General features: G+C 43.8%; 4 protein-coding genes, 1 non-coding gene and 1 pseudogene across 6 annotated transcripts; 3 read left to right on the forward strand and 3 right to left on the reverse strand.

Moving 5' to 3' along the window:
* The first annotated feature begins 9,433 nt into the window (after positions 1-9,433).
* Positions 9,434-13,696, forward strand: LOC136462320 (uncharacterized). The gene is made up of 4 exons (XM_066461426.1): positions 9,434-9,763; positions 10,675-11,709; positions 12,065-12,929; positions 13,106-13,696. The coding sequence occupies exons 2-3, from the start codon at positions 10,741-10,743 to the stop codon at positions 12,920-12,922; spliced, it is 1,827 nt and encodes a 608-aa protein (XP_066317523.1). The 5' UTR covers positions 9,434-9,763; positions 10,675-10,740; the 3' UTR covers positions 12,923-12,929; positions 13,106-13,696.
* A 4,136-nt stretch (positions 13,697-17,832) lies between these two features.
* LOC136462280 (E3 ubiquitin-protein ligase RHF2A-like) lies at positions 17,833-30,251 on the reverse strand (annotated as a pseudogene).
* Positions 30,252-32,931: 2,680 nt separating this feature from the next.
* On the forward strand, positions 32,932-33,959 carry LOC136462321 (FCS-Like Zinc finger 15-like). Of its 2 annotated transcripts, XM_066461428.1 has the most exons (3): positions 32,932-33,284; positions 33,384-33,549; positions 33,661-33,959. In XM_066461428.1, the coding sequence occupies exons 1-2, from the start codon at positions 33,070-33,072 to the stop codon at positions 33,517-33,519; spliced, it is 351 nt and encodes a 116-aa protein (XP_066317525.1). In that variant the 5' UTR covers positions 32,932-33,069; the 3' UTR covers positions 33,520-33,549; positions 33,661-33,959. The 2 variants fall into 2 exon arrangements, with proteins under 2 accessions (XP_066317525.1, XP_066317524.1); XM_066461427.1 differs by having other exon boundaries at positions 33,384-33,955.
* Positions 33,960-34,847: 888 nt separating this feature from the next.
* LOC136468242 (U2 spliceosomal RNA) lies at positions 34,848-35,044 on the reverse strand. The gene has a single exon (XR_010761763.1). It is a non-coding gene; the product is annotated as a U2 spliceosomal RNA (small nuclear RNA).
* Positions 35,045-35,245: 201 nt separating this feature from the next.
* Positions 35,246-37,786, forward strand: LOC136462324 (folate-binding protein 1-like). The gene is made up of 4 exons (XM_066461429.1): positions 35,246-35,459; positions 36,138-36,496; positions 36,798-37,132; positions 37,459-37,786. The coding sequence occupies exons 1-4, from the start codon at positions 35,375-35,377 to the stop codon at positions 37,565-37,567; spliced, it is 888 nt and encodes a 295-aa protein (XP_066317526.1). The 5' UTR covers positions 35,246-35,374; the 3' UTR covers positions 37,568-37,786.
* A 659-nt stretch (positions 37,787-38,445) lies between these two features.
* Positions 38,446-41,412, reverse strand: LOC136462325 (pentatricopeptide repeat-containing protein At4g14850-like). The gene has a single exon (XM_066461430.1). The coding sequence runs from the start codon at positions 41,359-41,361 to the stop codon at positions 38,722-38,724; it is 2,640 nt and encodes an 879-aa protein (XP_066317527.1). The 5' UTR covers positions 41,362-41,412; the 3' UTR covers positions 38,446-38,721.
* Between the last annotated feature and the right edge of the window lie 30,677 nt (positions 41,413-72,089).

Below are 72,089 nucleotides of genomic sequence, written 5' to 3' on the forward strand. Positions count from 1 at the left end.
GAGGAGTACAAGGAGGAGATCTTCGCATAGGAGGACGCTTAGGAGCCTATTGGTGCTGACCCTGCTGACCCCGTGCCTACCCAAGGCAAGCCCCGGTGCATAACCCCTATTTTTAAATGATTACTAAATATATATATGATATGCATTTACGTTACAGGCATTTTATGGAAACTACATGCATAAATATATCTACCCATGAGTCTTACTAGTACAAGTCGAGTAGCTGCTATGCTCAGGATATCAGTAGCGTGAGTAACCTACCGTTACTCGCAAATAGGTGATTAAATATGATCACTCATGATAAAATGTTGGAAAGGAAAACGGTGACCGGGCAGGGATATGGATTGGGTACTAGTGGGTGTAAGGGGTTGTGTCCTGTGGCCAACAGGGCACAGCTCGGTTACACTTTTTCCCTGTCTGTGTCGATTAAGGACCGGTCATTGCATATGACTCTAGGCAAGTCATAGATTATTGTCCCGAGCGCATACTTGGGTATGGGCGTAGGGAAGGCTTGCTGCTCTCTTGTCGCGGATCTGGCTCTTTCCGGACCAACTGATGGGAAGAGGAGGTGGTGGAGGTCCTTGCGCCACACTGAGTCTGGGACTTAGGGGTGGGGGCTTGGAGTCTAAGTTTGGACGGGGACCTGGACACTCAGGACAGGAGAGTGGTGGGTTAGTCCTGCTTGTGCCTGGGGTACAAGCAGGGCGTGTGTTTTCGGGGCACCCAGCTGGGCACATTGATTCGCGAATCGCCGGGCGATCCGATACGGCTTGTCTGCGGTTTAGCACCATAGTAAGAACTGGAAGTGGAAAAAAAGAAGGAACAGAACTGAAGCTCAACCCTTGCTTGAAAAAAGAACAGGTGCTTATATAGATTGACTAGATAAACACTTAATACGGCTGATAATAATAATACATAAATAAGGACTCACTGATAGTATTGCTTTCTGCTAAAGCAAGCCAGCAACCCATCAAGCCTATCATATCCCTTGGAGTTAGAAAAGTATTCCCACTAGTCGGGTAAGTCTTGCGAGTACATTACGTACTCAGTGTTTATTTACCCCCTGTTGCAGGTGATGCTTGAAGAGTACCGTTGTGTGGAGGATCCTTCTGGTGGGCTCAGACGGAATCCTCGCCCCTACCGCTAGATGTTATTTTTAAATTCATATGTTTATCATTCCGAACTTTGGTATTTGGTATTGTAATAATGTACTTTTTAAGAAACTCTAATGTATGAAATGTACTTGTGTTGTAACTCGTTCTCATTATTGGATCCTAGGGAAAAATGTGGATCTTTCGGGTTCTCCCTCGGGGTGTGCCTGATGAACACCACTCGATGTAGCTTGCTTTTGGGGTTCTTAGTGTCTGGTGGAAGACGTGCGCCTCCGTAAGTATGCTATTTCGGACGGTTCTGCCACAGAGAGCGCTATAGAAATAGGATATAAAACTACAACGCCTATATACAACTGCAATGGTAAAGGTAACAATTTTTTTTTTCTTAAGACAAGATTTTTTAGAGGCCTCAGAAACGTACCAATCATCATTTGTTCATCAACTTGGAGCTTCCAAGCATGTCGACAACTGGGTTAGTCTCAGAAATTGCACAATATAAGTAGCAGGTCATACCCAGTACCTTACAAGCGAATGAACATCATATCATATCTCTGAGCAATGGGTATGGAATTTTCATCAAAGGCTGAAGAGGGGAAAATGGCAAATGGAAAATGCTCAGATCATAACCAATGAGAAAATTAATGCAAGCAGAACGGGTGGTGGGCACACAAATCTTAGTAAGATTGCACCAGGTATTCATCGAAATAATCACAAACTGAAGAGTGGCTAAGGAACCTATGGATCCACATTAATACGTAGGTATGAACAGTGAACTCTTAAGATAAAATCTAAAGCGAAATGAGAGGGTAATTCAAATATGTGTCGAAAACCCGTTGAATCAGCATTCTTGAATGCTGGCACAAAATCAAACATGATCGTTTGCGCAACACAGACTGTAGTAAATATCATGTTGGCCATTCTTTTCCCTTCGTATCCATGACAAGGAGAACAAGAGCCCCCAAAACACATTAGAACATCTCGACAAAGTCGATAAATGGGATACTTTATACAGATAGATCATGTATAGGTAATATCAGTATTAGAAAGTGAAGAACACTATCAGGAAATTAGAAAAAAGCTGTCTTTGTTAAAACGAACCTATATCAGCAGTGGGCATAGTTGCTGTCAGAACTGTAAGAAACAGGACAAGCAAAAGTCATCACAGACAAGCAAAGTGGCTGACAATGCTATCACTGAGAATAGGGCGTGTTCTTAGAACCAAGAGTGTATAACCTGAAGTCAACATCATTGATCATAGAAAACAATCATAGGTCTAGTATCAAGAAGAATATATGTATGACTCTGGGCAATAAGAAGCTGAGATTGCACAATTATGTGTTATTGACATCAGAGGCAATGGTCATAAGCAAGTATGAGCGCAAAACCAAAGGCAATGATCAGATTAGGCAAAGGGAGAAGCCATCAGTGGCAATGACACCAAAATCAGAAGCTCCCAATCTCAGTTCAAGCTCCCATGAGTAGAGGGCATCCACATCAGGCAGAAGAATGTGCACCATTCCATCGGAGATACTGCACAAGAGGCAAAATCTCTTCTTGCCTCGTTGTCTATCGTCCGTGCACAGCACCACCTCAGATTTCATAACTAAGAGGCAACTCCAATGAATAGTATGTCCCATTGGTGGCTCCAGAGCACTCAGTACACAAAGTAGAGTGGATACAAAGGGAGGAAAAAAATCAAACCAAACAATTGACCATTGCCTCAGTTATCACCGAAAAAGCATAAAGGTTTCAAAGCACACAAAAATAAAATAGGCACAAAGAGACGCAAAAAAAACCCAAAGCAATCAACTGACCATTGCCGCAGTTATCATGGAATAGACAGAAAGAGGTGCAAAAAAAAAAAGAATCAGCAGTGGTCATGGTGACTGTGTTAGCTATCAACATAAAGTTTGTTCGCTTGCTCGTATACGATCGTGGATTATAAGCTGGAACAGTATTTTTCTTTCACACAAAATCAGCCAGCAGTAAATAATCCACGATCGTTTACGACGAAACAAACATGCTGATAGTAGGGAGATGTAAAAGGAATCATCGAAAAAACAGAACCAAACAACCAACCAATGTTATTTGAGTATTCAGATATGAATACAAATACAGTATCAGATATTAAGTATTTAAATTCGGATACAAACGGTCTAAACTCCTCTAAACGAATTCAAACTCAATGCTGTGAAAAAAAATATCGGTACCATCTCCAGCTCGCTCTTTCTGTCCAGGCCACCGCTTGCGCCCTCTTCGAGCAGGCTGCCAAATACAACACGAGAGAGATGGGTTCGCTTGGCTGCATTCTTTACAACCACGGCTGCAGGTAATGTTAGGCAACAGCGATAACATACGCGAAAAGAGTGCAGCCGATGAGCCGAGCACTCCAAGAGCGTGCGACAAGGGAGAGGTCAAGAGGTAGTTGCCAGAGTAAAGAAAGCAGAGGAATGGACATGAGTGGAGCTTGCAAGTCTGAGTCTAGTGTGAAAACAAGAGTAAGTTTTCTCGTCGTCTTCTTTTTTATAGGTTCGTTTAGTTTGAAACAAAGTTGGATAGGATATGCTTATCCATAGATTTTGGGGGGACTTATTCATGCTGACTATTTAGTTGAATGGATTAGCCGAGTTACTTTTGTATTTGATTAGATGGATACGTATGCATGGATAAAGTTAGAATAGTTGAGTAATTATAACTATTATTTAATAACACTCCATCCGTTCCTTAATATAAGTCATATAGTTTTTAGCACCAATATTAACGCATGGCTTGGGGAAGGATACGAGACTCGAGGAAAAAAGGAAAATCAGGCCATCTTCTCTCTCCCAATCAGATTGCTTCCTAAATCTAAGGGATTGGTTGGGTCATGTGCTATGTACGGTGGAAAGGTTTCCAAACTAATCGGCATGGGAGTTGATACATACCTATATTTTGGAATTTTCTTTAGAAATCTATATGACTTATATTAAGGAACAGAGGAAGTAATAGCTAATTATATAGGGAAGGGTTAGCGCCCGAACGTCCGGCTACAGGAGGCGTCCAAACGCCGCTCCCGTGCCCACGCATCCCATGCCCCCGTGCCCTGCATCCCGTCATGCGCCAACAACTACGTCCGTACTCCCACCTCAACACGCCACAGGGATGACTAATGCAGGCGCCAGAAGCAAGGCAGAGCAGACCACGGTAGAGCTGCTGGGGAAAAGGAGGACGGTCCATCGCCGAGCTGCTCACCTCTCGCTGGCGGCGCTAGAGGTGGAGGAGACACCGAAGTGAGGCGTAGCAGAAGGTGAGGAGGGAGATGCAAGACCCGGTTTATTTTTGAGATATTCAAATGCAACACTTGCAACATACATGTTAAGATAAATAAAACACTTGAAACATACGTCTGAAACACTTGCAAAAATACCTAAGAACACTTGAAACCATTGTAAACATACGCAACATACAGATAAAACACTTACAACATATGTGTGAACATATCCAACATTAAAATAAATACACTTGCAACATACGTCTGAAAAAACAGATGAAACATTGGGAACAAAAGCTTGCAACATATGTGTATAACTATTGCAATATCTCGATCTACTTTTGCAACATCCATATAAACACTTGCAACATACCTATGAAACACTTGAACATGCGTCAACATGCGGGAGGTCAGGGCTGGTCGGTTCTGGCCGTCGGGGTCAGAGCTGGTGGCTAGCGGCGGCGCATGAGCACAACCACCATCGAGCTTAGCTCAACCAGGCGGGCAGCGCGTGCAACGGGAGCGAGTGAGCGACTAGTGGAGTGAGCAACACCAACGCCACCAACACCGGACCGAGCGGACTGCGCGCGTGACGGGAGGGAACGAGCGGCGCACGCGACGGGTGAGCGAGCGATGCGGGATGGGGCGCGCGGCATCCGGATGGGACGTACGCCCACGCCCTATCATTATCAAATTATATACTAGTAGTTGTACACAGATACTAAATTTATCTTGATAATCATTAATTAAAATAAAAAAAAGGTTAGTTAGAACCAATACTATCCTAATTGGCACACAAAACAGGCACGTATTGACACTTATTGAAACTAATTTTTTCATCATAATTACTAAGTAATGATACAACATTCTAATTATCCTTGATTTATTTACTAATAATAAGGATTAAAAAAACATGGACAAGCTTGTATAATAGATTTTTATGAGAGAACTTATTCTATATCTATAGAGAATATTGTCTTATGGTGGATATCCTGGTTTAAGTCTTTCGTGAATTAAACGTCACTCGTCAAGGATATCTACCAAACCAAAGAGAGCATCTTCAAGAGTTTTCTTAAACTTATTCTCTAAACCATCATTTAGGGAGTGATTTTTAGTTTTAAAAAATCATTTTCTATATTCTCTATATCATGTACAAACTGTAGAGAGCCAACTCTGCTCTTCATCTTTAACTACTGAGAAATCCTCAATAAAGGATAACAACATTTAAAGATCTAATTAAAGACGACGTTGGAAAATATATATTTTCACCAATATCTCAATTCTGTCAATAATAATAAGGAAGAATAGAAAGGCTCTTAGAGCATCGTTAGCCTCGGTAAAAACAAAAACAAAAAAAAAAACAAAAAAAAACAAAAAAAAACTAGTCTACAGAGTGACCGACGCCACCACCTCCCAATTGCCCCCCGTCGCCTGACACAACTCTCTCTCTCCAGAACCTTTTCAACTTTATCAGACGAAAAGCAAATGTTACGAGCAGATCTCTTCCCCATCGTGTTCTCACATGGTTCCTTCTGTATTTTGTCAAGTGAGACATACGTGTCTTCTGCAGGATGTTAGCAAGCTCTGTGAGGACATCATCTTTTTACTTTTTCTCGTGTAATTAGTTTTATTTTTTATTTATATTTAATGCTTCATGCATGCGTCCAAAAATTTGATGTGACGGAAAATTTTTAAAAAATTTAAAAAATTTTGAAAACTAAACAGGCACTTGAGGTGGCGTATGCAACGCGACAGCCTTATCGCACGCAATGGGAGAAGCCCACCAGGCCTTGTTTAGATGCCATCTAAATTCCAAGTTTTTTCACTCTCTCTCACATTAATTTTTAGCCGCTTGTATGGAGTATTAAATGTAGATAAAAAAATAACTAATTACACAGTTTAGTTGAAAATCACGAGATGAATCTTTTAAGCCTAGTTGGTCCACGATTAGACAATATTTATCAAATAAAACGAAAATGGTACTATTCATCGGGTTAAAAAAATTTGCAGAGTGAGCAAGGCCCAGGTCACTATACAGGAAGCGAAAAAGCATAGCGCGCCACTGGAAACCGCCAGATCGTGACTGTCGTAGAGTAGGAGAGTAGGGGCACGGCTAGATCGCGAAGCCGATGAGGAAGAGGCGCAGGCCGCATCGGCACCCGGTCGCAGCCTCGACCAAAGGTGCACGTGGTCGGGCCACTAGCCCGTTATGCGGCTCATGCCTGAGGTGCGTACCGGCTTCATGCTCTTGGTACTCCACCTTTCGACACTCTTTGCTGATGACATATGGCTAGGGCCTATTCGTTGGTTGGATTCTGGATTGGTTTGAGCTGGCTAGTGCTGATTTGTTGCGAGAGAAAAATACTATTGGCTGACTAGTTTAGGCTAGCTGAAACCAACCAGCGAACATGATGTATGCCTGTGGAGCGTATCCCTCCAGGACCCGAGGGACATCCATACCGAACTGATCTCGAAGCTACGAGCTGATAGCCGGCAAACCTCGTTTGGTGCCTCTTCGTCTTCGGTTATTGTACCGTGAATCAGTGTCATGTACTAGGCTTAGCTGGGCTGCAGCAAAGCGAATGCATGGGCTGGCAAAGAGGCTCTTGGCCCAAGTCAACTGAAAGGTGAAGAAGGGAAGACATCGGAGGCCATGCAACAGAACCCGAACGTACTCGTCGTCTTCCTCCTTCCGTCCAGGACTCGACCTCCCTTTCTGATCTCGTTTCCCTGCCTCTGATCCTTCCTATTCCCAGTCTAGATTCCCTCTATTCTTCCCAAATTATATTCCAAACTTTTGTAATTGCTATTCAGTAGTGGAGGATCGTTACATCCCGTGAAGCTCCAATAAAAAGTTAAACCGGCGGTAGTTTTCCCTTGTCACGCTCATCATGCTCTGCCCCACATACAGTACTCTCTGCTAAATATGCCTTGTTTAGTTACTTTCCTTAAATTTAGTCCTGTCATATCGTAAGTATGTCTGGACACATGCATAGTACTACATATAGACTAAAAAAATAACTAATTACACAGATTACGATTACTTTGCGAGACGAATTTTTTAAGCCTAATTAGTCCATGATTGGGTAATATTGTGCTACAGTAAAGTCACAGTAGACATGTGCTAATGACAGATTAATTAGACTTAATAAATTCGTCTCGTGGATTTATGAGAACTTTTATAATTTGTTTTATTATTATTATCCAAACACTCTCGTATGACACCCCTAAACTTTAGGCTATGGATTTAAACCCCACCTGAATCACGATTGCTTTGCAGCTCTGTGCTGGACTGTGCACTTGATCATCGCCCGGCAGACTATTGTGCTGCCCTGGCTCTACGGAACAATATTTTTCTTTTTCTTTATATTTTGAATCATCAATGCAAGTGTTGCGGAGTTGTGGTTGACAGTTGAATCAACAATACTCGTTTCAAAAAATCATCTAAAAAACAGTTGAATCAACAATGGCGCGTGGTACAGCGTACTAGTGCTAGGCATCACACATGACACACCACCATGCGGCAAGTGCGAAAAAGGACAAAAAGGACGAGAGCGGCCCGTAATTTTTACCTGGAGTTCCGTGCTCCTCGTCCTTTGTTTACGCCTCCCTAGATGCGGCTTTTACCCTGGCCTGGCCTCCGTTGTCGCGGGGAAACATGCGAGGCTGTGTTTAGTGGAGGGAAAATTGGAATTTGGGTACTGTAGTATTTTTGTTTTTATTTGGTAAATAGTATTTAATTATGGATTAATTAGGCTTAAAACGTCCGTCTCGTGATTTTCAATCAAACTATACAATTAGTTTTTTTTCGTCTACATTTAATGCTCCATATATGTATCTCAAGATTCGATGTGACATATACTATAAAATTTTTTTGAAACTATTTTTGAAACTAAACACGGGCTCAATCAGCAGCAAAGTCGCAACATCCCAGGTAACCTGCCCGCCTTGTCGCGATTCCAGAGTTGCACGGCCGCATCGCAGCCGAGCTGCGGAGGACACAGGACAGCACGGGATTCAAATCAGAATTAGCGCTAAATTGGGTTGTCTACTCGACTCGCACTCTCAACTCTCAAGTCACATCCGTATGTGCATTTTTTGTTTTTTCACAAATGCAAAAAGATTAGGAGTTGGGATAAGAACTTTCGTAACTTTGAAAAAAAAACTAAGATTAAGAGTGGGTTTTTGAAAACTTTCGAAGATGCTCTTGCTGGTGTGTACTGTAGACTTGAAATGCAGGATGCATCGCCGCAGTAATTAGATGAGATAGCCTTGCTCGAGCGGGCCCTTGGCCGTTTCGGGCGCCATGATTTGGTTTGACGGGATGGGGACTCATGCATGAATCATGGATGGACATTGACCCTCTGCTTGACAGCTCGTATTTAGCTTATAAACCTTAAATAATGAATAATATTTCTCGCTCACAACAAATTAACCTACGGTATTTTTAAACCAACGCTGTCGAAACCAAGGCCTCGTTCACTTTGCAAAAAAAGTGAACCTGATGAATAGTATCACTTTCGTCTTATTTGGCAAATATTGTCCAATCGTAGACCAACTAGGCTCAAAAGATTCATCTCGTGATTTCCAACTAAACTGTGTAATTAGTTATTTTTTTACCTATATTTAATACTCCAAACAAGCGGCTAAAAATTGATGTGATGGAGAGAGAGCGAAAAAACTTTGAATGGCATCTATACAAGGCCCAAATGCTGCCTGCTGCCGGCCTGCCGCTGCGTCGCGGTCCCGTCAGCGGCTGTCGGCGGCTGGCTCGACGCGGGTGCAACGCACCGGAGCAGCGTGACGGTTGACGGGGAGGGCCGGCCTGGGGGACCGTGCGGTTGCGCGACACTGGTGGGTGGGTCGGGTTGGTTGGGTGGCGAGGCCCGTCCGTCGCTCGTCAGGTCACATGGCTGGACTGGACCAGACGGATCGGACCCCTGGCCCGCTCGCGGCGCCGCTCCATCGTAGCCGTCGACGCGCGAGATGGACCTGGTGGGACCCGGGAGTCCGTCCGTCGCCATCATCGCGCACTCCCGTCGCGCTCGCGCCCACCGCCCACGCCCCCCTCGGCCCTCCTCCGCCTCCTCCGCCCAAATTATGTTCCCCAAACCGCACGCGCGCGCTTGACTTCCCCGCCCCTGTCGTCGTCGTGTTCGCGGAGGAGATCCGCCGGGGTCGGCGCCAATCTACCTCCTCCCAGCTCTCCTCCTCAGAACCCACGGCCCGCTGCTGCCCCTCCGCGCGCCCCCTCGCCAAACCCTAGCTTGGCCGCCCCCCACTGCCCCGGCGGCGCCACCACCGCGCCGCACCGACCACCGAGCACGTACGCTGCCCGGGCAAGCGGCGCCGACCGCCGCCATTGCCGTACGGCGGCGTCCCGCCACGTTGGAATGCGCTGGTAAGGTGCCATTTCGCTGTCCAGAGTTCAGATTGTTAGCTGTTCAGGTTGCGGCCGGGATTTTCAAATCTCCAGCTTGAAACCCCTCTCCAGCTATCCGATTAGGAGCTCCTTTTCGTAGCTGCAAGTTCCAGCCCCTCGCTCAAGGCTTTCGAAATTTCAAGCTGCGAGTTCAAATTTCAGTTCATACTCTTGATCTATTCGAACTCTAGATGCAATTTGAAATTGAGGAAAGGAGAATGAGATGCTTGGAGTGATAGCTTCTGCCGCTTAGTAACTTTTTAAGTCGGTGCATCCCTTTCTTGAGTGTTGAATCCACTTCCCATTTTCCATCTTCCCGAAACCAACAAAACCTACTGAATTGATTGAATTTCTGTTTCGGTAATGTTACTTTCTACAGGTGCAAATACTCGAAGATTTTATTTTGAAAATTCCTACTTCTTATTTAAGAACTTAAACCAGAATTCATGCAGTAGATATACTGCAAACGAATTAGTGTCGATCTATTCACTAGTATCGTCACTGAAGATGGTCTAAATAATTTAATTAATTGTACATCTTATTATCATCTCTCGTCATATATGCATATTCCTTTTTTTTAATAATTTGGCATGGTCATTCAGTCACTGAAGTCTCAACACTCTAGTGTTTGCCTGATTTTGCTGAAGATGCTTGTCGTGCTCCAGATCTGCTTCCCGATGGTTGCCAAGCAGATATACTCACCACTTTTCAGTAGTCTGGCCATCCCCAAGTTATCAGATAATTATAGAAGAATACACTTCATGAAATGGCATAGTTGTTTGCTTGTTGTTGTAATTAGTTTCCTACATTGATAGTGCGTACAGTAGTCCGTTAACCTGTTCATTGGAGAATTTTGTGTATTAATTTGCTCATGGTTTGTTCTGATGCAGTTTGAATTGTGATCATTGAGGTTCTGGTTAAAGAAGCTCCTAGAGTCGATTGGCTGCCCTCCCATAATGGACAAGATACAATCTGATTGCCCTTATCCTGGATGCTTCTTTTGTGTTATGAAGGAGGCAAACCCTAGTAAACGAAGAGCAAGTGTGCTAAAGTTCTTTAGGGAACTTCCTTCCCAAGATGATGATGGTCAAGTTCTCCCTATTAGTGGTCTCTGGAACACGGCGATGGCTCACCCAAATGATCCCGAGTTCATCAACTTGGGCATATTTGAATGCATGGCAGCTCTTATATGGAAAGGGTTGAAAAACAGGCGTTGGCTTGCACATGATCAGAATATTTACATCCCATATTATGCAGCTCACATAATCGGATCATACACAATGAATATGGAGGAGTTTGCAGAGCGTGCTGTTCGTGCTGGTGTAATACCTCCATTAGTCGAACTGTTAAGAGGTAGGCTGACGTGGGTCGAGCAAAGAGTTGCTGTTAGAGCTTTGGGGCATTTGGCTACATATCCTAGTACATTTCCTGCAGTTGCCGATCATGGGGAAGTACATGAACTTGCCATTCAACTTGCTTCGAGCTCCCTAGAGATTGTGTACTCTCACTTTTACCAGTTTGTGGATCGAAGACTTGGCTACCATTGCGACCTTCTTACTCGTGGCATGGGTGGTGTGGAAATGGAATCCCGCAAATCTGAGGAATGGGCAAGTCAACTGCAGTGCTGGTCTTTGCAACTCATTAACTGCTTTGCATTTAAGCCTGAATTCCTCCATGATACTTGCAAGCCTGATTTTCTAGTCAAGTTACCTGGAATGTGGGGTGGACTTGTAAATGAGAACTCGCCTGCTGGTGTTGGTTTGCTAAGAACAATCTGCCAGAGCAAAGTTGGCCGAGGTCATGTTGCTAACATTCCTGGTACTATTGATGCTTTATGTAACATTGCTCGTTCTTCAGATGACTGGCAATACATGGCAGTTGATTGTCTGATCTGGTTAGTGCAGGATGCAAGTACTTGTCAAAAGGTAAGATCTTGTGAAATGCATTTTGCTTGCTTAAATTGGTTACGTTTAAGGCCTAATAAGGCATGAAATATGCACAGCAGCTTGGAAATGATAACTAGAACATAATAAAAATAACAGAGTTCCTCATAAACAGTAAATAAGAATATTAATCTAATCTTTGAAACACCAGGTCAGGATAATTAATTCCTCCTAATTGAATGTTTCAAGAGTAATTATTCAATGGTTTCTTGAAATAGCATTGAGCTAAAATGCATACATATGTTGTTTTCTGATTCAATCCCAATTCAGTTAGCGCTATCTGTTAACTGTAGTTTTCTTAGCTCTAGTCGCTTATCTTTTTCCTCCCTTTGTGCAGGTTATAGATAAAGTTGCGCCAACACTGATAGACTTAGCAGATATTTCGACCCTGGGTGATTATAAAAAGCTTGGTGACACAATTGTCACAGTCCTCCAAGAATGTATGCAACAGAGTGGGAACTCACGTGGTGCAATCAGTGCTCAGACCAAAGCAGAAATTGATGAGCTTTTGAGATCCAAGCAAAGTTTGAAATTGGAAAAGAGTATGCCAAAGGAGGACCTTCATATAAAACAAGCTGCAGCATTGGTTGTCAAGTTGGAAGGCAATTCACTGTTCTCTTCAGGGAACATTGCAGGAGCTGCGGAGAAATACTCTGAAGCACTTGCGCTATGTCCAATGAAATCTAAGAAAGAGCGGGTGGTTCTTTACAGCAATCGAGCTCAGTGTTACCTTCTCCTGCAGCAGCCATTGGCTGCCATAAGCGATGCTACTCGAGCATTGTGTCTTCATAGCCCTGTGAATCGTCATGCCAAGAGTTTGTGGAGAAGAGCTCAAGCATATGATATGCTTGGTTTTGCAAAAGAGAGCTTGTTGGATGCTATCCTTTTCATAAACGAGTGCTCTCAGTCAAATGATCCTGACTTATCCCTGAAGCAAAACAAAGTTCCTGATTATGCTGAGCGATTGGTGAAGAAGCAGATGCATGTCGCTTGGCTATTCAGGGAAGCAGCTCTGAAGCATGGGGGTGTCCATTGTGAAGGAGATGCTAGCGATGCGTTTGGTCAAGAGGCTGATGACTCTGAGTGGGAAACAGCTAGTGAAAGCGATGCTGAGAATGATGCCACAGGAGAAGCAGATGATGAAACTGAATGGAAGAACAATGGCCACCAGGAAGATTTCTGTGAGAAAAGCTGAGGAACAGGTCTGAACTGTTTACATGCTGTTATACTAATATTTTCGCAACGAGAAATGCTAGTCTCTTGGAAAAGACAATTCAATCACTAACAGTTTCTTTTCTCTTTGCAAAATCCTTTGCTATTTATATTTCACATTTCTGCATGTAACATTCCTTAGCAATCTATATGTTTGCCTGTACAGGGCAGGCCAAACGTGTATTCAGAGGGAGTCAAATTGAGCAGCTACAGAAGCTGCTGGGCGTTCTGCAGTCAGCACTATCAAGCATCAAATCTTTCTAATGGAACGATCTGGTGACGTTTTTATTTGTCCTCATCAAAGCAAGGCCCAATTAAATTAATTTCCCACGTCTTCTTGCTGGGTCAGTTGAGCTGTGCCTGTGACCATTCAATATTTCCTCTTAGATGTTGGTCCTCGTTTGGTGTTTGTAACATGTTTTTCATCAGTTTGTCAACTATTTGAATGAACAAAACTGTGCATTATTTGTTTTCTTTTTCTTTTTTCCTTTTCTTCTTTTGATTTCTGAAATTTGGTAAAGAGGCCATAATCCTGGCACTCTTCCCTTTCCACTGGACTTATCTGGAATGTGAAGGCCACGTTTCCTTTCTTCAGGGTGTACTTGTTTCTTTTTTGGTATATAACGACTAACAAGTAGGGGGTCGTTAGCTTGGGCCATGCTCTTACGTTGAAATAGTGTGCTGGGCACTTGTTCTGTTGAGCCTTATTGACGGTGTTGTTGGGGCCAAAATGCCAACAAATGTGTGCCATAGTGTACGAGTGCGTGCGTGTATGTGGTTATTGACATTGGTCCTGATACTTGTTGATTTGTTGTGAGAGAAAAACATCTTTGTTCGTTGAAATAGTATGGCTCATAAGACAAACGATGTGTTTACCTTCTGGGCTTAGTTCCTTATAGGAGCTTTCAGTAAGCACATCAATGTTTTATGTACAATGTAACATGAATAGGTATATTGATGCGTGAATGAACTGTACTGCGATGCCCCGTCTTCGCTGATACCCGTACGCCTTACCACGGGATTTTTTTTTTTATTTTTAACACTTTTTTTAAACTATTTTTAAATCTAATATTGTTTAATTTTTTTTTCAAACCTAACACTTTTGGCCGTGTCTATTTGTATGGCGCGGTGAAATCACGTTGTCGCGTCATACATGGGGTGCGGTAGGAGCGATGATGTGGCAGCGACGAACGTTGACGTGGCTAGGGCTGCCGCGCTGCGGATTTGGACGTGGCACTAACGCGCCATGCAGAATGGCGCGGCAAGGTTGCGATCGATGCGCTGTCAGACAGCAGCAGCGACGGGGTTGCGCGGCGTGTCCTTTATAGGTAGAAGACACGAGGCTGGAGGGGCTGGAGGTGGAGTTGGCACTAGGAAGGATGCCCGACGTACGCGACACACTACGGCAGAGACATCGCGACATGCGCTGATAATTTTGCAGAGCGATGGAACAAGGGCTAGCATGCGAAGTAAAAGCGTGGGTGATTAGAACAACAAAAGAGGACAACAGCACGCTGCGAGGTTGATGGAGATATTGCTGGTCTTAATATTGGATGCTAATCCATTTTTGGGAAAAGGAAAAGTTTTGGATTAGTCATGCTTGAACTTGCTTGCACGTGGTTGGTTGAGAAGTGTGCTTTGGGCTTAACGTGCAGGTGCTGCTGGTTGGACTTTTTGGCATGCACATCAGTGGCGGAGCCAGGATTTCACGGCCGGGTATTCTAAGTACAAAAAAAAATCGATGCATATGCAATAGTAATAAGGGATAAAACCAGTACAAAATTGATCCTGGTGCAAGGTCAAGTAGTATATATATAATTTTCTTAAAATATATGCTAGGTAAATTATTTTTTACCCTGGTAACAAGGCACCAGGCAAAGTGAACCTGGTGTCACCCCTGGTAATAATCAAAGTATAAGTTCTTTATCTACGTTATAAGAAAAACAATGGAACATTTCTTTCAAAAAAAAGAACACAATGCAACAAAAAAAATAGAAAACGAAACATTCAATTCTTACTCTAAAGAATCAAGAATGGATCTGGGGTCTTTTGTGTTTGTCGTGCTGTTGCTTCAAGCCACATATGAGAGAGGTGCCGAGGGGAGGGTCGGACACTTGGACGCCGGAGCCGAGAGGGAGCCTACAAAGACCACTGACCGCCGCCGCCGCCGCTAGAGGAGTGCCGGGCGTAAGGCGCTGCCGCGTTCCCGACTGCCAGAGGGCCGATGGGCGAGGGGCCGACTGGGCGAGGGCTGAACAACCGAGGGGGAGAGCCGACCTGCCGTGCCGCCGCACTTCCGATCGATGCGAGCGGCGGACGAGAGCAGGAGACAGGGACGGGAGTACGGTCGATGGGTTTCTATCTTTCTGAGTTCGTGGGCTACTGGTACTAGTTGTTCTACTGGACTTATGGGCTACATATTTGCAACATTCAACAAACTAACATGCTGTATCATTATACATGTATGCATATATTTGTGTTTGTCCAAAAAAATCATGGGTATTCCATGGAATACAGGAGCATACCCCTGGCGCCGCCCATGTGCATATGGCCGTGGTCATACTGCTGGTGCATGAACGTGCTGGTGGGGCTTTGCTTGCGGGGTCGGTCGTCGGCACAGGGTGAGAAGCCGTACTTTTTCAGCAAAGCAACGGTATTTTTCTCTCCCGATAAATTAGCCAACAGTACTTTTAGTCATAGCTTATCAGCGAAACGAAGCTGCGCGTGGCGACGTGTGCCAGTGCCAGTACTACCCGTGGCTGTGCAGGTGCTGTGTCGTCGCCACGGGCCACGGCTAGCTAGCTGTTGACTCTAGAAGGACCTGCGATGATGAGACGAGATCACGATACCGAGACCCGTCATCGCTCCGATGTTTTTTTTAGTCTAACCACAGTTAAACAGTGTTGGCTGGTTCGTATCGTTGCTGGTTCATAAAAAAGTACTGCTGGCTGGTTTATGTGAGAAAAAAATACTACACCGACTAAAAATTTATGATCGTTTACAATAAGCCACAGCCAAACAAACAGAAAACGTGCTGATGGGGGTGGCGATTAGTTTTTTTTAACGATGGTTAGACTACAAAAACGTCGGAGCAATGACGGGTGACGGTCTCGTGATCTCGTCTCATCATTGCAGGTCCTTCCAGAGTCAACAGCTAGCTGGGCGTGGCCCGTGGCGACGACACGACCACTGGTAGTACCGGCACTGGCACACGTCGCCACGTGTAGCTTCGTTTCGCTGATAAGCCATGACTAAAAATAATATTGATTAATTTGTTGTGGGAGACAAGTATTTTTGCTTGCTGAAAAAGTACGGCTTCTCACCCTGTGCCGACTACCGACCGCGTTCATGCACCAGCAGTATGACCACGGCCATGTGCATGCCAAAAAGTCCAACCGGCAGCAACTGCACGTTAAGCCCAAAGCACACTTCTCAACCAACCACGTGCAAGCAAGTCCAATCGTGACTAATCCAAAACTTTTCCTTTTCCCAAAAGTGGATTAGCATCCAATATTAAGACCAGCAATATCTCCATCAACCTCGTAGCGTGCCGCTGTCCTCTCTTGTTGTTCTAGTCACCCACGCTTTTACTTCGTATGCTAGCCCTTGTCCCATCGCTCTGCAAAATTATCAGCGCATGTCGCGATGTCTCTGCCGTAGCGTGTCGCGCACGCCGGGCGTCCTTCCCAGTGCTAGCTCCACCTCCAGCCCCGCGTCTTCTACTTATAAAGGACATGCCGCGCAACCCCGTGGTTGTTGCTGTCTGACAGCGCATCGATCGTCACCTTGCCGCGCTATTCTTCATGCCGCGTCCAGATTCACGGCGCGGCAGCTCCGGTCACATCAGCGTTCAACAGCCTGGTCGCTGCCACGTCATCGCTCCTACCGCGCCCCATGCATGGCGCGGAAACGTGATTTCACCACACCATGCAAATAGGCACGGCCAAAAGTGTTATATTTGAAAAAAAAAAAATTAAACAGTGTCCGTTTTTAAAATAATTTAAAAAAAGTGTTAAAAAAAACTCTACCACGGTCTCTTGTTCTTTGTGGTGTTGGACGGCAGAAACACTGCCATCACAAAAAGAAAGTCCAGTTTTCTGGCCAGGATCGATTAATGGAAGACGTATGTCACGTGTGCGCATCTGTGGATTTGACTTGTACGTAGGAGTATGTATTTGGAAAAGTTTGTAGGACATGAGCCTCTGTAACAAAGTTTAGTGATCCGTCCAATTTGCTGGTGTGGTGTGAAAGGAAAAAAAGAAGAAGAAAAAGAACAGGGTTCAAAGTTTCCCAGCGAGATTTCTGCCAATGGGCTGTGGGGACTCTCCGGCCTCTGGATAATAGCACCAAGTCAAAACAGTAAGCTGGCGCACTAAACGTCTACACCCTTGTTCGATTGGGCTTGTTTGACTTATAAGCCATGGTTGGAAGTACTGTTGCTGGTTTGGTGTAAGAGAAAAATAATATTCGTTGACTAATAAATCATGACTTATAAGCCAAATATGACCAAACAACCAGGCTGTTAGACGGCCGTGGCCCTACGTTCCTTCGCTTTCAGCGGGCTGGAGGCCACCAGCTTCGGCTGCGGCATCCCCCGACCACTCTGCGCCCACCCAACTCCGTAGCCCCGTCTGCTGTGCTTCTTGTCCTGCCCCTCCTACTAGTTTCGCTCCCCCCTGTCTGTACGGTAATTGTGTTGGAGATTATGATGTCCGCTCCTGATGTTTGGAAACTCTTGTTTATATTTACAGGCCGACATCGGACGTTTCTATTTTTAACAAGAGTCTGTCTACTCAACAACCATGTGTTTCAGTAAAAGGTAGCACATGATTGTTTGCTAGCTGCAAAACACACTATTTGTAACAGAGGAAAAATCATGTGTTTCAGCCAAAGCTAGCACATGGTTGTTGGCTGCCAAAAAAACACACGAATTCCAATAGACAAAAAAACCATGTATTTTAGAAGAAGCTAGCATATGATTGTTGGCTGCCTAAAAACACACAAATTATAACAGGGGAAAAACCGTGTGTTTTAGGAGAAGCTAGCACACAAATTTCATCAGACAAAAAAGGCCCACGCAGAGCAGATCTAGATGTAATTTCTGTGCAGTTGAGAGTAAAATAGTAGAGTCCAACAATTACGGAGCCCATAATGAAAGCCCAAAATCAGAATTCGATAGGAATATATCAGATATACTTGGGAAAGAAGAAAACAAAGAAAACAGATCTGCTTTGCGTGGAAAAGGCTCTGCTCTGCTCACGCAGAGCAGGGGAAAGGGACAAAAATATAATTGCAAACAAGAACAACAGGAAATTTGAAGAACAAGCACTAGAAGTTTGATTCATACCTCATCAGCCAAGGTTAGTAGACCAATCTTTTGAATCCAACTTTCTGGTATTCCAATTTCTCTGGAGAAGGAAAAACAAAGAAATTATCAGATCAGATAAGAAAGAACAGGAGAACCTAGATCCATGAAATATTTAATCATGAGACCTTACACATTTAGGATGGCAAAATGGCCTGTTGCTTGTGCTTGCTCCAACAGCACCCAACTATTTCAGATCCTGTTAGCTTTTGTAGAATCTTAGATGCAAATTAAGTGTAATGCATTATATTGATGAAATTACAAAACATAAATATGAAAATTGTACATTTCAAATAGTATAAATAGTATGGATTCATAATGCAATTAAACTGTAAATGCATATCAATACATGTACAATATGGTGGAGCTCATGAATGTGTAAATAGAGAGAATGACAAACTGCTCAACAGCCACACAAGCAATCTTTCCTCCTTGTTGAACAACACAAACTAAAGCGGCATTCCGATATTCTCATTTGGGATCAGATCAAATAATTGAAAACAACATGGGTAAATTATAAAGAATCAAAGCTTGATTCACAAAATAATACAAGCAGAATTCAATTAACCCCTAGACCAAGCTGTTTTACTAAACAACTGCCGAAACAGAAGAAGAGAAGAAGAACGGTATTGATCAGATAAGAAAATGAGAGACAAAAGGCAATTTACTAAACCTGCAGCTTACTAAATTACAGAAAGACAACAGTGACAGCACAGAAGACAGATGTGTGTTCATAAAAATTACAATAATATATGGTTTGTGCTAGCACAAATCACAAGTGACAAATATATGGTGTGTGCTAGCACAAATCACAAGAAAGTAAAGGACCGACACTTGCAATTTACATTATAGGAGACAGGATATCAGCTAGCAGAAAAAAACACAAAAAAACGAGAAAAACAGTTGAACAACAGCATATTGCATATTCTCATAACTAGAATTGCAGTGCTAGACACTTACAATTTATATTATAGCAGACTGTAATTATATAACTGAATCTTTAATTTGTTTGGTTTATATATGCTCAGAAATAGTTCTTTGGTACCACTAAAGTGCTATGGAAAAGAACAAAAAATAGATGGAATGAATGTGAGATTCAAAAGTCATACCTCATTTATCAAAAAATAAGTGGGCACTAACAAAAGGGGCAAGGCCAACACAAGCTTATAGCTCTTAAAGAATACACGAAAGTGGATAAAACACTACCAAATTTAAATCTACCAAAATTACAAGGTATCAGTAGGATCCACGCAGCTCAATTTTGCTCCATATTAACATATTCACAAATCACAATTTTGTAAAATTCATAATATGTCATCAAGCAGGTCCTAGCAATTAACTCTTCCCAAGTTCTAGAATAGACATCAGTTTGAAGTTCTGGCAAACTCTTTCAGCTTACAAGAGTTAAGCATATTTAGTGTGGTTTGTGAATTGTTCACATAGACACAACAACAAATTAACATTTAAAAAATTACATTACCATGTAAAATTTAGTGTCTACCTGAAATATAGTGTAAAAACATCATACTCTGATGAAAGACTAAATCCGAGTGTTTCATCCTCTTTGACAACTAAATCTGATAAACCGTGAGATTCAAAAAATCAATGGCACACAAAAAATCATGCCACAAAACACAACGTATAACTGTGGTGTGTTCTAGCACAAATCACAATTAACAAAATACAATTTTTTTTCTACAGGAGGACAAAGACAAATATATGAGATGTGTTGTCATAAATCACAAAAAATAATTTTTTTCTATGAAAGAACGAGGACAAAAAGTGGTGTGTGCCGGCACAAATCACAATTAACAGAATTATAATCTAGAGGCAATATGATATTACAGAAAATATCATAGGCACAAATTAAACCCTTGATTGAGGACGAGCTCTTTCTAGAGGAGGGGAGAGATGTTATGGTTGGTATTAACTATAGGCGCTGTTGTAGGGGCTGATTAGGCGGGAAAGGATCAAGGGATCAAATCAGGAAGGCTTGAATTAGGGAGAGAAAAGAGTTTAATTAGGAGAGAATGAAGATGTAATCTCCTTTATATGCAGTGGTGATCAAGGAATAAACATACAATGACAACCCAATTCCTATTCTCATCTCCTTTCTTTGTTCTCTCATCTCCTTGCTGTTCCCCACACCAGCCACCACAGGTAGGAAACCAATGGCCGAACGGCTGGCGACTTCGCATTCCTATCCTATCCGGTCACTTCCCCCACAATCATGACATATGCTTTGTGAGAGGAGTTTTAGTATGATGTTTACCTAGGTTTCAGAGATAACAACTAACATAGATTCTGAATAGGTATTTATGGAAATTTGGGTCCAATGACTATGCCATTCAACCTATATTATGCCCTTACTCATCCTCCTTAGACAAACCATGAGGCATTAAATATATGAACTACTAAGTTCTAAGCTAATACATTTCTCTTTTGATCTACAGGTTGGTTGTTCAAAATAAACATTGAAAGTTATTACAAATTTGCTTCGAACAATGTATATATCAAGTATACTCATGAGGTAAATTAAATTTCCACGGATTGCATATGCTTAGAACTACAATGTAGTAGTACATACTTTGTAGAAACTGAATGCAGTCAAGATTTGATCGTGTCTGAGAATGACTGTGCATCAGATGGTCCATCTTCATCTTGGTTGACATGCAAAGATTGGTTCCTAGAAACACTGATGCAACTCATTACATAGCAAGTGTTTATTAACCCCATGTAAATGATAAGAAAACAGATTATAGATAAATATAGACAATACTATTCTGCAGGAAGTACCTATCATGTGACCCAATAGGGCCATTAATCGAGGCAGTGTGATTCACAGACGTGTCTTCAGTTGTTTCTTCTGCGGAGTTCACGGTAGGCAATGGCTGAGAAGAAATCATAGCAGAAGCATGTTCATGGTCCCCTTCTTGTGGTGGATGTGAAGATAGAAAACCACTAGGGTGGCCTCAGTAGTTGGAAAGAACAGGGCTTGTGGGTGCCCATGACCATGAGCTGTCGATCTACTACGATGGCCTTCTCTTCTAGCATGATGGTGCGACCTACGAATGGCAGCAGCAGCAGCAAGTGCTGTACGGTACACTCCTCAATCTCGGCATTATCTGCATCCACCGGTACCTAGAATGGAATAGAAGAAACACTGGCATCAGTAGTGTGCAGGAATTGAGCACACAGGCATGCCATCACTAGAAGCACACTCTGAATGTTAACATCAGATATGTCAGCACCTCAAAGTCACCGAGCAGTGGATGACGGAAAATGGTTGTCGTGCGTGCGTGATTTTCTTGCGCATTCCGCTCTTCCTCAACAGTAGGAGGCAAGGAATGTGTGTGAGAGTGAGACCAACATGGAAATGAGATTTATTAGTGGAATGCATTGGTGGTATAGCAGAGTTTGTACCTCTAGGCCCATACATTAGCAGGTGCAAAGTGTGCGACTGTTTAGGGCCTCCAAAATTATAGGGACTACAAATTTACACATTACACTAAGTATTAAGTACTAAGTAGCAATTAGCCACCAGGCCTGCAATCAATAATTTGTTAATTGGAGCACTGGCCCAACGTAAGGCCCAAAGCCATCCGCCATGCCAGCCCACCGGCCTGCTTGGGTGACTCCTTAGCTTCCCCATACATACAGGTTGGCCAGCGATGTTTTATTTTCCTATGCCGGTGTGCTGCAAACCAACCGCTGCTAAAGCTGCAGCACACTGAGTCGCTGACGTCGACAGTTCGGCACTGCGGCAACTATGCCACCATCGCCACAGACGCCAAGCCGTCGTCCGCCAAGAGCCAACACGTCGGCAGCTCGGTATGCACATGACTTTCATCCCCAATTATTTACGTTTGTATCTTAAAAAGCAAATTAGTCTAAAAAATTACATTATAATCAGGGATTCCAGAGGAGATTTTGAGATTTGCATCATATCTTCTAGAAATAGGAGGTTTGATTCTGGTCACGAAAATATAATGGAAGATATAATTGAAGACTTCATTTCAAAGAATACTAAGAGAATGATACTTTTCAGTAGAACATAAGGTCAGTTGGTTGCCTAAGTACTTTTTGTATTGTTTTATCATTAAGATTTGATATGTTCTAAGTAAGGTAAGAACAACGTATATTTGAAGCTTTATAATTAAGCAAAAGTATGCTTTTGTTATATCATTTTCTTATATAATTTTAGGGCCACATCACGCGTTTCGTTCAGGGTCTTCCAAATCGTAGGTACGGGCCTAGTACCTCATGGGGTCCTTCATTCTAATTGCTTGCCAACACATGGGATCAGAGTAACAAAGCATGCATGAATTCAGATCCTCAAACATGCAACTAAACTAATAGGTACAATATTTCTATTCTCCATGTTACAGAACTAATGTGTCGGGTAAATAACCCCGGGGTCCCTCGAGGACCGGCTTCCATGCCTGGGCTGGCCTAGGAAAACAAACATATATTTCATGGGATGGCCCAAAAAACTAAAACACAGCAAGCCGGAAGGGTAGTCCGGTCGTCAACCGGAAGGTCTACCCATAAGAAGAGGCGCCCGCTCATCAGCTTCTTCGGCCCACCTCTTCGATCGGAGCACTCGCTTCAGGCACCAGCCATCTCCAAGCAGTCTCTCCAATCGGAAGGCTTGGCCCAAAACGCTGCTTCCTACTCCGACCCCGCGACTCCGACCCCACGACCGGGGCTCACGGGAAGCCTGCTCACCGCTCTTCTCCGACTGGCGCACTAAGGGCCGACTAGAGCCATCCGACCGGAGGGCTCCCCGTTCAGAAGGAACCAGAAGACGTGCGGAGAAAGGCAAGACATGGCTCATAGGTCAAAACCACTATACTAAGGACCATACCTTGCGTGAAATAGTGCTCTGTAGCCACCCTAACACAAAGTATTATAGGGGCCGCTAGAAACTCCCATACGGTAAGCCCCCCACGTGTCTCTGGACATCGATCGCAGTATGGGCTCCAGGATCTGCCATACCGAGTGAACATAGCGTGGCTCCTCACATGCCACTAGGCATCCAGAAGTATTTGCAGGTACCGGCGTCCATCCTTCCTGAAGAAGATATCTCGACCCCCCGTGCACATCTGACATCCTACAGCAATATCGATAGTATTGGGAGGCTTCAACCATTATCTAATTTTTATCACTGTAGGCAGTAAGGCTTAGAAATATCTATATTCTCTCCCTCTCACCTATAAAGAGCCATCCCCTTCATCTATAAAAGAGGATGCGCTCCCTCCAACCAAACGAGATCGACTTCTTCAAGCTCAGACTCACGAGATTGACTTCTTCAAGCTCAGACTCACTAGATCGACACCAACCCCTTACAACCGCAGCACCATCGAGTTCCAACCGCAACCCTTCCGGTCGGAGCCTTCTAAACCTCTTGTATACCCCCTCATTTCTCCTTCTCGTTTGTAACCCCACTACAGACTTTGAGCACCTAGGCTTAGGAATAAAGTCGCCGACCGACCCCGACTAGACGTAGGGCACGTTGCCTAAACTAGTATAAATCCTATGTCATTGAGTGCTAGATCACCTCCGATCACAACGTACAGCAAAACTACAAATATTTACTAGTTGGTCACTTTCTGCACCGACATAATGATAAAACTGAAAGACCATACTTCCTAAATACATAGTAGCCTTCAAAAATCAGGTAACAAAGCATGAAATAAAGCAGTCAGCCATATAATTCAGCTACAAGCACTGATCTAGGTTAGAGCATTATTATTCATCATCAAACAATCTAAATGATGCTACACTTGGACTATTAGAGTAAAGAGTTTTCCTAGTGCAAGCTTTCTAAACATATGTTTTTCCTGCTTAATGAAATGTAAAAAGAAAAATAAAATAGTGGGAAAATTACATATAAAGACTGGATATTGCATATGTTAAACACCATAATTGCAGTAATTTAAGTGTGTAATTTACTACTTATAAATGTACAATCAAGAAATGGATACTGCACACATATTTATTCATTTTATTGTACAATATATGCAACACACAATTAAAAGATGTGAGTTCCTACTATTCTACTACAACAGCAACAAGATAGCCAAGCAATACAAAACCAATGATCCGAAATAATTTTGAAATAAACTATGCATATATATGAAACACCAGTGATTTATTTAGATAGATCAGGAAATAGGTTTAGTAGAGGACCTGCACAAGGATAAATCATGGCTAGACCACCACCCAAAAGCAAAAAATCTGACTATTGAAAAGCACAAGCATTGGTAAATGTAAAAAATGTCCTTACACATATATTATGACAGTCTATATTGCTGATCATTTTATTAAGGATAAAAACCAATAATAGATCAGTAAGCAGCACATTCAGGTAGAGAGTAGCCCTTTTCGATTTTTGCAATATGTTGTGGTACAATCATCTCTTCAACTATAAATCAAATAAACCATTGAACAAGCACACCAAGCAAAAACCAGTTCTATAGATCAAGAGCAATCAGATCCAATAGCTGAGCTAACCCAAGCAAAAAAAGCAAGCACCATTGTTGACCTAAAAACCATTGCACACAAATAACAATAACAAATTGTCCTAATGCTCAGGTAGCTACACCATGGTGCGCAGCATGGACATAGCTACCTTGCTCAACCCAACACGACAAACATAAACACCACCAATCTCTAACCCTATGACCTCCTCACACTAGAAGATTTTATCAATCAAGAAAATTGACACCACATCATCTAGCAGCATAGGCAAAGCAGAACAACACAAACTACACTACAGTTTGCTTGGTAAAATAAAGCATCCAAATTTTGGCTTGGCTACATTAAGCACTTAAGCAGCGTAAATGTCTCCCCACCATTCTCTGCGGCCAAACGCCCTCAACTACAAGCGTTGGTGCAGTACGGCAGAGAAGGAGGTTGCCCAGTCATTCTCACCACCATTTAGAATTTTAGGGAAGTGATTATATCAGTTCAGTCAGAAAACATTCATACAGGACACAAGCAACATATATAAAGATTAAAAAAACAATTTCTGCTTCACGGCGTGCTTTGATAGCCGACATAGCAAAGTGAACAATGACAATTATCTCATACTCTACCGCATCGATTCAAGCAGGATACAAACAACAAACAATCAAGTAAATGCAATTTCTGCTCCTAAACATCGAGTGCTCCACTCAGCCACTGTCACACCTCTCCATCTCCACCAATCATCTAGCTAATACCACTAAAAAATCAGCACAACTCTCCACCACTTGGTCTGTATCCTTTGCTTCCTAGTTCTACTAGTGCCATGACCTGATCGCCACTACTAACCTTGTGCTCGCTCGTAGACGGGAAGATACCGGCACTTCGGAGGCCAAGGCTCACCCGAATGCCGACAAGCATGTGCTCTAGCAGCAGCACATGTCCAAGCACAACCAGATTTTTGCTTAAAAAGCACGAGCATATTTCTTCACCACAAAAATAGAAGGAATGCACAAAAATAGAACAGAAATAATCATCTCCATGGCTATATAACAAAAACCATTAAATTATAAAAGTATGAAAACTAGTATAAAACTATTTCTAAAATTTAATCCATCTATTAGTGCTAGGTTTGGAGTTATTTGTATCTCAATTGTAGTTGTTCCTAGTGTTTGATCTCTCGCAGAGTAGTCCATAACAAAAAAAGGGTTTGGCTACTAAAGAATCTTCAAAAGATGACAATCACATTTTTAGATTCCATGAAAATATTCTGCACTCAAATTTAAAAATTTGGACACACAAATTAAGAAGCACTGATAATTGTTTAGAACAAATCTTGCAATGATCATGCCATGACAATATCATTGATCTGAGCGTCAAGACAAGAGTCTGAAATATAAAGAAACAATCACAATTCTATGATAGTTTGTTTGATATTGCGACACAGGGAATGATAGAAATAACAATGGTTGTTTGCAATCAGCAATGGAAGTAGTATGCAGGTTCAGAGAAGCAGTATGTGTGATTTCAACAACCGCTTAGTAGTCAGTACTGACTCTGAATATTGCAATCAACAATTATCTCACTCTGAATATTGCAACTAGCATCTAACAAACTTTGAATAATGGAATTAGTAGCTAAGCAACTGCAGTAGATGAAGAAAGTAACTCCAGGTAAGCAAGCAATTGTGGCAAAAGTTAATGGCAAAAATGAGTAAGAGATCTGCCTTTTCAAACTGAGAGCAAACATTGAGCCAAAAAAAACTGTTGTTGATAGTCAAATTGCATATACTCAGAGACTCAGAGATGAAGAAGCAACTACAAACAAGCAAGCAAATTATAGCAAAAGCCTTGCTTTATTAATGGCCGACCAAGAGATCTCTTGCTCAATTAGGCATGATGGCTACTGCAGCTTAAGCAAATTGGAATTTAGAGGCAACCAAACCATGGTGGCACTGACACACCTGTGCCTCCTCCACACACATAAACACAAACAAATAAAAAAGCAAACATCAACACTCTTGCTTCAACTAATAAGCATGTTCTGGGCAGAACTACAAGCTCTTTAGTACTCTGAAAAACTACTCAGCCTACAAGACTGCACTCCCCAACACTTCTAGTCTCTCCCCTCACCAAGACTTAGTAGCTAGCCTTAGTAATGCACCCCATAGTTGTCTTGTTTTCTTTGACCCGAACATACAGCAAGGGAGACCCCCACTGTAAGAGTTTTTTTATTATTTTTTAGAAAAGGAAAAAATAGTTTGATTAGGTCTAGAAATTTCAAAATAATTTGTTTAGAATATTTAATCATGCAACTGTAAGGTCCTAATGGCTAGAGGGAGGAGGGTGAATAGCCTATTAAAAATTTCTACAACAACACTTAACAAACCTGTTAGACAAATATAAGGCGAAGCAAGTGTTGCGCTAGCCTACTAAAAATGTAAGCCACCTACCACAATTTAAGTTTATATAGTTTCTATTCATACAATAGTTATGTCACTACACTAAGTTAGTATGCTCTCAAAGGCTAACTAAAGAGCCACACTAACCAAACTAACAAGCTCTCACAACTAGCTACACTAAAGAGCTTGACAACTAGTTTGCGGTAATGTAAATAGAGTGAGCAAGATAGTTATACCGCCGTGTCGAGGAGTGAACCAATCACTCACAAGAATGAATACTAATGAAGACAAATCACCTCGGAATCAAATGATGATATAATGATTTTTTACCAAGGTTCACTTGCTTACCAGCAAGCTAGTCCTCGTTGTGGCAATTCACTCACTTAAAGGTTCATGTGCTAATTGGCATCACACGTCAAACCCTCAATAGAGTGAAGCACAACCAACATAAGATGAGGATCACACAAGCCATGAGCAATTTACTAGAATATCTTTTGGCTCTCCGCCGGAGAAAGGTCAAGAACCCCTCACAATCATCACCCTCCACTCAATGATCCTCGCTACTCCAAGCCATCTAGGTGGTGGCAACCACCAAGAGTAACAAGCGAATCCCGCAGCGAAACACGAACACCAAGTGCCTCTAGATGCAAACACTCAAGCAATGCACTTAGATTCACTCCCAATCTCACAAAGATGTTGAATCAATGATGGAGATGAGTGGGAGGGCATTGGCTAAGCTCACAAGGTTGCTATGTCAATGCAAAATGGCCAAGAGGGTGAGCTTGAGCCGACCATGGGGCTTAAATAGAGAGCCCCCACGAATAGAGCTGTTGGGCTCCTCACTGCACTGAACGTGGGGCGACCGGACGCTCCAGTCTGATTGACCGGATGCTGGACCCCAGCGTTCGGTCGTGCGATGCACGCCACGTGTCCCCTCTCTTCAAATACTGAGCGCTCGATCTCAACAGTCAAGTGATGACCGGACGTGCTGCTGTGAAGTGATCGGACGCTGGACCTCAGCGTCCAGTCATTTCCAGTAAGCATCCAGAAATGAGAAATCACGACCGGACGCATCCGGTCATGCTCGACCGGACTCACCCAGCGTCCGGTCACTTGGCATCTCCTCTGTGCACTACCATGTCAGCGGGACCAGACGCAACCCTCTAGTATCCGGTCACTAAGTGACCCAGCGTCCGGTTAGAGACCGATGCCAGCGTCTTTGCTGCTTCTACTGACTGGACGCGCCGGTCCTTCCGAGACCAGTGTCCGGTCACTTACAGTGACCTCCGTCTTTTCTATATAGGACGCCGGTGAAGTTCCTAACCCTTGCTCAAATGTGCCAACCACCAAGTGTATCACCTTGTGCACATGTGTTAGCATATTTTCACAAACATTTTCAAGGGTGTTAGCACTCCACTAGATCCTAAGTGCACATGCAATGAGTTAGAGCATCTAGTGGCACTTTGATAATCGCATTTCGATACGAGTTTCACCCTTCTTAATAGTACAGCTATCGATCCTAAATGTGATCACACTCTCTAAGTGTCTCGATCACCAAAATAAAATAGCTCCTACCATTTATACCTTTGCCTTAAGCCTTTTGTTTTTCTCTTTCTTCTTTTCAAGTCTAAGTACTTGATCATCACCATGGCATCACCATCATCATGTTATGATCTTCATTTGCTTCACCACTTGGAATATGCTACCTATCTCATGATCACTTGATAAACTAGGTTAGCACTTAGAGTTTCATCAATTCACCAAAACAAAACTAGAGCTTTCAGCAACTCAGATCATTTTTTGATTTGGCAACTCACATTATTCTATTTCAAATTATTCTATTTCAGATTATTTAATATTAGATAATCAGTGAGTTACATGAAGCCAAAAATGATCACCAGATTTACAAAACCAAGAATGTTGGACAAAAATTCATTAACAAGGAGGATTCCAGAACAACATTTACAGTAACACGTTGGTACATGATCAAACCTTGCAAGATAGAATGAATTGTGGCCAGGTGCTCTAACTTCAATCACTAGCTCTAACTAAAATGCATTAGCCATTCCATATAGTAACATGTTGAGAGCAAACCTACAAGCACTAACTGTAGCTGAAAAAAAAGAATTGTGGTTGTGGTTCAATACAGTAACACAAAAGGCATTTTCGGCAACAATAGAACTAATTCGCCAAACTTCATGAACATGATTGCTCTAGCTGTCTAGTAGCAGCTAAACAAGGTATACAGAATATGAACCCATGCGCAAACCATCAGATGAAGATAGATTCTGACCGCAAATCGGGTACTAAACAAGCGGAACCACTCCAAGTGCACTAACCGCAGCAACATTGATGCCCACATCGGCGTGACACACAGACAGACAGTGAGAGAATCGTAGCTTACCTGCTTTGGTTCGCCGTTTTTCTCACTAATTGTGGCGGAGATGATATGGCCCATAACAACGTCTACCCCTTCCCACTCCTTACTCTGCAACAAACACGGAAAGAGAAAAAAAACAGAGCACCATTAGCGACAATGTTCGCAGAGGGAGCAGATCGGGTGGCGCCTAGCCGCGACTACCACAGCAGATTGGTGCCTATCCCCAGATCTAGGCCACCAGCTGACCTTATCGCTGCTGGCGGTGTGGACCACCGCCAAGGCATCGGGAGGGGGCGTGTCCAGCTCCATGGGCTCTGATTCATACAAGCAACCAAAATCGAAAACCTAGAACAAAATCACTCTGAAGTCACTAATGGTTCTCGATCTCTAGGAATGTGGACAAATTAAAGCACCACACCTGAAACCCTGGAGGGGTGGGGGCATCTGCAGAATGGGGGGCACCTAGGCCGGTGGCCGCCTTGCCGGTTCATTGGGTGGCGAGCGGGGTTGCGGCCGGCGGGGCCGTAGGGGCCAATAGGCCGGTACGCCAGACGTGGGAGCGCCAACCAGCCGCACAGGAATAGGACTGCGGAGGGCCGACCAGCCAAGGGCAGGACCGCAGGAGGGCGCGGAGGCAGAAAGGTCGCCGTCGGGTGTCGGCCGTCGTGACTCCAGTCGCGCGGTCGTGGTCTCCCCATCTCCGTCTCCGTCTCCCTCCAGTCCCCGCGTCGAGTGGTGTAGGGTGTTAGCGGGTGCGGCCCCAGACCCAATAAGAAACATCAGACCCAACAACAGTCAAACCAGACGCACGCATCTTGAAGCCAATCCAACGGACATAAAATTCGTGTGCCAACAAACAACAAAACACATGTGTGTCATATAGCATTCATGTTTTAACAAAACATCAAGAAACCGCCCAATTCATAATAAAAAAAGGGACAGCTTTTTTATACCCAGGAAACTTAATCATGCGTGGAGTAAGACACCGCTCATTTCAAGCACCCAGACCTTCTCCCTCTCTCTTCCAAATTCTAAATCATTTTGTTTTTTTAAGTACATAGTTGTTGCTATATACCTATATATATTGTGTTTAGGTATAGTAAAAAAACTATATATCTCTTTTTGTTGACAGAGGTAGTACTACTTAGACTTTTTTCCTTTTCATGTAAATTTTGTCCGTTATTATTGCCCTTGGATTCTCAACAAGCTCATCACATGGCTTTGCAGCTAGAAGTGTGCGCTTGTGCATATCATTTCAAAAGACCTTAGAGAAGTCTCCTTGATTGGGGTACCGTTGGAGTACTGAGTGACAGATCTCAGATGATGAAAGTTCTTGGGCTAAAATTGCGAGTTTATCGTGTATCTTCAACCTCCGGTCTCTCCTCTTCAAAGCAGTCGTGACAAAAATCTTGAAGGGACTTTAGGGGAATCAGCGGTCGTAGGGGAGCTTGAGCACCCACACCGCTAGACCCGCCCTTGCATTTGTAGCACAACGATATGAAAAGGTACTCTTACATCTAAAATCATTAGCCTGTTCGACAGGCTATATCTAGATTGGTTTATCAGCTAGCCAACAGTATTTTCCTCTCGTACAAAACCAACCAACAGTACTTCAGCCTATGGCTTATAAGTGAGTTCAGACGAAATGAATAAGCTGCATATTGATAAGTGATGAGTGTCCCATGGGTCGTGGTAGAAGCATTGAACCAAACAGCGAGGGTAGTGGGAACGATCGGCCAGATCACATGTGGGGACAGTGGATCGGTACGCCTCAACATAAATGGCAGTCCTGTGTCGTACTCTCTCAGTAATTTTGTTGGTTATTATTGTCCTTCAATTCTCCACAAGCTTGCCACATGGCTTTGCAGGTAGAAGGATACTCTAGGTGCATCTCATTTAAAAAACGCCAGAGAACTCGCCCTAACTGGGGTACCGTTGTAGGAGGACTGCGGCTGTGTTCGCCTGGCATTTTTTTTTGGCTGGCTGGTTTGCTATAGTTAGTGTTTTTCTCTCACAACATTTCAGCATTAACAGTATTTTTTAATATGAACAGTAAAAATTTAAGTCCAGCCGAACACTGCATAGCACAATGATCTGAAAAAGTACTCCTAAATCTAAGTGTCCCGTTGGCCGTGGCAGTCTGGTTGGAGCATTAAACCAAACAGCGAGGGCAGATGGCAACGGGGATGTACCTGTCGGGTATCGCTGGAACGTTCTCTTCCCCGCTACGGAGAATTCATCCTGTCTCCGTCTCCGTTAACCGTCTCGGGTATAGATTCTTGCACATCCCCGTACCCGTCAGGCATCGGTCGGGTAATAGATACCCGACGGGTACTGCATACCCGATAACAAGGACACTTGGGGTCGCAGCTTTGCAATCGGAGACGTTTCTTCTTCACCCGGGTATAAGTGTCGGAGTCTCGGAGATGCCGAGGAGAAGGAGCGAGGTTGCGAGGAGGACGAGCAAAGGTGGCAGAGAGACCGAACTGAGGAAGCGAGGGGTACGAGCGCTCGTGAGGCAGGCGTGCTTGTGCTGCTGGCGAAGATGATAAGGAAAAATTGAACTAGGGTTCCTAAAACACACAAAACTATATATATGATTATTCAGATTTGAATCAAAATACCTATGTTGAGCATCTTTGTACCTAATACTCGTATGACAGCTCAAATAGTCGGGTTCCCCAACGGGTAACGGAGACGGATAAACAGGGAACGTTCCCATACCCATTATACCCATCGATAATAAATTCTTGTCCACAGATAAAAATATGATCAAATACCGCCTATCGGGTATCGAGGGGCGTCGCCATCTTTAGGCACGGGCGGCCACAGCTCTGGATCCGTACGCCACAAGCGACAACGGAGTCCTGTCACCTACACGTGGAGGGAGGAGAGCGGAGAGAAGCCTGAACGCAGGGCAGTGCAGTAGTGGGCAGTGGGCAGGGCAGCGCCGCGGGCCGCAGCCTTTGCCTCAGTTGCTGTTGCTGCTCGGTGCTCCATGGCGCCGTGTCCTCGACCATTGCATTGGTGCATGGCAAGTTGGCAACGGGACCATTTGGAGTACGGTCTTGATGAGTGTGTAGCCATGGAGCTCCACTGTGATTAGCTGCTGAGATTACTAATGGACTAGTATGGACAGTCCCAATGGAATATTTAAGGTGTTATTACGTGGTTAGGCGTGTTAGGGTTACATTGGCGAACTCACTCTCCAATCAAAATCTGCCTGCCAAGTGCTAACCCTGCTCGGCCTTAAGCGCAACACAGCACCCCATGCTGCCACGCACACGCACACGCACACGCACACCCTCCTCTTTCCTCCTTTATATATAGACACACCAGGCGATCTCCCCTTCCAAGGAGTAAAATATCCATCATCACACACAAAAGGATCCGAGAGGGGTTAAAACCAAGAGGTGAAAAAAAAAACAGGCTAGATCGAGCATCCTGCATCCAATCCACAGTAGCTGTAGCTACTAGCTAATCTTACTTTGCTCTGGCCTCTGAGCTTTTGGCTTGATGGCCGGGCTGAGCGTTCTCCTGGAGCACCACAGCAAGAGCCACCCCGGGAAGGCGGCGGCGGCGCAGATCATCAGCAAGGCCACCCTCGTGATCCACAGCCCCAAACACAAGCAGCAGCAGCAGGTCCCTGCGACGGCCGCGGGCTCCTTCCTGCAGCGCTGCTGCCTCTGCAACAGAGAGCTCGCCGAGGGCATGGACATCTACATGTACAGGTAGGCTGTGATCCTCGCCGTCTCACGAGCCTTTATTTTGTTTGTACGTGTGTTTGACTGGCTGTGTATGTGATGATGTGCGTGCAACCGTGCATGCAGAGGCGACCGGGCGTTCTGCAGCGAGGAGTGCCGGTGCCGGCAGATCATTATGGACGACGACGCCGGCCATGGCGCGGATGCCGCCACCGTACGCGGCAGGCGGCGAGTCGCCGGCAGCGGCCGTGTCGCTTACTGAACGCGGCCAGGACAACCAGGTTTTATCCGTGTAGGTGCACCAGATAACCAGATCTTCATGGATGGGAGACGGAGGCAAGGATGGATGAACAGACACAGTGTGGAAGTATCTGACAGCTCATCCCCGTGGGACCCATCGCAGGCACAACAAAGTAGTAGTACGTGCGTGGCATCTGGCTGGACCCACTGGATAAGATGGCCATGACTGACTTGGAGCCGCTCTTGGGCCCCACCTCATGAAGTGGATCAGGATCGACCGAGTAGGGTCTTGTTTAGACGCCATCCAAATTTCAAGTTTTTTCACTCTCTCTATCACATTAATTTTTAGCCGCTTGTATGGAGTATTAAATGTAGGTAAAAAAATAACTAATTACACAGTTTAGTTGGAAATCACGAGATGAATCTTTTGAGCCTAGTTGGTCCACGATTGGACAATATTTGCCAAATAAGACGAAAGTGGTACTATTCATCGGGCTGAAATTTTTTCGCAATCTAAACGAGGCCAGTAAGCGGGACGCCTCTCCCTTTTGTTACGTCTCTCAATGTAGATTGGCTTACACACGCAAAAATAACTGCGTTCGTCAACGGCGGATCAGTGACCGGAGTTGATCCTCTGTGCGTGCATGCGCTGTTCAAGTTTGAGTACGGCGGTATCTGCGGTGCACATGGAGGGAAATGCTTTTGTATTTTTTTTCTTAGTTCTTTCTTGTATTCAATTTTGTATAATTTCTATCTTGTGCAATAATAATACTGTATCGGTGTTGACATATTTATCTATCTATATCATACGGTACAAACTGCTTATTTAGTTCCTAAAAACTTTCCCAAAAAGTGCTACAGTAGCCATCACATCGAATCTTACGATACGTGTATGGAGCATTAAATGTAGATGAAAAAAAAACTAATTGCACAGTTTGGTTGGAAATTGCGAGACGAACGTTTTAAGCCTAATTAGTCTATGATTGAACAATAATTGACAAATAAAAACGAACGTGCTACAGTAGTCAAATTTTCAAAATTCACGAACTAAACACAGCCAAAGTTGAGATTGGCCGCCTTTATTGCTTCCCCCGGTAAGATGATGCCTCTCAAGTCTCCGCAGATAAGCTGTGATTAATGTTACTCAAACTGGGTGAATTAACTTCTGCCGTTGGGTAGCTAGTGTTTGGCTACTCAGATTTGCTACAAGCTTACAATCCAAACTCCAAACCGGCTGCCCTGATTAAATACTAGCTTTGTTAAAGCCGGCAGAGCTGCAGAAACATAGGCCTACCCTGGCCCATTTGTGACATGGAAACCAACGGCCCAGAAAACACAATTTAGCTTTGGTTGGGGTACGCTAGGCCCTGCCAGCAGTGTAACGGCTAGGCGACACATGAGGCCCCAGTGGCAAGCCACTATGGTGGATCCTCCCCCACAAAAAACAAATTTAATATCAAGGTGAGCACATGACCCATATATCAAATATTAAACTGATAAAAACAGATACTACACTTATCTTAGCAAAAAAAGGCCGAGAAAGGTATGAGCTTCTACGGTGCCCTGACCCTTGTTTTATAGCTCCTTCTCTCCGCGCTCTGCTCTCCGTAGCCGATGGTACTAAAGCTTTGCCTCGTCTCCACCAAACGCAACGGCTGGAGACGGGGTCTGGCAACCTGAGCGAGGAAAGCAAAACCGGGCCGTGTTTTTTTATTGGGCCTCCCGTCGCATCCGGCCCATTGCTCGAACGGGGGAGGAGGCTGTTGACTTGTATGGTGTAGAGTCACGGACGCCGCCGAAGCGCGTCGATTCGCCGACCGGCCGTTCCTCTCGTCGCCGCAGCACGCCGCCGGCTGGCCGGCGGGCAGGCTGCTTCGATGGGCTCTCCCACGCGGCCGCGGAGGACGACCGGTTTCACTCTCCTCCTGGTGCTGCTGTTCCTCTCGCCGCTCGCGTCAGCTGGTACGGACAGTCGCCGCTCCTGCGAGTCTAAGATCTCATTTTTAGTTTCTGTGTATTATTGGTTTCGTTAACTTAATCAGTGGAGGGAAGTGTTTTTTCCCTAAGTTTTCGTATGTGGTGCTAGAGATTCTAGTTGCCATGAATGGATCCTTGCTGGTCGTGTATTTGGTCGCCCCAATTGTGTTGGCATGTAGATTTAATTAGTCTTGGAGTAAGAAGTTTAAACTATAGCAAAACGAGGGATGGCAGTTTAGAGATGGCTACCTGTGCGCGCTTTAGGCCTTACTTCGAAGTTATTGCTGGCATTTTGCGAGGTTTCATAATTCATAACGCAGAGGACAGGTTTGGAAAGGAACTGTTAGATGAGCTATGATCATATCAAGTGAAAGCTGTACTGTTACAGACTTTGTTATATACTGTATCAAGGTAAGCTGTGCTGTGGCAGGCTTTGTTTTACCTTACTGTCATATAGTTCAGGTTCTTGATGCTACTGCCGGTTGTAAGATTGATGAGCAATGCAGATTATCTTGGTTATATATGAATATTGTGGTTGCAGATTGAATGATTGCTCCTTGTTAAGATAGATGAGACTTGTAATTTCTCAGTAGATGACTATGGTAGCGATAGTCCATTGATTTATATCATGTACCTTATGTCATCTTTTTCTTCTTCCCCCAGGACAACCAAAAGGTGTATGTGTTTCACCAGGTGGACGGTTCCCTGGCTTTTCATCTGAAGGCAAGCCTCCTGGAAGAGCACCCAAGGGGCGCAGAGATCTAGCACTGTGTAGGATATTCCGTCAGAATACATGTTGCGATGTGATGCAGACATTTCCTGCTCTGGTTTCAGTGAGAAACCTTGCATTGGCTGGTGAAGGCAGTCAAGAATGTATTCATTTGTGGGAATTGCTCGAGTGCTCAATATGTGATCCACGAGTGGGTGTCAGGCCTGGACCTCCTGTTGTATGCGCATCATTCTGTGATATGGTCTTCAAAGCTTGTTCAGAATCATACTTCTCTGTAGATATGAAAACACAGGTAAACCCTCTGATTAAGTGACATAATTGAGACAAGTGGGTACTGATACCTCAAACATGTACTGACCAAGTACAAGTGCTGCTGCTAGATTAAGCTTGATAGTTCCATGGTCAGATTATAATTATACACTAAACAATCATGTCCTGGCCCTCGTCTGTTGTGTACATTCTGAATAGCTGTTGATTCTGCTGTAGTTCCCTTTTCTTGTGCTAAGAGATTTTTAGCTTCTGTTGCTGATCTTTTTTTTGTTGATTATGGTTTCATGGTTTGGTTCTGAATATGCGCCTTGCTGGTATGTCAGGCCTTGTCTCCTTGTGGTTTAGGTGACATCATTTGTGGCAAAGCACATAAATGGGTCTCTAACGGCACGGAGTTATGCCGTCTTGCTGGTTTCACTGTTCAAGTTTCTGAGACCAGCTCTGGTGGAGTTGATGACACTTTCTGCTATGGTGGGAAAGCAAGTTTGGATTCCATCTCTGATTCATGGACTTCTTCAAAAGACCGTCCAACATTAAGTGGTGTGGCTTCATGGGACGTTCAAGATTTTCAGAGATGGGCAAGAGAAATGCCTGTCGGTGAAAGAGTTTCATGGGCAATTGGAGGAATGGTTCTCACAGCTGGCCTTATTTTTATCAGGTATTGCATGTTCCTTTTCTCTTTCACTTTATATATGCATAGATAGGTAAAAACCTAACTCAATTAGGTACTAAAGTATGTGCATAAAATAATTCTTGTAGATCTGAGTATGTTTTATATTTTTGGAATAGATACTGCATAAGCTATTTATAGATGATGGGTCTACAGGAAAAGGAGCAAAAAAAAAACTTTGATTTGTCCCTGTTTCAGTGTAATCTTGCAATTATGTGGCATGATGCCTTAAATTCCTGCTAAGATGGCACATTGGAAGCTTGCACTTCATATCCCTTTTCTGTTGAACTTCAAACTCTCATTTATCTGTGCAGCAAAAGAAAGAGCTACAGCCATCGCCAGAAGCAAGCTGCTATTGCTCGCAATATGAGATTGAGAAGGCTGGATTCTAGAGCCAACCCACAACAAACGAAGCGGAGCTAGGAAGGCATAGGCAACTTAGTATTACTCATAGAAGATTCTTGGACTTGTGGTTCTACTTTTGTGGATCAGTATAATCAATCAACTGTGAACAATAGAGTGTACTCTGTCCCTCTTGGTGCTTAGATACGTCAGCTACGACCTCCTTGTCATCCTTCTGTAGAAGGAGAGTTCTATAAGTTGTCACTGAGTATTTCTGGAATGCAGAACTTATGGGCTGCGATGAGCTCATGTACATATTATTTGGAAATGACTTTTTTGCTGCCATTGATATCTAGCGACATGCCTACATGATTTGTGATCTGTGAGTTTATCTAGGACAGTAGAGCATATGTATACGTATATCTATGGAAGACCATTTCTTGCGAAGCATGTCTATTTTGTTAACCAACTTAATCCAAACTCATTATTATATTATAATATATATGCATTTTTCCTTTCCAAGAAAAAGTTCCTAAAAGTAAGAATTGTATGTATCAGAGTGGCTCACAGATTTTTTTGCCAGCAATCTGGCATGATTTGAAATTGAAAGAAAAAAGGAGCTCTGCTCCAGTCTTCTTAAAAAAAACAACTAATCTTGTTCTCTGTTTTGCTATGTGAAGGATGTGCGTTTACACATGAATATTAAGCAATGAAGGTTCCTTCTCAATGGCCAAACCTTTCAATTGACAATGGTAGGACCCCCTCCCATAGAAACGCATTACACATAGAGAAGACTGTCAATTACCCTGTTCGCTTGTTGGTTTCAGCCAGTCCAAACCAGCCAGCCAACAGTATTTTCCTCTCACAACAAACCAGCAGCAACCAGCCCAGAAACCAACCAACGAACAGGCCAAATAGCTGAATCCAATATTTAGGGAAAGATCAGACTGAAGTTTTTTGTCCCCATTGATGTATCCAAAATAATTGAATGGGAGTGTTTAAAAAGCCATGACATGAGGAATATTTCTATGCTACAAAGCTATGGCTTAGTGCCTACTGCAGATTTAACTGCAAAATACATGGCTGTGGGCATGTCAAAACAAAAAAATGCATTGCATCACTCATCTGACTGGCTACAAAATTTTGTGAAACTATAAGCCTCCATGAAGGCATGTAACTGCTCTAAACATCAGAATTCTCAACAAGCTGCAAAATTATCGTCTGCTGAACTATTTTCACCAATAATCACCGCAAGAACATGTCCCATCTGTGAAATGATGGAACCGGTTGATATCTCTGATGATAATCTCCCTTGAAACGATCTTTGAAATAAACTTGAATGCAACATGGCAGTCTCTGCATATGCGTAGATTCTTCTTGACTCTGATTGGGGCCCCAGATGGGGTGCTGATCAACGCAAACGCAACGGCCAGCCTCTCACTGTGGTGAGAAAGAAGCAGCTCCTTTTCACTTCTGTCTACATCGTGCAGATCAACCTCCACATCTGGAACATAACCAGCTTTGTTCATCAGATCTCCCAATTCAGCTAGCTTTCCATATATATCTCTTGTCCTTGGATGGCTCTTGTCACCAACAATAAAAGTATGCACCTTGTCCTTTATCTCAACCCAGCTCATGGCAGGCTCCTTCTTGACATTACTGTCTTTCATTAACTTCCGCACCTTAGCCATTTCATCCCACATGCCTGCTGAAGCATAAGTGTTTGCAAGCAGGACATGTGTGCCAGACTTCTCAGGCTCTAGGGTGAAGAGCTCCTCAGCTGCCATCCTTCCCAGCTCTGGATCTCGGTGTACTCTTGAGGCTCCTAGAAGTGCGCCCCAAACTGCAGCATTTGCTTGGAATGGCATGTTGTTGACAAGCTCCAGAGCATCCTCTAGTTTCCCTGCACGACCAAGAATATCAATCATGCATGCGTAATGTTCCTCAGTTCTGTCAATTCCAAACGTCTCCTTCATAGATTCAAAGTATTTCTTTGCGTCATCAACAAGCCCGGCATGGTTACAAGCAGAGAGAACACTGGTCAACGTGATGTTGTTTGGGGCAACGCCCTCATCGAGCATTCTATGGAACAATTCCAATGCTCTCTTCCCATGTCCATGCTGTGCAAGCCCTCCAATCATTGCAGACCATGAGACGACTCCCCTCTCCGGCAGGCGAGAGAATGCCATGTCTGCATCCTCTATGCTCCCGCACTTTGCATAAGTGTACACAAGAGCATTCCCTGCAAACACATCTGATGTGAACTGCCTCTTAATCAGATGAGCATGCACTTGCTTCCCTTGTTCATAGGCTGACAGACTAGCACAAGCATTCAGGAGGCTACTTAGTACAAAAGAATCAGGTTCAAGGCCTTTTCTTAACATCTGCACAAACAGCTTTATTGCATCCTCACCATGGTCGCACTGTGAGAGAGCTGTCATCATGGATGTAGAAGATATAATGTCATCAGAGCAGCTTTCTTCAAAAACCTTAATTGCATAATCGAGTCGATCACACTTCCAGTATGAATCAATAAGCCCATTGATGACATGAGAGTCAGATAGGAGCCCTATCTTTTCTGCAAGAGCATGAACCTGTCTTGTGTGACAGATTGCTTCCAAGCTCGCTGTTGACTTGAGAACAGCAGCCAGTGTCGTCCTATTGACATCAAGGTCAAGTCCCTCCTTTCTCATCCTGTGAAAGAGTGATAGCACCTCACCATGCCGTCCGTCATGGGAGCAGCCTGAGATCAGCGCATTCCATAAAATCAAATCCCTTCGGGGCATGAAATCAAACACCTTCCTCGCGTCATCCAAGAATCCATCCTTTGCGTACATGTCAACAAGGCCAACAGCGACAAACTCATCAGAATCTGCATCAGCCTTGATCATAAACCCATGGATTTGCTGGCCCAAGTTGAATGCACCAACACCAGCACAAGCCTTCAGAACACTAGATAACGTGAACACATTGGGCACCACTCCTAAAGACTTCATCTGTAGTAGCAGCTCCAGTGCACGGTGATCATGCCAATGAGTTACACACCCAGCAATCAAAGCATTCCATGAGACAACGTCTGCTACAGGCATCTTCTCAAAAACCAACGCTGCCATTTCAATGTCTCCCAGCTTTGAGTACATGTCAACCAGAGCATTTGCTGTGAACACATCCTTATCATATCCCGTCCTCACCACCATGCCGTGCACCTGCCTCCCAGTATCCCAATCCCTCGATCCTGTGCACGCGTTCACTACACACGAGAACCCGAACTCGTTCGGCCGCTCCCCACTCCACACCATTTCTCGGAACACCCCGATGGCATCCCTGCACCGGTCGTTCTTGACGTACGCCGATATCATGCCGTTCCAAGAAACGGCGTTCCTCTCGCCTCCAGACTCGTCGAACATCCTCCTGGCCTCGTCCACCATGCCGAACCCGCCGTACATGGCCACAAGTGCGTTGGCGACGAAGACGTCCTGGACGAGCCTCGTGGCCACAGCCAGCGCGTGCACCTGCGCGCCGAACCAGACGTCCGGCACGCACTTGAGCACGACGGGGAGCGCAAACTCGTTGCACGGGACGCCGCGCCCGCGCATGGCCCGAAACGCCCAGAGTGCGTCCCGCGGCATGCCGTTGTTGGAGTAGGCGGTGACGAGCGAGGACCAGGAGACGTGGCACGGGTCGGGGATTTCGTCGAACACGGCGCGTGCGGCGCTCGGGAGGCGGCATCTGGAGTAGAACGAGAGGAGGTGGTTGCTGAAGACCGCGAGAAGGCCGGACTTGAGTAGGTGGGAGTGGAGGTGCGCTCCGGTGAGCAGCGACCGCGACGCGCCGAAGCGGGCGAGGGCCGCTCCGATGGTTCCCGGAGTCCGCATCGGTGTGGGTGTGGCATCCTACACGAGCTGCCGCTCCACCTGATCAGTTGGGCCTTGATCCCCGCCGCCCTGATCGGAAGCTACCGACCGTTCTATGGGTCCTTTTCACTCTGGGCATAATTAACCGAAGACCGAAAATTGAACCGAAAAGACCGAGACCGAGACCGAAAAGACCGAGACCGAAAAGTTCAGTCATGAGTTCGGTCCTGACTCCCAACTAACCGAAGTAACCGATAGAAGTTCGGTCATATGTGTCGGTTAACCGAAGTGACCGAACTGACCGTAGTTCTGTAGACTTCGTTCGTAATGTATTGATGAAAGCCCATTGAATTGAGGCCCAGTCCAATGTACTGATGTAACCCTAGGTATATAAGAGTAAGACTTGTTCTGTACTTCTGTTATGTCATTATGTGTGATTGTGATTTATGAGAACTGAGAAAGTTGTGTGCTAGAACTTGTCATAATAATATGTGGTTTGTTTTATATATTGTGTTGTTATTTTTTTGCCTTCAAATAGCAAGCATGCTGTTGAAAATTGCTATAGATTCTGCTATTGTTTGTGGCTGCTACTCAGGTCCGGTTAGTTCGGTCGTGATCAAGACCGAACCGAACTAACCGAGACCGAACTTCCTCGGTCTTCGTTTTTTACAAAGACCGATCGGTCCCAGGTTTCTGATGACCGAACTGACCGAATGACCGAGGAACCGAACCGATCGGTTCGGTCTGACCGAATGCCCAGGGTGAGGTCCTTTACAGCGTCGCAAAAGGAAGATAGAGGCTGCGGCACAAGGGACGAGGTTCACCTGATCCGTCAGACACTTCACCTACAGTTCTTAAACCCTAACCGATCTAAGAGGGGTGCTGCCAGCGACGAAAAGACCGCCACTAGCCACCACCGCCTCTGCACCGTCACCACCACGACAGCGCCTTCACCGTTGGGTTTCACCGCGCCACCGACGAGCAACCTCATGGTTAGTTCGTCTTCTACGAAGACGGCCGATGGTTTGCACCTCCGCAACCTCTCTCTTTGTCTTTCTCTCGGTTTCTCGTTTTAGTTTATGTTCTTGGGTTTACACTTCATCAAATATCAATAGGTATGCTAGATCTATGGCTAGCGATCCTGTAATATCCTATAAATGGTATTAGTCGCCTAACTAGACGTAGATCTAGCTTATCAGGGTAGAAAACCGAGTAGCAGCAATTAGAAGGAGGTGAGAGATCCGATTCGGACCTAAGCAAAGGGTTCGATCTGAACCCTAAACCCTAATCGGGTGAAGAAAAGGGGAAAGAAAGGATCTCGATTTCGAAAAGGAACTCAAACCCAAACCCTAACCCTAGAAATAGATCAGGCGAACGAGAGGACCTACCCGGACTCTCCGCCGCATGTCACCATTGCCGTCGCGTGGGTTGTATCCTGCCGTCGCACAGGAAGGAGCTCCACCGTCGCCTCACCGGCGCGTGGGGAGAAGGCGAGCCGCGCTCGTCGCCTTGCGCACGAGCCCCACCGAGGGCACCGTCATAGGACCGCTCGACGGTGGCGCGCTCACCCACTAGGGAGCACGCGCTCTAGCGAGGGGACCTGTGGCGGCGCCGGTCAGATCTAGGGTTTAGAGAAAGTCTCCACCGTAGCGCGTGTGGGGTGCAAAAAGAACACCACCGTGGTGCCACACGCGTGCACCGGCAAAGGGCGCCACGGTGGCGCCATCACGCTTTCTCTCTCGGGCCATCATGGTTCGGAGTGAGAGTGGGAGAGAGAGACAACGCCGCGGCGAAGAGAGAGAAGAGAATGAGAAGAATGACCTAGGGTTTGGGCGCGCGGCCGTCGTCGCTGTTTTTATATCCACTGAGAACGACGGACAACCGTCCGATCACGATGAACGGTTGAGTGTCATCGGGCCAAATATAGCCTAGGCGGGGAAGGAGAATCCTGGCCCAGGCCTAGGTTGTGGCCTGAGCACGGGGAGCGGGCGTGCGTGCTCTGTTGGGCCGCTGCTAGGCCACGAGCGTGGGCGCGCGGGTGGAGTTTCGTTGTTGGGTCGAGCACTGTTTCAACGGGCTGGACTAAATGAACAGTTCAAATTGAGTTATTGTTTTATTCATTTTTAGAAGCAAATGTTTATGATTTTTTTGTCCAGTTTCAATCTCTGTCAAAATTTGAACCAACGGAATAATTTTTCAGAGAGTAAATTAACACAGTGAAATGCTTATGAAAAATAGACAAATAATTTTTTCATGTTTCCGCTGTAATGTTAAAGTTTATTATCTTCTAATTAAATTTGAACCAACGGGAGAATTAATTTGAAGGACAGTTGAATTTTATTCAGTAAATTATAATATTATTGTTTTTCTAACCAACGTTGATAATATCAATATTTTAATGTTCATTAATAAGTTTTTCATGCATTAATTCTATTTCTGCCCAACGGTGATGTAGAATTAGTGTATAAGAATATTGTATGTTTTAATTTTGACCAACGTTAAATTAAAGCATGTAATTATGATGTCATATTTTCTCACTATCTATGACGGTGTTTTTCAGGACTCAACCCAATGGCTTTTATCTCGCACATACCGCTTTTTGAAGTGGACAACTATAGGGTATGATGAGAGAAGTATGAACTAGCACTTGCGCTGTCTAAAAATGATCTAGCGCTTACCTCCACGTGTCCGACTAAGCTAGTGGACTTGGTGAGGGAAGATAATGAGACTGATACGGAAGTCCATGCAGAAGTGCGGATGAAGTATGATCTCGAACGCAAGAAATGAGACATTTCAAACCGCAAGTGTTTGATGGTGGCTGAATCCACAATTTCAGATGCTGTAAGGGGGTCCATTCCAGATTGTGATACCACCATAAAGTATCTTAAGAAAGTGGAGAGTCAGTTTACTGGCTCTTTAAAGGCTTATGCCGGTACTTTGATCCAGAAATTATTCAATGAGAAATACACTAGTGGCGGTATCAGAGAGCACATAATAAAGACGAGCAACATGGCTTTGAAGCTGAAGCCAATGAATTTGGGGCTCAAAGATGAGTTCCTAATTCATTTGGTTTTAGATTCCTTGCTGAAAGAGTATAAAACTTTTGTTGTTAACTACAACATGCAGCCTAATAAGTGGGACATTGAGAAGCTCATTGCAATATGTGTGCAAGAAGAGGAGAGGCTAAAAAACTCACAGGATGACTTTGCTAACCTTGTGAAGGACAACAAAAAGAAGAATTTTAATAAGAATGCCAAACCTTAAGGGAAAGACCCTTAGAACGACCACCATCCGAAGAACAACAATGCTCAAGTTGAGAATGATCAGTATAAATGGTGCAAAAAGCATGGACATTATAGAGGGACTGTCCAGACTTCTTGAATAGCCTTATAAAGAGAGGTGAGGATTTTATTACATTCATAGATAAATCCTTATATTTAAGTTATGCAAAATCCACTTGGTGGATTGATTCAGGTGCAACTGTTCATGTTGCAAATTCATTACAGGGATTCCATACGAGGAGAATCCTACAAAGAGGAGAAAGAAGAATTAAAGTAGCAAATGGAGTTGAAGCTGAAGTTGAAGCCATTGGAGATCTCTCTCTAGAATTAGTTGATGGTTTTGTACTTAAGCTTTTAGATGTTCTATATGTACCCTCTTTGCAAAGAAACTTAATAAGTGTTTCACGTTTAGATGATGATGGATATGATTGCCATTTTGGTAATGGCAAATATAGGATTGTGATTAATAATAAGTGTGTTGGTCTTGCCTTCCGACAAGACAAGCTTTATTTATTATCACTTTCTAAGAATGTGAATGATGTAAATACTGAGAATGAGAATGCCTCTTTGTTTATGAATGCAAGTAATAAGTGGGAGAGAGTTTATGATGTATCATCAAAATTATGGCACTATCGTTTAGGCCATATTTCGAGGGGGAGAATAGAGCAATTGATTAAGAAATCAATTCTTCTGCCTTTTAAATTTTTAGATTTAGAGCAATGCATTGATTGCATAAAAGGAAAGCACGTTAAGAAAATAAAGAAAGATGGCAAACGAAGCATAGGAATTTTAGAAATAGTTCACATAGATATCTGTGGTCCTTTTCCTATGAAGAGTGTGAATGGTTGTGATTCATTTATAACATTCACATATGACTATTCTCTTTTTGGCTATATTTATCCAATTAAAGAAAGATCGGAAGCATTGGATAAATTTAAGATATTTAATGCTGAAGTAGAAAATCAGCACAACTTAAAGATTAAGGTAGTTAGGTCCGACCGTGGGGGGAGAGTACTACGGTCGACACACCCCATATGGCCAAGTTCCTAGACCCTTTGCAAGGTTCTTACAGGAAAATGGCATAGTAGCCCATTATTCTACACCGGGCGAGCCTCAGCAGAATAGAGTAGCTGAAAGATGCAATCGTACCTTAATAGATATGGTGAGAAGCATGATAAGTTACTCTACCCTACCAATAAGTTTATGGATGGAGACGTTAAAAACCGCCATTCATATACTTAATCGAGTGCCAAGCAAGTCGGTGCCCAAAAAACCATATGAGTTGTGGACAGAAAAGGAACCCTCACTTAACTATTTATGTGTGTGGGGTTATCCAGCCGAGGCAAAAGTTTTTAACCCAAACATAGGGAAGCTAGACTCCAAGACAGTCAGTTGCTATTTCATTGGCTATCTAGAAAAGTCAAAAGGTTATCGCTTCTATTGTCCTATAGATAAACGAAGTTTGTAGAAACAAAACATGTTGTCTTCTTGGAGGATGATATGATCAGGGGGAGCATGGTAGTGTGAGAAATTAGTTTTGAAGAGAAGCGGGTATACATGCCCACTCCTATGGTTCAAGATCCATTCTTCACACTACCTATTGTTGTTGTACCAATAGTGCAAGACACTATAGTAACAACACCTGTTGTTAGTTCTCCTGTGGCAACAATGAATGAACATGAGGAACCTATCCTTCAGGATCCCCAAGAACCCATTGTCACACATGAGAGAGAGCAACAATAGCCTCACATAGAACAAGAGTCATCTAACGAGGCCCCTAGAAGGTTTTAAAGAGTTAGGAGATCAACCATTCCTGATGACTACGAAGTTTATGAATGTGAGGAATTCCAAATGAAGGGTGATCATACCTCATTTGAAGAAGCCACGAGAAGCGCTCACTCATCCAAGTGGCTTGAAGCCATGGAAGATGAATTGAAATCAATGAAAACCAACCGTGTTTGAGACTTAGAAACAATTCCTAAAGGAGCCAAAATAGTAGGCTGTAAATGAGTCTACAAAACTAAACATGACTCCTAAGAGAATATAGAAAGATTCAAAGCGTGACTTGTGGCAAAAGGCTTCACATAAAGAGAAGGTATATATTATAATGAGACATTTTCTCCAGTCTCATGTAAGGATTCTTTTAGAATCATAATGACGCTTGTAGCACATTATGATTTAGAATTACATCAGATGGATGTAAAGACGGTGTTCCTAAATGGGGATCTGGAGGAAAATGTTTACATGGCACAAACGAAATGTTTTGTTGTGGAAGGAAAAGAACATATGTGATGCCAACTAAAGAAATCTATTTACGGATTAAAACAAGCTTCAAGACATTGGTATTTGAAATTTGATAGTACAATAAGAAAGTATGGGTTTCAAGAAAATATAGAGGACAATTGCGTTTATGCAAAGTTCAAGAATGGGAAATATATTTTCCTAGTCTTGTATGTGGATGACATCTTGATCGCTAGAAGTGATGTTAATCTACTACTAGAAACAAAGAAGTTCTTGTCCTCAAAGTTTGATATGAAGGATCTCGGTAAAGCTTCATTCGTCCTAGGAATGGAGATTCACCGAGATAGAGAAAAGGAGGTTTTAGGATTATCACAAAAAGCATACTTAGAAAAAGTTCTAAAGAAATACAGTATGTAAAATTATAAGTCTTCACCTGCTCCCATAGTCAAGGGCGATAGATATAGGGAATTTTAATGTCCTAAGAACCAATATGAGATCGATCAAATGAAAGCGGTTCTATATAGTTTAGCTGTCGGAAGTTTACAGTATGCTCAAGTGTGTACTCACCCTGACTTAGCATTTGTTACCGGGTTACTTGGTAGATATCAGAGTAATCTAGGAATAGAATACTAGAAATTAGTAAAGAAAGTTTTGCGTTACCTGCAAGGTATGAAGGGTCTCATGCTAACATACAGAAGATCTGATTCCCTGAACATAGAGGGGTATACAGATTCTGATTATGCAGGAGATGATAGAAAGTCCATGTCAGGATACATATTCACTCTCGTGGGAGGAGCTATATCATGGAAAATCTCAAAGTAAACCATCACTACATCGTCCACAATGTATGCCGAGTTTGTAGGATGTTATGAGGCTATAGGGCAGGTGAATTGGCTAAAGAAATTCATGTCCGGTTTGAAAGTGGTAGACGACATACATAAACCACTCAAGTTATTCTGCGATAATTATCTAGTAGTATGTTATGCTCACAACAATAAGTCAAGTGGTGCTACCAAACACATTGACATAAAGTATTATGTTGTGAAAGATAAAGTCTGGAACCATATAATTAGTCTTGAACATATAAGAACAGAAAAGATGCTCGTGGATCCACTTACAAAAGGCTTACCACCCAGCATGTTCAAAGAACACTTAGCCAGCATGGGTTTAAGGGAAAGCCTATGATTCCTAGATAATAAGAGCCTAGTTAAGAATCTGTTTCAAAATAGAGAGGTACATTGTAGCTATTTAATCTAATGGCAACTGATGTGACGATAAGGCACGCTCTATGCACTGATCTATGATGGAATGGGAACAAGATAAAGTAAGTAAATTGAGTTTAAGTCATAAGATGAGATCAAGGGGAAGAATGTTAGATGATCTCCACCAATTGGCCCAACGGTCAATTGGGCCCTTGGATCCATGCCCTGATCGAGGGCATCCAACTGTTCCATGGTTGGTGGGCCCCAACCACACAGCGCCATAAAAGGGAGGTGGGGGCCAAGGCACAAGGCATGAGGTTCACCTAAGCCACCAAACGCCCCACTTACAGTCCCTAAACCCTAACTGATCTAAGAGGGGGTGCTGCCAGCGACGAAAAGACCATCACCGACCACCACCACCTCTGCACCATCGCCACTGTGACAGCGCCTTCACCATGCCATCGACGAGCAACCTCATGGCCAGTTCGTCTTCTATGAAGATGGCCGATGGTTTGCACCTCCACAACCTCTCTCTCTCTCTCTCCCTCTTTCTCTTTGTTTCTCATTTTAGTTTATGTTCTAGGGTTTACACTTCATCAAATGTTAGTAGGTATGCTAGATCTATGGCTAGCGATCTTATAATATCCTATCAGCTGCCTCCCTAGAAGGCAGGAAAGGTTTTAGGTGGGGGACGTGCCAATGCGACAGGCCCACCTATCAGGTTCTATGAAGGTCCTTGTAGGGGGTGATTGATTGCTTTGGTGATGGAGAACCGGATAGAGAGCCGGTCTAGGATCGTGAGATGTATGCTGAAACCGTGTAGTCAGCCGTGTTTGGTTGTTTTTGTTGTTGCTCCAGTACGAGATAAGATCTTGTTTAGTTGCATGTATGGATGAGAGTTTTAAGTGTATGACACATTGGCCTCTTTACCATAGGTGTATCACGTCGTCCTGCATCGTGAGGGAAGTGAGAATCGAGAAGACGTAGCCATGCGGGGCGGAGGGGTGAAGATGAATGAGACAGAGCATAAAAAGAATGTGAGGCAGGCATCAAATACGTGCAAGTGCACTGATCGGTGTTGGGATGGGGCTCATGATGGCCTCTTGCATGCAGCCAATCACCCTCATAGCGCACCGAGCATTAGACAGGGCTTAGGGCACCTGGGCACTAGCAGTGGCATGTGAAAATGGTATCTCGGTGTGCCAAATCTTTCACAAGAAGTTTCTAAATAATGAAGCGTGTTAGATCATCAGTTAGTCCACTTAAAGAATTAATTATAAGTGTTAATAAAATTGTATAGGCTCATATGTTAACCTATTTGTATCCCTAATTATAAATATTACTCATTGTTACCTTAAAACTTAAAAGAAATGTTTTTGACCCTACTTGTCTAAGAATTTTCTAGTTTCACCTTTTGTCAGTAAGAGGGGCAGGCCAAGCCAAACCAGGTCTATTATATTTTGTTCTGATCTAGTTGCAAGTTTCCAAGTGGAAGGTCCTTGAGCCCATTTGCCCTAGTGCCAAATTTACTCTGCATATAAATGAGCGTCGAGAACAAAAAATTGTGTTGAAGAGCAAAATATATGGAAAATAGCAAGAGGAAGCCTAAGGTGCAACAAGGAAGCTAAGGTCTGAGTACATGGCCCTAGCAAACCAAGGTGGAAATTTAGGGTATGTTTGGATTCTTTGTTGAGATAGCAATCAGAGTGGGTGACAGTGTTTGCATGTGTAGCTAGTTCACCTTGATTTCCATGTAGGAAAATTTTTCTTGTTGGCTTAGGTGAGCCAAATTGGCTATCATGTCGACTATCTCGTTGCTCATGCCAAGTGAGGCCAGGGGAGCCTTGCCAGGAACCAAACATGTCCCTAGTCTATGTCTATGTATGTGATAGATCTGATCATGGGTCACCCAACCTAAAAAAAGACATGTCTATGCACCGGGTGATGTCCGGGTCATGGTTTTTGACCCATGACTCAACCCAAATCCAAAAAACCCATAAATAGCCTAACTCGATCTAACCCATCATTTAATCAGGTCTATGATGTGAACGTGTACTTTGTACCTGTACTTTTCATTGCACCATCATCTTACCTATTCATTGAAGATACATAAGATAGATAACAATCCACTAAAGAAGGATGTACATCATTTCTACATTAGAAAAGGAAGATTTTGCATACCAACACTTTGCAATTGTGTAAAAGGAGAGAATAATTTACTAGGACGAGTGAAAGGAGGTGATCATTTAGATGCATAATTAGTGATGGAACTTAGTATGCTACCACTAGATGATCTTCTAGGGTTTACATAGGTATCCCATCTGTAGCTCGCTCATCTAAAATCAGAAGCTCTCTCAAGCACGTGGCTCTTGCCGTTTTAGTAAAAAGTTCTCCAAACTAGACCTTAAATGCACTAGCACGTTATCTGAAGTTATCTAAAGAAGAGTAACAAATTGCGTAGGTCACATTCAGATCTAATGTACCAATAACTTGCATCTACGCCTTAGATCTAAACAAGTCACCTACTAAGGTGTGCTAACTATTATCGTATTAGCAACTATCAGGTGAAAGTCGCTAACGAGAGTGTTTGGGACTACTTAAAATCAGATATCTTGGTCCTCCCACTGCGAGAATCGAGAAAATCTCGTCTAACTCCTGAAAGGTCCTAATAGCTAGAGGGGGTGAATAGCCTATTAAAAAAATTCTACAACAACACTAAACCAAGTGATTAGTAAATAAGATGGCGAAGTGAGTGTTGCTCTAGCATACTAAAAATACAAGCCACATATCCACAATTCTAGTTGTTATAATCATTGTATCACACAAAGGCTAGGTCACTACTCTCTAAGTTAGTGAGCTCTCAAAGACTAACTAAAGAGCCTCACTAACCAAACTAACAAGCTCTCAAAACTAGCTACACTAAAGAGCTTGACTAAACAAGTATAAGAAAGTAAGTGTGAGAGAAGTAGTGAGGGTTATACCACCGTGGCGAGTGAATCACAATGAATATCCTAAAGACAAGATGACACAATGATTTTTCCTTCGAGGTTCACTTGCTTGCCGGTAAGCTACGTCCCTGTTGTAGCGATTCACCCACTTAGAGGCTCACGCGCTAATAGGCATCACACGCCTAACCCACAATCGGGTGTCGCACAACCAACACAAGATGGGGATCAACAAGCTATGAGCAATCCACTAAAGATGCCTTTTGTGATCTCCCACGGGGAAGGCTCAAGAACCCCTCACAATCACTATGATCAGAGCTGGAGATAAGCACCACCCTCCGCTCAACAATCCTCGCTGCACCAAGCCATCTAGGTGGCAGCAACCATCAAGAGTAACAAGCGAGTCCCGTAGCGAAACACAATCACCAAGTGCCTCTAAATGCAATCACTCAAAGCAAAGTACTTGGATGCTCTCCAATCTCACCAAATGATGAATCAATCAAGCAAGATGAGTGTGAGAGGATTAGCTAGGCTCACTAGGGTGTATTCTCAAAAGAAATAGCCAAGAGAGTGAGCCCAAGCCGGCTACCATATATTTATAGAGGGCCAACCAAAAAAGAGACGCTGGCCCCCCACTATGCTGAAATCGGGGTGACCGGACTCCGGTCGGGATGACCGGACGCATGGCCCCCAGCGTTCGGTCGCTGGATGGTGGCCACGTGTCCCCCATGTTTAACCTCGGCTGTGTGATCCCAACGGTCAAGTTCTCCCATGCACGTGCATTGAGTGATGACCGGATGCGCCGTTGCATGACCGGACACACCCGAGCCGGGTCCGATCGCGCATGTGCCCGCGCCACCAAGCAAATGACCTGACGCGCCGAAGGCTGACTAGACACACCACTAATGTGGAGTCCGGTCATGGGTGACCTAACGCACTCAGCGTCTAGTCCTCTCTGGTCATCTCCTGTGTGCCACGTCAGCGATGACCGGACCCAGGAACAGTGACCCGGCCGTGTCCGGTCACGTCCCCAAGCCAGAGTCCGGTCATTACCCGAGGTCGCGCTACCTCTATAACAATGACTGGACACGCCTATGCAGGGTCCAGTCCAGAGTCCGGTCACTGAAAAACAACTCCTCTTCTCAAACTTCACCACCCTTACTTCCAAGTGCTAACCACCAAGTGTATCACCATTGTGCATGTGTGTTAGCATTTTCACAAATCATTTTTAAGGGTGTTAGCACTCACTAGAATCTAAATGCATATGCAATGAGTTAGAACATCTAGTGGCACTTTGATAACCGCATTTCATGATGAGTTTCACCCCTCTTAATAGTATGGATATCTATCCTAAATGTGATCACACTCTCTAAGTGTCTTGATCACCAAAACAAAAAGCTCCTAACAATTATACCTTTGCCTTGAGCCTTTTGTTTTTCTCTTTCTTCTTTTCCAAGCTTAGAGCACTTGAACATCACCATGGCCTCCACCATCATCATGATCATCATTCACTTGCTCCAACACTTGGTGTGTACTGACCTATCTCATAATCACTTAGAGCCAATGGTAAGTACCTAGGGTTTTATCAATTCACTAAAACCAAACTAGAGCTTTCAACACCCCACCAGAATTATTGATTGTGCCTTGGATCTAAACAAGTCATATGCTAAGGTGTGCTAACTATTACCGTATTAGCAACTATCAGTAAGGTGAAAATTGCTGACGGGTGTGTTTGGGATCGCTTAACATAAGATCCACGGTCCTCCCATCGCGAGAATCGAGAAAATACCGCCAAACACCCCACTAGAATCATTGATTGTTTCCACTGCCACAGACACCACCACCGTGAGATTGAACTAGCACTCGCGTTTTCGGTACCGCGAGGTCGAGGCTGTGGTATCAGATCTATGATCCTTCCACCATGAGAATCGAGAAAATCCTATCAAACACTATATCGAAATCGATGGTTTCCACCGCCTTAGCCGTAGTGGCGGACCTTGGATTTTATGACAGAGTATGCCGCACAATTTTTTTTCAATTCAGTAAACCATATTGCAATTCAGTAAAACCATAAGCCTTAAATTCAAAGGTTAAGCTAGAAACTATGACAAATTATGATATGATATAAAAGTTCAACAAAATACAAATAATTTGACGTATATTATCTAACTTGTTTACATGCCGTTTTCTGAATGCCACAGTTAAAAACAATAGGTGGCTGCAAAGGATAGAAGTAGCCACCAACAAAATAGGAAAAGAAAGAAATATATTATCTACAGTTAATTTTTAAAGTGGACATAAAAATGGAAAAACAAAACAAGAAAATACGGCTCCAAAGATTATATTATCTATAGTTAATTAATTTAAAAAAAGGACATTAAAATAAAAAATAAAAACAAAAACAAAAACTACGGATGTGAAGGATCGAAGTAGCCCCAACAAAATAGGAAAAGAAAGAAATATATCTATAGTTAATTTTTGAAGTGGACAAAAAAAGAATAGAAAATGAAAGCAAGAAAATGCAGCAGGCTGAGGGACCTCGTGGTTAAAAGGCAACAAGGCTTACCACTGGGCTAAGAAGGTACACTGGTATCTCTTGTTGCAAATTTTATTACCTATAAAGTACTAGTATAATGTCCGTGCTAACGCCACGGCTTTATCTTGGGACGTACATGAAAATAACCAAATAATGATTTTTTTTCATAGTTCAACTTTTACACAATTGTATTTGAGCATGTATATAATCCGAAAAACACTTTTTCATAAGAAGACATAATAAAGTTATTTGTCGCATTAACCATCTAAGTTATATTCTGCCTAAGTCCTTAAACATGACTTGGAAATTGAAGTGCGCTCGCTCAACTTTGGCATTTCAAGCATCAAGTTAATGGCAAAAAGTGTTGACCTCTGAGGAAATTGAAGCGTGCCCGACAACCTTAAGTGGCCCCTCCATTGCGCCTAAAAATAATAAATTTTAGGTGAATATGCACAGTGAGTAAAATGGTTTACCAACATGCCCAAAAATATATAAAAAAATCAAGCACCTGCCCAGCAATATATATTTATATGAGGACTGATAAAATGGTTTGAGTATACCCACCGTTAATCACCAGTTTAGTATGTCTTTATAAACAATATTCTTGGTGCTCTTCCCTGTAGGATCCAATTCCTCTTTTGGTTTAGCCAAAATTCTTGTTGTTGATCTTGACACTCCCCTTGATAAATCAACATAGAGATGTCCATGTGAGAACACGGGTTCTGGAAGGTAGATCCCAACATTAGAGATGGTTTGTCCCTGTGATTTATTTATCATCATGGCAAAACCTAACTGTACTGGGAATTATTTTCTCTTGAACTTTAAAGGAAGAGAAATATCATCTGAAGGAGACAATGGGAGCCTTGGTATGAAAACCCTTTTCTACGCATGCTGTCCACCAACGATCTCGGCATCAATTTCATTGTCTTGCAATGCTCTGACCATAAGCCTTGTTCCATTACACAATCCGTTGTTGGGATCTAGGTTGCGGAGAAGAATCACAGGACAATTGATTTTTAGCTTCAGCTCATGCGGGAGAGGCCATTTGGAGTTATTGAGTTCAAAAAATCAATAGGGAAGTGATTTTGAGGATCGTCAACAACAGTGTCGAAGCTGTGGTAAACCTTTTTCTCACCTGGAAACCTCTCAATCATCATTGCGTTCAGTCTATCAACAAGTTCATTTTTTGTCAATAGAATGGCACGAGAGCTCATATAGACAGCTGATGTTGCATGTTCTACAAGTGACAGGAAAACATCTTGAATAAGTTTGTTGATAGCCACCTCTGTGTCAGTAAAACCAATCACAATGTCATTAGGGAGTTGAATATAATCATCTCCAATCGTTTCCTCGGTTCCATTTCAAATTCGTAGCAGGTAATTTGAAAACTAAGGGTCAGACTGCGCCCTAATATTATGTGACAATCTTATCTTCCTTATTTTCTCCTACAAATAAGATCTTTGCAATGTTGCATCAGTTACTTGTGCTCTTGCCCCATGTGTGACCGTAGGAAGGACCTGTCTGAAGTCTCCACCAAATATCATGACCTTTCCTCCAAATGGCAAACCATATTCCATAATATCCTATAGGGACCTATCAAGTGTCTCGACGCACTGATGCTTGGTCATGGCAACTTCATCCCAAATAATCAAAGATGCTCTACGAAGCAACTCTATAGTAAATAATCAAAGATGCCCTACGAAGCAACTCTATAGTGCCACTTTGCTTCATAAAGTTGCACATGCTGTTGTCCCCAATTTTAATTAGAATTTTAAACCTTAAGTGTGTAGTGCGTCCCCTAGACAATATCGATGTTGTTATACCAGATGTGGCTATTGCAATGGCTATTAATCTTTCAGACTGAACTTTAGCAAGGAGGGCCTTATATAGGAATGTCTTGCCCATGCATCCAAGCCCATCTATGAAAAAACTTGGCTCTTATTAGCACGGACATGCTGAAGGATTTCATCAAACCCTTCACGCTGCTCCTTGTTAAGACATTCATAAATATCTAAGTGTTTTTGGTCTATAGAGACGTTCTGTTCCTCTCTAACCTCTTTCATCATGTCATTGGAGCTTTGACCCTCATCACAAATAGGTGGCAAACCATAATCTCCGATATCCTTCCCCATTGAGTGAACCATATCTCGTATGTCTCTGAGCACCATTTGCCCCATTGTAGACGTGTTGTTGTTGTCCCATCTGAAGTCTTCATTAAGAGCGTCCTTATGCTTGTCCCATAGTCCACATATGTTAGTGGTCTCACAGAAGACAAGAATGGTAGCAAACAACCTTCATAAGGCACACAACATCTAAAAAGTGGTGGCCTCAGTCAAGCAGTCGTCGATTGATTTGTCAGTTGTCGATTGATTTGTCCATCTCGATAAGCTCTCTTTTCTCTCATGCTTCCCTGAAAGTAGAGTAGGTGACACCAGCCACTGTTCTCAAATCCTCATATGATGTTGCACCTCTCGTATGATTCAGTAGAACTCTTATGAAGTATCTCTCCCCTTCAACAGGGTTTGCATAAACAATCCATCCTTTCTATCCTGACATTTGTTTCCTTATTTGCCACACTTTTTTCTCTTTGATCCAACGGTAGTGTTCTAGGAATTCTCTATATAATATTTTCCTTGCTGTCCTATCTTCACGGTTTTTACTGAAATACTCGGTAAGTGTGGTCCTATTAGAACCTGGGCGATTGACAACATCCTCAAGGTTTTCCTCCTCATTGTATGTCATAGATTGCATATCAGGCAAATGTAGTTGGAGCTGCAATACAACAGGATAGACTCCAAACATTGGGAAACAAAATATCCTATGCACAGCTTCCTATGGATATATGTATTTAGCATTCCTATACTATCATATCTCATTGATGACACCATCATCTCTATCATGTTGATCTTCATTTACCGAGAATGATGCTTGGTCATGGCCTTTTATATACGTACTTAAATAGATACTTCACTGCTTTAATGCTCGAGCATGCTTCAACATTTATGTGATAGTTGTATCTAATGAGCAGACCAGGGTTGTAGGGCACCACCCATCTGTTATCTAACTCTGCTCTCCTAATCTTTACTCGACGTCCATCATCCCTTCTCCTGTATGTTGGATATGAGTCATTTCCTTGTTGGGTTGCCTCACAGAACTGTTGAGGATAGTGAAAGCGACACTCTCCATCCATCATGCACATGCAGTTTTTGTTTAGCACGCCACATGGTCCATGCAACCTATGACCGATAACCAGATCATGCAACTCTAGGTATCTATCCTTGTCTGGTATCCCTGCTGAAATTACTCGATCATATGCATCTAGGTTTGTCAACTTACTCCCTGACTTCATGATCACTAGGAAATGCTCATGTGGTAGCCCTCTTTTTTGGAACTCGATAACATGAACGTATGCTGCAACATCGCTAAAATACTTTCTCTTGATAAGAAGATCTTTTATATCTCTCAACTTTGCCCTCTACACTCTTGCAACTAGTTCTAGCCTATCTTGTGGTTCTTGCCCAGGTTCAAGATTGCTTGTTATCTCTTCCCAGTAGGGATTGCATGTCATGGTGATGAAGTAATTAGGCCTTCCAAAACGTTGCACAATAGCCAAGCATTAAGGAACCTTTGCTGCATGTCTCTATTGCATCCTAGGAATGATCTTGGCAGCACAATTCTCTTGCCAACCTTAGAACCCTTGGTCTCTCCAGCAGAGATAACATCAACCAGTCCCTAAAATACAATTAAGTACGTACAACATTAGAAAAAGATAGTAATAAGGTTGCAAAGTTCATAAACAAATAAACAAAATAATTTGAGTGGTTACCTGGTATAGCTCTGTCTGTATAAGCTTTTGGTACTCGAGATTAGAGTACTAATCTAGCCTCATGGACTCAATCTTTATATACATATCTACAACCCATTGCTGGAAAAGACGTCCTCTAAATAATAAAATGTTAAAATGTCCCTGTCTAACTTGCATCTTGAAGCAATAGTATTCTCGTGCAGTCACATATCTTGAAGATTGTGCTGCATCAGCAACTCTACTTAGCCATTCACCTTCTTGTACGTCATTGTCACCTTCTTCTGCCTGATTTTCATTATAATTATTAGCTGCAACATATATGAAAAATGTCAGATCTCTATTTTAATATATACTTACACCATAGTAGGAATATTATAGCAGAAATTATTCTTCAATATAATTATTCCATAGGAGTATTATAGTAGAAATAATACCTTGATAAGCACCAGTAGTGCCCTCATCCCTGTAATTAACATGAGTAGAAGCCGGGGTTACACATGGTTGAGTGACTTGATCAGCACTGTATGACATAAACTTGTTCTAGCCTGTTTCCCCTCGTGGGTTGTATAGAGGATAAGCTAATGGGTCATAACAACCATGGTATGTTCGGATATATTGCGGACGACAATCTATCCTTCCATATACAACCACACTCCTATCAAAACATCTCTATGGATCATTCCCCTCCATCTAGATAGCAGCAATTTGGGCTACCGTTGGGGCATTGTACCTTCTTTGGACAAGCATGACATTTGTATTGAGTTCAATCCGGTAGTCATCCAAGTTTGGAAAAGTACCATTTCTCCTAAAAGTATGAACATATGGGTTATCCTGCAAAATTGTAACGATATTTCGGATGAGGTTGATATCAAGATTAGGGGACCTTTTGACTTTGTGTGACAAGGCCTCATCTTCTGTATCATAAAAGTAGAGCTGCAGATGCCGAGGGTTGTGGCCACCTGGCACCAGGTGGTCTAGATGATGGTACAACCCGCCATGAACTCGAAATGTATAAATACCGGTCCCTAATGGAGTGTTATATCTGTGGTCAAGGGTAACCCCTAGACTTGCGAATGCAAAATGCGAGTTGAGATATCGTATATGTTGCCAGAAATATTTTGCATCATCATGCACTTGACTTATGAATAACCTTTTTAGCTCTGTCGGAACCTCTGGTATATGTAATTGTACTTTTCCTTTTCTACAATAAAACCCGGGTGGCTCATACTGAAACCTCATCGCACTACAATAATGGTAGTTAGGGACATTTCTCAACGTATGTCTTTGTGGCAGGTTCTGGTAGATGAATTCATATGGATCATCTATCACACTATGGCCAGCCGCACCCTCTGCAAGCACGCGATATGACTTATAATCATCACTTGTGTGGGAAACATTATAACAATCATGTTACTTTACTATATATATGGTTTATGTAAAGACATATATAATGAAGTTGGATGCCATATAGATGCCATCGTAGTACCCTGCACATGTCGCTGAATGATTCCATCATCATCGTATAAGTTTTCGTTGTGCAATCCATGGCTGCCGTCCATGGCAGCTTTGTCACCATTTTCACCATTTTGTACAAGTTTGAATAGTTCATGGTGGAATTCATCTTCATTGGTTTTAGCATCTACATGGTTGCAACGCAGATCATTCAAATGAACCTCTACATATATATAATATAAGTACAGTAGCATATATATATATATATATATATATATATATATATATATATATCCAATATATCCAAATGGCTTATTTTTTTTAAAAAGCATGTGGTTGATGTCCTCACCTGACTCACCGGTAATAGGGAATGGTGTTTCTTCTTCGCATGCCATGCTTAATGTTCCGTTTGTTCTTATAGATGGTCCAGAAAGAACCGTTTGTTCTTATAGATGGTCCAGAAAGAACCGTACGTGGGCCTCTACGTCCTGGCACGTAATTATCATTTCTGTGTAGCCACTCTGTGGGATCACCTAACTTATCTTTTTGCTTATATTCTATGGTTGGTGTTTGCACTACTGTTGAGAATGCAATTCCAAATGTCGCACCTTCATATATAAAGGTAGGTAAATTAGAAGGTGGAGGAAATATCAGAAGGTGGAGGAAATGCATGTCCAAGATATTATACGCACCTATGGGTGAGGACGTCAGCACTACTTGAGACACAATAGAGGCGGTGCTAATATTTTGCGATGCAGCCTTCTTCCGTGCTCGGTACTCACGTTGTTTCCTATTACTCTCTTCCCTTTGTTCACCGGTCATCTCAGCTCTTCGCTTCTGTTGTTGCATGTTCATTTCTTCCCTCTTAGCATTAGCAATGTTAGCAGGTGTGGTTTCTGGGGCTGAGGCATATATTTTTTGTCATTTATAAAAAAGGATTTATTAGTAGAATAAAATAATGATACTAATTCACAATAAGCTCAAAGTATACCTGGGTCATCTTTGTTGGTGACAACAAATAGTGCACTATCTCTTATGGTCGTTTCGGCAATGCCAATGTGGCTATGATCCCCGTGTGCATCTGGTGGGATATTTTCTTTATCCAATATAATTGGGGTGTTTTGGTCCATGCTGGAGTAATTATTACCTGCAAATTGATTGTTACACAAAACACAGGAACAAATATATTGAACACCCAATACAACATGTCTTAATTAAAGGCATACCTGGTATTTGTTGGTTCATTGGTGTCTGATCGCTTACTAGACCACCGGGCCGCGTAGCATCTGCTGCCAACATGGATGACGTTGCATTGATGATGGCATTTAGATTATCCGGTTAAACCTTCTTCAAGCCCATTGTTCACGTCGCTTCCTATTCATCTCCTCTGTTTGTTCATCGGTCATTTCATTTCACCTTTTACGTTGTTGTTGGTTCCGTTCTTCCCTCCTACGCTCAGCTTCATCTGTAGGTGATATATGTATGTAGATATTTTTGTTTGGTAATTTTGTAATAATCTAATCACACATGGTAGTAGCTATACCTGCACTGATGTTGTTTGTGATGTTGCTCAGTGCACGTTGCCCTTCTAGATTGGCCATAATTATTTCCCAAGCTACTGATAATAACCCCTATAATTGATCAAATAAGCATACATTTAAATGGGCAATTTAATTCCCCCATAGATTGTTATAAAGCACACCCAATATTTAAGTCTTTTTACAGAGATATTCAGAGAGAATGCATGCCATGACATAATGGGCACCTTGTAACCCATTATACTCAGATAGGATGCAGCTAAATATTAAGTGTCATCTGGGGCTTCGAGCGCAGATGGAATTTTCTTCATTTATTTTTTGAGTGAATGGGCACGACACATGATTCAGATGTAGTATAACCTTGAATTACCAGATGGAATTAACAGATGGCACGACATTTGATTCAGAGAAGCGTTGCATCATATATGATTCATGTATGCCCTTGCTAATGCTACGGGAAAACCAAAAGGTAAATTTTTTAAAGGAAGAGGAAAATAATAATGTCAAAAGTTAGAAGCCTAAGATTAACACGAGAAAAAGACCCCGCATATAAAATTTAAATCAAATAACATAATATATAATGCCATTATGGAATTCTTTGCCACGTTATTGAAATTTGTACCAGAGAGAAGAGATACAAGGATATACTCATTCCTTCCTTCTAATCAGCAATCACATCCAAGCTTTGAGTACAAGTGTACAACTCACATACGTTGTAAAGAAAAATGTCGCCTTTCCTTTCTTTGGTACATAAAAATGGATGGGGGTGTAACACCTATATTCCTAAAATAAGAAACACTAAGCTAGCAATGATTTCATTTTCAAATAACAAACCTTTCCAATAAAATAGAAAATAATACAGCGGTTAAATATTGTACATTGTGAGCCCATTACAACAATCTTATATTTATTTAGAGAAAGGCGATAAACACCTCATATCAACCCTATACTTCCAGAACAAAATTCTTAAAAATATTCCAGTAGGCCTACATCATTGTAGCAATGATCATATTTTGTTCCTATTCCTCCTCTCCAATGCGTACTGGTGATAGAACTTTGTATTGCGTGTTGCTTCTAGTATAAGTCCTTTTGTTCCTCCAGCCTCTCTAGCAATGATCATATAGTAGAATAGGGAATAGTACTGGAGAACTCAAATAAGAAAACCACGAAGAGATCGCTAACTGCTAACATCAATGACAATCACCAATGGCAACTGCCTGCAATTATAATAAAAACTATGAATCCCATGCCATTAACAGATGAAAACCCTTCCAAACTATTTGTCTAGTGGGATTCATAAATGTGCAGTATATGTGCCAAAAAAATAAACATAACGGATGCCACAATCCATTTTTTCTTTAATAAATATGCATGTTGTAGTTACTCAAACAAAAATTGTCAAGCATTATCTGGGCGCCATCCGAGAATGGCTTGAGGTCGCGGGGGTTAAACAAGTAATGAATATCCCAAAAATTGAGTTTTGCTAGGGAAACATCTACTCTGAAGTGAATGAAACAACACAGAAGTGAAGCCCTCGAACCACATCACAAGAATGCACATAAAGAAAGCATTACTTACCCTTTCTTTACAGACACTTTCATTTTGATCAACAAGATAAGGATCTTCTCTGATGATAAACAGTAGGTAAAACCAGCATTGGTTTAGAAAATCGCAAAAGGACATCTCTCAGCACTTACCAAGTTATCGGATCCAAAATGATGGTGGCTGAGGGATTCTGCCAGCCGAGCTGAAGCCTTTGTATGTTGTCTCCCAACAAAGTGAGCTATGAATGCCAGCTTATCAATTCATCTTTATCATAATCAGATGAAAAGTCCAAGTTGCGTCAGCAAGAAGAAACCTGTAATTTGGCATTTGCAGGATGTCAAGACATGGGTAGAAAATAAAATGTTAAGAGAAATAAATGCAATTCCTAAACAATTCTTAAAATCATTACAGTTGACATCACAAGCACACTATAAGAACAATAATCAAACCAAAACCAAGAGAGCTGTGAGCCTTCTTCTTCCTCTGTTGCTGCTGGTAGTGCTTGTTGCCATTGCTGTGATGTGGGTACGTCAAGCTGCACGAAATCAAAAAGCACATGTGCTCACTCATGTGATGGCCGTGTTAGCCGCCAGCACAACAAGCCGCATGCTCGCCCATCCGCTTGGCATGTCGGTACATCATTATATGAATTATTTAGTGACACATTAAAAAATTCAGTGCCACATAAAAAATCTTCTAATAATCTAAAGCCATAAAAGTCTATAATGTGATAAATCAGTTTTGCATACCATGTGTGTCGTGGAGTTGCCCAATGCCCGATGGCCCTGCTTGGCGTCGCCGCATCGCCCGCTCCTACAGCTGTACTGCATGCACACAGAAAAATCCGATGGGAGCTGCTTGGTCACCGCCCCGGTCCACGCTCGCCGCGTCCGCCACCGTCGTTTCACGAGTCTCACCGAGTGTAGCATCGGCCCATGCCCTACTCGCCGTGTCCACCAATGATGTCTCTCGACCCCGGTCCTTCGTGTCCTGCTCACCGCGTCCACCATAGTCTGCGAGCATAGCCAGTGCGGCAGCAAAGGCGGGCCAGGAGGAGGAGGAGGATGCCAGGGTTCAGCGTGAGATATGGGTGTTGGGCCTAGGATCTCCCGCATAGGTGAGCCGACCGCTCACTGGCGTTCTCGCTCACTATGGCTAGAGGTAGAATAAGGGATGGAGAACAGAGCGCGCACACACAGCACATGCACCAGCGTTGGCCAGGGCTCTACAGAGGAGATGGCAAAACTAAACTCACTTACTTCACTGAGTTGCAGTGGGAAGTTATATATACAACTCTATCTATCTAATCCTAGTACACAGACACGTTAGGCTACCATGTTGCTACATTGACTAGATGTGATAGCAGTGCTGACTTTGGTGCCTGCCCCTGCTGTGGCTACAGTGCAGTAGGGGAGCCTTTCGGTGCCTACCCCTACCACGCGTATAGAGGGAGAGCAACATATTACTTTACAATTCTTCCCCTAATCCTGTTGATAACCCTAGAACCTCCACCATACCAATCATCTTCTTTAGCTCCGTGAACCAAAGTCGGCGAGCAGCTTGGTCAAGACGTCCACGAGTTGCCAACCAATTTTGATGAACTCGATGATGATCTGCCCTCCATCGACACAGTCCCTATAGAAGTGGAACTTGACGTCGATGTGCTTGCTCTGGTCGTGGAGAACTGGATTCTTTGAGGGCGATGATGGGCTAGTTGTCCACTATCAGTGCTGGTGGGTGAGCTTCTAGACTAGTTAGCTCACCCAGCAACCGATGCAGCCACACAGCTTGGCATGTCGCTGTAGCCACTACCACATACTCTGCTTCGTACATGGACAACGCCGCCACCTTCTGTTTCAGAGATAGCCATGAGATTAGAGTCGACTCGAGGAAGATGAGCATGCTAGAGGTGCTCCGCCGTCTGTCAATGTCCCCGCCATGTCGGCATCGCTGAACACAGTGAGCTATAGCCCACTTCCACCGGTCTTAGGGAAGATGATCACCTAATCCACCATCCCCTTGACGTAGCGTAGCAGTCGCTTTACCGTAGCCTAGTGATCCTCTCAGGGATCCTCCATGAAGCGGCTAACGTAGCCCATGGTGGACATAGTGTTCGACCTCATGTGGACTAGGTAGCGCAGACCGCCAACGATGCTCCAGTAGAGTGTTGCATCTACCTTTGCCATGGTACTAGACTTCATCAGCTTCAACCGCTCCTCCATTGGAGTCACGCATGGCTTGCACTCAGCCATGCCGCTCCGCTCAATAGCTTAGAGGCATACGCGCTCTGACCTAGCGTGAGCGCCTCCTTCCCCTATCTCACCTCGATGCCAAGGTAGTAGGAGAGCGTGCCAAGATCGCTCATTCAAAAACAAGCCACCATCTCACGCTTAAAGCTATCGATGTTCTCCACACGCATGTTGGTGATGATCAAGTCATCAACATACACGCCGATGACAAGCTCCTCCTTCCCCTGTCGCCGCATGTAGAGCACGTGCTTGGTTGCACATCGCATGAACCCAAGCTTGTCTAGCATGGCGTCAAGCTTGGCGTTTCATGCTCACAGGGCCTACTGCAACTCGTAGAGCGCCTTGTGCAATCGAAGCACCCTATGCTCCACTCCCTTGACGGCAAAATCTAAAGGTTGCCTGACAAAGACCGTCTCCGCTAGCTCACCATTGAGAAAGGCTGATTTTATGTCTAGGTGATGGCCGCACCAGTCCTTTGCTGTTGTTAAAGCCAATAGCAGTCGGATAGACTCCATGCGTGCTACCAGTGCAAAGACTTCCTCAAAGTCGATGTCCTCATGTTGGACAAAGCCTCAAGCGACGAGTCACGCCTTGTGCTTGACAACGGCACCACGCTTGTCCCGCTTGACCTTATACACCCACTTCAGCCTGATCAGACGACATCCTAAAGGTGGATCGATGAGTTCCCAAGTCTCATTTTCCTCGATCGCCTTCATCTCCTCTAGCATCGCCTGTCGCCAATTTGCATCGCACTCGGCTAGTACGAATGTGGGTGGTTCATCTGCACTGATGAGAAGCAACTCTAGGTCATTGAGAAGTGACATGCCAGGCCTGAGGACCCTATGCCGCCGACGATGTCATCCAGCCTGTGGAACCGCACCTCCTCACCATCGTGGAAAGCATCCACAAACTCGGTGATGTCACTTGGAGGTGAGGCAAACTCGATTGTCATCGATGGAGTCCCCTATTTTGCTGGAGTGGTCGACACAACACCTAGAGTGCTCAGCACCCTAGCTACAGTGAATGGTACCATGCCTAGAGTGCTCGACACCCCTCCTAGAGTGCTCGACGCTACCTCAGGAGTGCTCGGTACCAATCTTGTAGTGGTCGGCACCACTACAAGACCTCTCAGCTCCGCTATGGGAGCATTCAGCACGCGTCCTAGAGTGGTCGGTGCAGGACCGCTCATCACCACTCCTGGAGTGCTCGGCACCCCTCCCAGAGTGCTCGGCACCACCCCAAGAGTGCTCTGCTCTATTGCTAGAGTAGTCAGCACCTCCTCTCCAGCGTCTCCACCACCGTGGATGACCAAATGCTCAACGACGAAGGTGCTGATGAAGTCACTAGCTTCCCCTGTGCCTAGACTGTCCTAGTCCTAGGCCGCCTTCTCATCGAACACGACATTGCGCGGGACAACCACCTTGCCTCCACGTGGGTTGTAGAGCCGATATGCCTTGGTACCTTCCTCATAGCCTAGGAGCACCATCGGTGTGCTCCTGTCCTCTAGCTTGGTGAGGACCGACTTTGTCTTCCTGATGTGGCCGATGCAGTCAAATGTCTGGAGGAAGGACATGCTCGGCTTGCGCCTATACCAAGCTTCGAACGGTGCCATGCCCTTTAGGGACTTTGTGGGCACGCAGTTGAGGATGAACACCATTGTGGTCACCGCCTCACCCTAGAACCTTGCTGGCATTATAACACCCTTGGTGTTACCGCTTAAACAACTTGCTAAACTATGTCATGAGCATCATGTTTATGTGTCAATGCATGTGATAAAGTGTGTAGATCAATTTCTGTAACTCAAAATGATCAACAAAAATGCTAAACAAAAGTTGATTCAATAGTCATGTTATATCACTTAGGGTTTAAAACCAATTTTTAATAAGCAAAAATACTATAGAACATGTATGTGACACTTAAATAAAGTTGGAAGTACAAACTTGGTAGATGATAATGCAACTTTAACTTTTGGAAAATAGATGTTGTTAACTAGTGTTTTGGGAGCTCTAAAATCAAACTTGACGTTAAGATAAGCTCTTTTCGTTAAGTCGGCAAACACTTGAATTTATCTTTAAAGTACCATTTTGGCAAATTATATTGAGCAAAATAGTTAAATAGTGCTTAAATATCTTGCTCCAATGGGTTGGTATAAAGTATGAACTATTGCGTGAAGTAGGTGTTGGTTAAGGTTAATAAAGTTTAGACCTTTTAAAAATCATGACAAGAGTGCTAGTGGTTGCTAGTTCTAACCAAGCCTTTAAATTTTCTAAGTCTAAAATGGCCATAGGCAATGCCATTTTGGCATTTGAATTCCGACAAAAATGATTAAGCACTAAAATCATGTTCTTGTATCATTGGTTGCTTCTAACTTAGCACTTGGGTGAGGTGTAGGTCATAGTTGAGTTGGATGTCAACTTGAACCTTTAAAATTTCCCAAAACTCCTTAGAATGTGTGGTGAATCACGTTCCAGTGCCATGTTCGTGAACTAGAGTTTGGTGTGATGAGCCCATGAGGGCATGCAGCCATCTCCTCCTTGAGTTGCTCCTTGACCTTAGTGATTGCTTCGCCTGGTAGTTGATACTACTAGCTTTAGGTTAGGGAAATTAGTCGAACTGCATCTAGAGTCGTTAGCGGTCTTTGTGATGCTTTAAAAAGCGTGTTCATCACTGTTTCGGCAATTGGCTTCCGTGGCCGTGGTCACCATGCGCATAGGTGTTGTGGCTATTGGGCTCACGCCGTGGCTAGAGCGGCGGTCATGGGCCAGTCTCAGCTGGTTGCGGCTAGTCCCATTGCTACATGTGCGCCGTCCCATTTGGCTGGCCGCCTGGGCGCAATCGCTACTGTGGGTGGTGCGGGCACGCTGCTGGCCGTCAGTCCACGCCGTGGTTGTGACTATAGTGCATGGTCGATGTGGGGCTCGCTCTGCCCCTCATTCTACCTATCACGCAATCCATGTGTTGGAGCCCTACTATCGTGTCAAACTGGTGGGTCGACTACAGAAGCCATGGAACGCTCCCCTACCCAGCCTTGTCCCATTAGCCACCATGGAGAGCCCAACTCGTGTCCGGTCACTTCGAGTTAAGCGTGTCATGCTAATGCCTCCTGTTCGCCAGTTGTGTGCACGTGCTTGTGTCATAGCGGGAGATCTGAGTTGGCTGTCTTAAGCCGTCCGCTCGCGTGCGGGTGCTTCTCCACAACATGGCAAGGCTAGAGCTCATCTAGCCACCCTCCAATCCGCTTAAGCTCCGCTCTGTCTTTCCCATCCTTGGCCAAGGGCTATCGATAGCCAATTGAGCATTTTGCTGTCATGGGCCATGGTCACCGCTGTGATCAGGAACTAGGAAGAGATGTAGGATTAGAGCGATAGAAGTTTGATTGTTTGAGACCATAAACTCACATTGACCCCCTCCACTTGGTGCTCGTGCTGTTTTGACCAGGAGGCTCACCATCGGCGTGGTGACACGCTAGTGCCACGCTCGGCACACCGTCGTGAGGTGCGGGCACACATGGCCAGCACTACAGGGCTAGTTTTGGCTTAACCATCACCTCAATCATGTTCATTGTAAGCTGCTGATGCTCAATCACCACCCTTTTAGTCCGTTAGTGGCTCTAGCTCTCCAGAACGCTCGTGCCGCCGTGGTGGTTGTCCGTACAATATTTGGTCACCTTTGAGAATAGTAGCCTCCTCTACTTCTCGACCAGACATCTATCACATAGCTCGCCTACATGCTTGATGTGGGGTAGCCCTTAGACCATCTTCTCTAGACAACCGAGTGCATCGAAGCTAAGATGGCTGAACCGAGCATGCCACAGCCACGGCTCCTCAGTGTACCATGTTGTTAGGCACACCGGCTGCTCCACCTTCAAGTCAAGCAGGTACAGCCATGTATCACCTCTGGTGTTACGAGCTTGCTTAGCATCGAGATTTAGACCTAAGAGGATTTACTGAAACAAGTTTCTTGGATTTTTGATTTAAAATGTACTTGATGTGATAAGTGAATCCTATGAGACTTAGTTTTGTGGACTCAAATAAACGCCCAAGTTAAATTACTCAGGGCGTAAAGATATTTAGGAATGTCGAACGACAATTCTAGCCAATGGACAGCGAACGGTTTGTTCTATTAGATTAAGCATGAAAAGCAACTTTTATAAATAAAATAAAATCCATTAATAAATAGAACAATATATATATAGCTTTTGAATCTAATTTAAATTTGAGCTTTGTTGAAAATCTCCTTGTGCCTAGATGTTGCTAATTGTTTAAATTAGTAAACCGATAGAACTATCTATAGGTATATATATATATATACTCATGTGTTTATTTTGAGAAGCACGCTCAGTTGAAAAGCCTTGGTCTAGTGACATCCTTTTACATATAGACTCATTTTAGTCCCTATGATAAGTTGGTAATGTACCCGCGATAGCTGCCCGTCTGGCCACCTCATAAATTTAATGTGATTGGTGTGAAAGCACATAACAAATGTGAGATAGCACAGCAGCTTAGCATGTGTCGACGAAATATGGTCGGCAGTCTACCTAGGGGTATGCCCAAGGTAGTAGATTGTCGGCAGACAGATGCGTAAGCTACAAACAAGATGGTGACGCAAGACAGACACGAGGTTTTATCTAGGTTCGGCCGCTAAGAAGGCATAATACCTACGTCCTGCGTCTGATTGTATTATTGTATGTCAATGAGAGATGTTTTTTAGAGGGGTCCCCTGCCCACCTTATATAGTCAGAGGGGCAGGGTTATAGATCTAGAAACTAATCCTAGCCAGTTATAATTGCCATAGGTGGCCGAATAAGGATTCCTATTCTAACCGACCAGGATCTTGCTTGATCTCCAAATCTGCCTTGACTCCTTGTGTGGGACTCCGAACAGGTTGGCTGGGCCATGCGTCGTCTTCCAGTGGACCGGACCCCTGATCCGGGCTGGCCCAAGCCTAGCTGTAAGGGTATAGGGGTTAATACCCCCACAGCTAGTCCCTGAGCACCATGTATTATGCTGCGACACGCCGTTGGATCTCCTTGGACTAATGCGATCCGTCTTCATGTCATCTTCAACTAATTGAAACATTGACCAATTAAATGCTCCAGCATTCTGATAAGAACTAAGAGCAGTAGACCATGATTATAGCTGAAGATTTCGGTTGTCCGAAGAATGCATGGTGCTCTTAAAGAAAAAAGAAAAAGATTTCTTTCCTTATCAAGTGTGCCCACTTGTATTTCTGATAAGAAATGTAAGTGACCCTTGGACAGTAGTAATCTTGGCAATCAGTCAAAGCGTAGGGGTCAATAAAATAAACACATTCACCGCAAGGTGAAGTGTGCTCACTTAGTCCCCGAGCCTGGTAGTAGGTGACGTAGGCATGTGGTGCTAGGGTCTAAAAAGAATTTTCACTGAAGTTAAGAATCCAGTCGTCGTATAATCAATACGAGATGCACCGATAGGTGCATCGTACTGATGTAGTCCCCGAGCTTGCTGGAAGGAGAAGTATAAGCCTTGTAGCAAGGTCCAAATAAATGCCTCTCGACTGTATGTGAGTATAGGTCACATGTAGCCAAGGAGAGCAATCGCCGAGCATTCTTCGGAACAGTCCCCAAGCATGGTAGTGGTCGGAGCAGTCCCCAAGCATGGTAGTGGTTGGAGCAGTCCCTGAGCACGGTAGTGGTCTGGGCAATCCCCGAGCATGGTAGTGGTCTAGGCAGTCCCCGAGCATGGTAGTGGTCGGAGTAGTCCCCGAGCACGGTAGTGGTCTGGACCATCCCTGAGCACGAGACATGCAGCGAAGAAACGAATGTCTCTTGTACTATTGTTTGGTGTATTTATTTATCTTCTTACTCTGTTAAGTCCAATCTGACACGTCTGGTAAAAAAAGCAGACGGGTATAGCACGTCATACTGCCTTCTTGTCCTTTCAAGCAAACAATCGCTTGGCACCTATAAGGAGGTGCATCAGTGTGGGCCCTCTCACACTAGCAATGAAGAGGCACATACACTGATAACGAAGGGGCACATATATTGGCATAGATCTCGAGGTTGTAAAAACAACCGTCTGCGGTGCGTGCGCACATCTCCCAAGAATCTCAGGCAGACGAAATGGCAGAACTCTTGGTTATTTATAATATAGAACTGGTAAGTTACTTTTTACCGATCCCCATTACCATTCGCCGCCGCAGCCTTCTTCTTCCTCTTGCCAACCCTAATACCTTCAAAATCATCACCAATCACCCCTCCACCGTATCCACCTCCATCAGCAAGGGCGGATTCATGGTGAAGAGTGACGCCCAGAAGAAAGCCGGAGTCATGGCGAAGGAGTGGTGGAAATCAAGAAGCAATAAGCAGACCATCGAAGACCTTGTCATCATGGGAGTACTTCACAACAAGGAACTCGTAGGATGGCACGCGTCGGAGGGTGAGGGGTACCCCAATCCACAACCAGGTGAGATTATGGTTTTCGAAGATTTCTTCAAGCGAGGTTTTGGGGTCCCAGTGCACCCTTTCCTTTAGGGGCTCTGTTTGTATTACGAGGTTGGGATTTGCAATCTGCATCCCAACTCGATTCTTCTTGTCTCCACCTTCATTCATCTTTGCGAAGCATATGGTGGCTTTCAGCCCCATTTCGACTTCTTTCACCATCTTTTCTATCTGCGGAAGAAAGGAAGCGGTGGTTTGAAGATAGCCGAAGGTGTGTACCTCAATCTTCGTGATGGGATGAAGACCCAGTACCTGCACTGCCCTTGGAACACGTTGCTTGACGACTAGTACAAGAAGTGGTTCTACATCCACAAAGAGCTAAACACAATCACACTGTGCGACGTGGGGTTCATTCTAGAGAAGAAGAACAGCTGGTCGGAGAAGCCCGAGCACTTGGAACAGATCTCATAACTTCTTGGGATGATCCTGTGGAAGAAACTGGATGGTCCGAGCGTGGTTGGGAACTTCATTAGCCGAAGGATCCAGCCCTGCTAGAGGAGGGTACATCCTGGCTACGAGTACCAAGGTAGCACAGATCCAACGAGAACGAGGCAGGAGGCGCTTGACAAGGTCGAAATCAGAGCCAGAATTGGAGAGCTATTCAACTTAGCTGATCCAAATTATGTTAGATTGAGCGCCATCGAGCACGCTTTCAAGCTCGCCCGACCTCCCCCAAAGGTAACTTAACTTGCCTTGTACCCGTAATCTCATTTTGTAGTAGAAGCTTACCGTGTGATCGCCTATTTTTTCCTAGGTTAATGGTCGGGATAGAGCGACAGTGTTTGTGTCGCCACCCCCTGGTGTAGATTGGCCGCAAGTTGCTTACCCGACCACCTAGACCAGCACCGAGGGCGAGGACGTGGACTGGGCCATGCTTGGAGTTAGGGAGGAAGCAGCGGCTAGAGCTGCTGGTAAGCAGTCGGCGACTAGCAAGCATCGTCAAGCGATCATGACTTTGTCGGACGACGACACAGAGGATGCAGACATCTTTCGGCTTGTCCCTCGAAAGAGGAGGAGGCAACTGGAGTCAACGGAGCAAGGTGGCTCCTCTGCACCAGTGGGACTCACATCGCATACCCCCGTAGCGCTGAGGACAAGCGGCAAAGGGGTTGAGCATCAAGCCCCGGCGCTGGTGCTGGTCATAGAGGGAGACCAGGTGGCACCCACAGAGCACGCGGAGCAAGCACGGCCGAAGAGACGCGCCTTCGTGACATCATTCCGTGCTTCCAAAATGTAAGTACTTGTAACCTTGATGTTAGCTTTCAATTTATATTGAATACTATGGTCTTCTGAACTTATCTTGGATATATTAGGTCGGCGTCCATCGAAAATCCTGACCAACTAGCTAGGAGCGGCGTGGCTCCGCCAGCAATGTTAGAGAAAATTGCCCAGCAGCCGGCCATGGAAGAACCAATAGCAGAAAGTCCGCTAGAGCCTCAGCAGACAAGCGGCCAGACAACAGTCCCCAAGTAGGTGG

Source organism: Miscanthus floridulus, chromosome 7, assembly GCF_019320115.1.
Source record: "Miscanthus floridulus cultivar M001 chromosome 7, ASM1932011v1, whole genome shotgun sequence".
In the NCBI taxonomy this organism is placed as follows: Eukaryota; Viridiplantae; Streptophyta; class Magnoliopsida; order Poales; family Poaceae; genus Miscanthus; species Miscanthus floridulus.

Bases quoted from the DNA above. Each gene is read 5' to 3' on its own strand.
- LOC136462320 (XM_066461426.1), top strand. From the start codon at position 10,741: ATGGACAAGATACAATCTGATTGCCCTTATCCTGGATGCTTCTTTTGT. The intron at 11,710-12,064 runs GTAAGATCTTGT...CCCTTTGTGCAG, and splicing joins ATGCAAGTACTTGTCAAAAG to GTTATAGATAAAGTTGCGCC.
- LOC136462321 (XM_066461428.1), top strand. From the start codon at position 33,070: ATGGCCGGGCTGAGCGTTCTCCTGGAGCACCACAGCAAGAGCCACCCC. The intron at 33,285-33,383 runs GTAGGCTGTGAT...CCGTGCATGCAG, and splicing joins ATGGACATCTACATGTACAG to AGGCGACCGGGCGTTCTGCA.
- LOC136462324 (XM_066461429.1), top strand. From the start codon at position 35,375: ATGGGCTCTCCCACGCGGCCGCGGAGGACGACCGGTTTCACTCTCCTC. The intron at 35,460-36,137 runs GTACGGACAGTC...TTCTTCCCCCAG, and splicing joins CTCGCCGCTCGCGTCAGCTG to GACAACCAAAAGGTGTATGT. The intron at 36,497-36,797 runs GTAAACCCTCTG...CTGGTATGTCAG, and splicing joins CTGTAGATATGAAAACACAG to GCCTTGTCTCCTTGTGGTTT.
- LOC136462325 (XM_066461430.1), bottom strand. From the start codon at position 41,361: ATGCGGACTCCGGGAACCATCGGAGCGGCCCTCGCCCGCTTCGGCGCG.